This window comes from Gymnodraco acuticeps, unplaced genomic scaffold (genome assembly GCF_902827175.1).
Source record: "Gymnodraco acuticeps unplaced genomic scaffold, fGymAcu1.1, whole genome shotgun sequence".
Taxonomy (NCBI): Eukaryota; Metazoa; Chordata; class Actinopteri; order Perciformes; family Bathydraconidae; genus Gymnodraco; species Gymnodraco acuticeps.
This window is the reverse complement of record NW_022989891.1, coordinates 648,445-720,533: the sequence shown is the minus strand read 5'-3', so window position 1 is coordinate 720,533 and position 72,089 is coordinate 648,445. Positions and strand designations below refer to the sequence as shown.

The window sequence follows — 72,089 nt, the reverse complement described above, 5'->3', positions numbered from 1 at the left end:
CTTCATAAGGGTATCTTTTATCTTGAGTTCTGTGCCAAAGTGCGTTAGCATTTTCGCTCAGGGGTCATTTAGATGCTTCTTATGAGACTTGTGTTTTGTTTTGGTAAAAATGGTTTGTATCGTCAGTTTGCTGAGATTATTTCCGTTAATCTGGTATAACACATTAATAGGTTCTTAAATATTAAGATGTCCTGAGACAGTGTCGTGAAATAAAAAACAGCCCCCGCCGAGGGGGGCTTTGGGGCTTAACAGGTTGGAAATTAAAAGCTTTATAAATGGTAAGGGAAATATGTTTTTACATTTTTAAAAGCACACCATTAAAAAAGAGAAACATATATCATGGTTTAGCAATTTCAATTGTTTTGCTAAAATTACCGTTTTAGGAAAACTAAATAATTGTGTTGCTGAAACGTTTCGCATCAATATGGTGTGACTTTGTTGGTAGGTTATTAAAATGTCACCTAATTATTTTGATGACATTAGCATTACATGTCTTCCATAACATACTTTCAGCACGTACTTTACAGCCCACCTTGTGACATAGATGATAAATGGCACCACTCTTCAATTAAAATGAGTACAGACTGATACACAGAAATTAAATATATATCAAGTAATGACATTTGCTGTTGAGCTATATTGACGGTTGATTTTGCCTCCTTTTCATTGACAAAAATCAGACAAGCAGTCAGTGCCTCTGCATCAGGAACAGCACATGTGTTGTCTCTGTGTCCACTTAACATCAATTCAGACATCATGACACAATTCCATCAGATTAATGATAACAACCTAGAGGACATTATTCAACTTCTGAAATCCTCCTCTTGCTGCCTTGATATTATTCCAACAGGATTTTTCAAATATGTTTTGCCTTGCATGGCCTCAGATCTACTTCATATAGTAAACAAATCTCTTCACTCAGGTATTTTTCCACAGGCCCTGAAAACTGCAGTCATTAAACCGCTCTTAAAAAAGAATAATCTAGATGCTTCAGTAATGAACAATTACAGGCCCATATCAAACCTCCCATTTCTAGGTAAAATCATTGAAAAAGTTGTTTTTCAACAGTTGAGTAATTTATTGCATTTAAATAACTGTTTCGATGTGTTCCAGTCAGGCTTTCGTCCAAACCACAGCACTGAGACTGCTCTTGTAAGGTCTTTAATGACATCCACTTAAACACAGACAGTGGCAGAACTTCAGTGTTAGTATTATTAGATCTCAGTGCTGCGTTTGACACTGTTGACCACAGCATATTACTAGACCGACTGGAAAACTGGGTGGGACTTTCGGAAACAGTTCTAAATTGGTTTGAATCCTACTTAAAGGACAGAAACAACTTTGTTTCTATAGGTAAATACACATCTGAGTTGACAAATATGACATGTGGGGTTCCTCAAGGCTCCATCTTGGGGCCTCTTCTCTTTAACATCTACATGCTACCACTGGCTCAGATAATGAAAAACAACAAAATAAGTTACCATAGCTATGCAGATGACACACACATTTACGTAACAATTTCACCAGGAGACTATGCTCCAATTCAAACACTGAGTAAGTGCATTGAACAAATCAATGACTGGATGTGTCAGAACTTTCTCCAATTAAACAAAGATAAAACTGAGGTTATGGTTTTTGGAGCCAAGTCAGAACGTATAAAAGTTAGCGCTGAGCTTCAGTGTGCAATGTTCAAAACAACAGATAAAGCCAGAAATCTAGGTGTAGTCATGGACTCTGACCTGAGTTTCAACAGTCACATTAAAACTGTTACTAAATCAGCCTACTATCACCTAAAAAACATATCTAGGATTAAAAGACTAATGTCACAGCAGGATTTGGAAAAACTTGTCCATGCTTTAATCTTCAGTAGACTCGACTACTGCAATGGTGTCTTCACAGGTCTCACTAAAAAATCTATTAGAAAGCTGCAGCTGATTCAGAACGCCGCTGCTCGAGTCCTCACTAACACTAAGAAAGTGGATCACATCACTCCTGTTCTGAAGTCTTTACACTGGCTTCCTGTGTGTCAAAGAATAGATTTCAAAATACTGCTGCTGGTTTATAAAGCTTTGAATGGTTTAGGCCCAAAATACATTTCTGACCTCCTGCTAAATGATGAACCATCCAGATCTCTCAGGTCTTCAGGGACTGGTCAGCTTTCTGTCCCCAGAGTCAGAACTAAACATGGAGAAGCAGCGTTCAGTTATTATGCTCCAAATATCTGGAACAAACTCCCAGAAACCTGCAGGTCCGCTGCAACTCTGACTACTTTTAAATCCAGGCTGAAGACTTTTATTTTTGTCGCTGCTTTTAATTGAACTATTAATATCTTAGATTGCACTGTAACTTTTATCCATGTACTTTTTCTTTTAATGTTTAATTGAACTATTCATATATTAGACTGCACTGTAACTTTTATCCATGTACTTTTTCTTTTAATGTTTAATTGAACTATTCATATCTTAGACTGCACTGTAACTTTTATCCATGTATTTTTTCTTTTAATGTTTATTTTATTAGCTTTTCTTTTTAATGACTGATTTTAAATGCCTTTTTCTTAATGTCTTTCATTTTTGTAAAGCACCTTGAATTGCCTTGTGTTGAAAAGTGCTATATAAATAAACTTGCCTTGCCTTGAAGAAAAAGTCCAGTTTAACCCATAAGCACCCTAATAGCAGAGGAAATATAATAATCACCTGTAAACACATTATGGCCTCCATATATTCCAGCTCACTAATGGGTACAGACAGCTTGAATGAGGATAGATACGCCAATCAACCGGCTCTCACTCAGGATGATTGATGACTGTCATGTGTCTCTCCTCCAGGGGAAATCTACCTGAAGGGTCAGAGCTGGACCTCGCAGCTTTACTCTATAAATGTTGAAGAAATAGCATTGCTTTTACTTTAAATAATGTCATTGTATATATTTAGATATGTATTGTATTTGTTCACATTAGGTTCAACATGTATTCTCACAGATAGCTACAAATACCCACACTTTGGAATCACTTGTTCAATTATTTAAAAAAAAAAAATCTGATAATGACTTGACTACACAGACATCTTAATAATTGTCACATTGGATTCTGGGATTTATTGTATCCCAAAATGTGTTTCAAACTGTTTAATTCGTTCTTTGGTCACCTACTATAATTTGCTGATAATTATTGTGCAACAATTTACGGTGAAAAGATGCTGCCTAGCTAAGAAAATAGGTCAACATGAGATTGAATAATCCCCTCCCCAATGTTTGCACCTCAAAAGTGCCATTTCCAAAAATACATATTAATGAGGTCAAAAGGGTGATATCCATCTGCCACCGGTGGTAACCTGGATTTAATGCACCGGTAGGTTGATAGAGCAACATATATTATGTTATACAACGAGATACATTAGCTTAAAATACAGTAAAGCTCAATTTAAGCAACATGATTAGTCATATAATATTATTTGTATGGGGTTTGATGTGCCCTGAATAGATAAAGCACCTTTTAGTAGGCAGCCTTTTGAAACCGTTATGAATACAAGTAAAATGTGTGCTGCTGAGTCCTTTGCACTTCTCTGCTAGGTTTTTCCAGGAGTACAATAAACGCCTTGAGTTTAAAAATAGTGGAAAACTCCCAGTATGATCTATTCTCCCCCTTTGACCAATCGGAAACGTCCTCCTGTTGCTGGATACCGAGAACTGTAGGACTTCAACAACCCATTTTACAATGATCTTAACAGATGAATAGATGAACATAAATCAGCGGCCTATGTTTTGCGAGAGTTGAGAATGTGGTCAAAATTTTGTATAATTTATGAATTTATTATAATGTAAAGTTGATGGTTTGTGTTAAGCTACTGAGCCCTATACAATGGTTGCACAACATAATCAATGCAGCCATCAGTCAATCACATTTAACAGCTCCCTTTATTCTCCTAAACAAGTTTAAAGTGTAGCTGTAGCATGAGCACTACGGACAGTCTCCTTATTTTCTATGTTTTTTGTATCTCACATAAGTTGTAAAGATGGTGGTAGTTCTGTCATGGCTAACCAATATGTATTGCCTCCCATGTTTTAAATGGATTTCTTTTTAAACCTGTAAAACATGCTGTGTCTGATAAGGGGCTTTGGCAGGTTGCTCTCATTGCATTGGGTTACACATGTAGACCATGTTATGTTGCTGCATTATCATGTGCACGTGGACACACACTGAAGTGGACTTAATGTCTTAAACATGTTAAAAGGCTCAAGGTTTTTGATGGACATTTAGTCACTTTAGTTTTGGCATATGCACAACTACATGTAGGTCATCCAATGATTTGTCCATCCAAGTTTATGTGTGATAATCTGCATATGATGTATTAGAAGAACTAGTTAGAATAAGAACTCATCTGCAATTCCTCCCATCGTCAGGCTTGTTCAAAGTCTGTATGCTGCGAGGCAGAGCTTATGGGATTACAGTCAGAGTTCAGTGGCAGCTAATCAGAAACAACCAACAGATACTTTTAATATCCCAGTGCGCTTGTTAAAACATTGTAGGAACTGCCACTGCAAATGTGGATTAGGTAGTGAGTGGGTTTTAAGTTCCAAGACAATGACTTCAAATCGTTTTTTCTCATCTTTTCTGACGCGATCAAACAGACGGAAGGTCTCACAATCTAACATTTATGTACAAGACGAGTGGGAGAATTCTATTTATGTCAGTTATCAAATGTGACTTCCCGTGACCCATGACAACAACTGCACTGACAAGGAAACAAACTGTCATGCTGTTTGAAACGATATGGCCCCAGTCGCTCCGTGCCCCCGAACAAAGCTCTTATTTGTTTGGTTGGTAGCAAATAATAAGGAGAAGGAAAAAAATAAAAAGCTCATTGTGTGCAGTGCTACTTGTGACAGGCTGATAATTGTAGGTTGCTGGCCAGTGGGAGACAAACATATTTAGATAGTGAACAAAAGAAAGCAGAGTAAGAAACTCTATGCTATTTAACAGTTTTCTATGTGGTGTATTTCATAAACAACGATAACCTTGAGTTGTCCAAAGTAACGTCCATTTAATATGGAATCAAACTGAGAGTGAAAAGGAACAAGAGGCACGACACACATCAGTTATGAGTTATTTTCAACTTGCAACACTGATCTTGACTGTGTGTTACACAAACATAATGTGCTGAACACTTTCACATTGAAGCTCAGAAATAAAACTATAAAGACAGCTTGAGAAATGAGTCATAGTGATAGAAAATGTGCTCGTAACCTTACTTGATTATCATCTATTTGTGGAAGTAATTGTTGTGCGTTACTCACAAGGTGAATTGATTTGTGTACACGTAGATTATCACTGGCAACCCGATGCATGTCATTGCACCCAATACATACCTCCAACACATTGTACATGTACATTAGCATAATAAGGGGCCCTTTAAGATGATTCCATATACATGTTGATTTGATCTCTCTGGTTTTGTAATTAGGGGTTTTAGATGGTCTAATTTGACGATGCCAATGTTATATAAGAGGTGATTTCTAAGGGGTGCTTGTCTAGTGAATTTGAGTTGATGTTGTCATTAGGCTATCCATGTATCCATATGGCAAGCGTAGTGCTGCTCTCTTATACATATGTGCATTCAAATATATAAATAAAACACATTCAAAAGGAGGGGATTGCAAGCAGGTCACTGGACAGGCACATGAACTGTCTTTGCTCTTTTTCCCAAAGGTCCACACTGAATTATTCAAGAGTTCTGTTTCATGTCCAGTTCTCATCATATGGAGGAAAAACGTGTGCGCTCCAAATACAAATCTGTGCTCTCAAATTAGTGAAATGTGCTCCCAATTTATTAAGTTATGCTCCCAATTAAATACTATTTTCTTTGTGGCATCAGGCAAACGTTTCCAGGCTCTGTGTCTCGTCTGTTTCCATACAAACAAAGCCACAATATCTCCCTGTTAATGAAAAAAGTATACAGTAGCTACATCGTTACCAAGGCTGCTTCCGCACACACAACAACGTTTGAACATCAGGCTATTCTTCCACACTCAAGCGCCGAGACAAAAGCTATAGAAAGTGTGTGGCGTTAGCTTGCTTACACACACACACACACACACAACACACACACACACACACAACACACACACACCACACACACACACCACACACACACACCCACACACACACACACACACACCACACACACACACACCACACACTACAACACACACACACACACACACACACACACACACACACACACACACACACACACACACACACACACACACACACACACACACACACACACACACACACACACACATGTTACAGCCATGTATGAGTGAAGCATGCAGAGGCTTCTAAAGGGCTTCAGCACTGAAATATTACTCACCTTACCGTGATTACAAATAATTGTATAACGATAACAATATATTAGATCAAATGATGCTGTGGTCTGATATGTCAGATATATGACTGTCCCTCGTAAATTAAAGGCAATGATATGATAATCTGCAAGCCCATTCCTGCTGGAGACAGCCGCTCTAGTGGTGCACCGTGTACATATGCACCGTGTAAATACAATATGTTCAAGTTCAGTGTTTGCAGACGTGAAGGAGAAAGATAGAACAGCGTGAAGCCGGCCTTCTCACTCTGTTGATCGGTTAACTCTTATTCACACAGCTGACTTGGCTTTAAAGCAGTTTGAAAAGTTGTGAGCACTTGAACTGCACCAGTAAGTAATGTAATATATGTGAATAACCCTTTTAAACAAATGACATGATGCCTAAATCAACCAACCAGGCTTATTGGAAATGTGCAATTTAGAAGGGCACATTATTATTCAGAGGTATCCCAGGTCAAGTCCTAAACCTTGCATTTGAGTCCAATACAAGCAATACTGTAGTTTCCTTGTATCACCCCGCATTGTGCAAACTTAAATTAGTTTTGTGTTGACTACAGCATCATGTTTGTACAATTTTTGTTTGGCATATATGCTTGCAACCTTGACATTGTATTTCCTTACAGGGGTCTCTACTGCAACTTGATTGAATAATATAGGAATTGTTTAAACAGAAGAGATCTGGGGAATTAAGGTTTGACTTGCTGCTTGCTTGAATAGCTTTAACATTAGGGAATGAAGGGAAGCAAATTGATTTGTGACGCTTTTTTAAATTAATATTTGGGCCCTGGGGTATGTTTTTAGTATGTTCTTGTCAAAAACCCTCACATGTTAGACTGACGTCTGGGTTATGTGACTGCAGTCTCCACCTGTGTTAATAGCAGTATACTGTACATGATGATTCAGTGCATGCACATGCCAGAGTGGAGAACACATGACAGGAAAGCATATATATATATATATCTAATACATAAAACACCCAAACTTCAAAAAATAAACCTTAAAATGATATTTGACCAAATCCAGACAATCTATTTCCTACATCCCATGATCCCAGGATCAGCACCTTGGACAGCGATATTGATCAAACGGTACACCAGGAGGCTGCTGCTGACTGCTGATCTGTTGATCATATGTAATCTTCATCACACTTGAACATTACATGGCACTATTGAAGTTGTCAGTTCGTCATAGGGATGTTATCCAGAAGCCTGCAGGAAACCTGACATGGAAAATAAAAACAGCAGTGACATAAGGGTCGATATTTCCTTGAAAACTATAGGTTACTTACGTAACCCCAGTTCTCAGAGTAACATGAAGTGAGATGTCTCACTATGGGATGCGCCTCATCGCGGAGCAAACAGAAGCATCAATGTCATTACGCCAATCCTGATTGGCTGGTGATCTTGACGTCAGCGTCAGGGAATTCACCCCCTATAAGTAGCTTGCGCCACGACGCATGCGTCATTCAAAATAAGCACTTCTTCTCGCTTCACCATAGCAAGGAGGGCCGTCTGGTGAGACATCTCACTTCATGTTACTCTGAGAACTGGGGTTACGTAAGTAACCTATAGTTCTCATTCATAACATTCCGTTCGATGTCTCACTATGGGAAATTGTAGCTCCCGTATTGTCAGACGAGCTTATCTCGAAAATCACCAAACCAACCAGAAGTTAACAGGTAGAGCTCTGACTCAACCAGGTGCCCAGCACTGCTTGAGTCACACTGGGAACCGAACGTCCAGCCTGTTAAGAGGCGGATAAAAGTGAGCGGCAAGGACCAGCTCGCCGCTGCACCAATGTCTTGGATGGGAGACATCCTGGACAGAGCCCAGGATGCAGCCAGACCCTGAGTCGAAAGAGCTCGCGGACCCGAGGGTGCCTGCGAACTCTGACTCGTATGGGCCCCAAAGCAATTGCTTCCACAAACCAGTGGGAGAGCCGTTGCTTAGTAACAGGCTTGCCCTTATAAGGGTTAGCCCAGGACACAAGGGGTTGGTCATTATGACGAAGCACCCTTGATCTGTCCCTGTACGTGCGTAAAGCACGGGCTGGACACGGCAAATCCGGCCGCTGTTCCCTGGAGGAATACAGTGGCGGGGAGGATGCCTCAATGTCAAATGTGGTACCTGAACCAACCGCCTTAAGATAAAGGTAGGGTTGGGCTTCAACCACACTCTGTTTGCCCTGGGGCGAACTGAGTGCATGAAGACTGTACAGATAGCGCATGAGTGCCACTGGCTCGCTTGGCAGCTGCCAGGGTCAGCTTCATGTCACACTATATTCAGATTGTACCACTCACGGGCCAGGCCCATAGAGCCAAGCGCTCTGTGGGTGAAAGATCGCCCCCCCCCCGCTTGGGACAGTATGTCCCTGCGTAGTGGGAGCTGCCATGGCTGCCCGCACAGCAGCTGATATATCTCCGCTAGCCAGTACATAGCTGGCCAGTGCGGAGCTATCAGGATAAGTGTGTGGCGTTGCTCTCTCACTCTGGCCAGAGTTGGGGGTATCAGAGCCAGGGGTGGGAATGCGTACAGAAGGCCCGGGGGCCAATCGTGCGCGAGTGCATCCACGCCTAACGGTGCATTTAGATCGCGCATCGAAAAGAACAGCTGACACTGAGCGTTGTCTTTCGATGCGAACAGATCCACTGCGGCTCTGCCGTAACGCACCCACAGCTAGCTCACAATCCTTGGATGTAGAGTCCAGTCTGCATAAAGTGGTATACCTCTGGACAGTAGATCTGCCCCGAGGTTCATCACTCCTGATACGTGCGTCGCTCTCAGAGAGAGGAGACGCCTACCGCTCCAGAGGATCAGTTTGCGCGCCAGTGTGTGTAACTGGAGAGAACGCAAACCCCCTTGGCGGTTAATATACGATATTGTGGTCGTATTGTCTGTCCTCACGAGGACGTGATGTCCCCTGAGGAAAGGCAGAAAGCGTTTTAGGGTGAGAAACACCGCTAAAAGCTCCAGGTAATTTATGTGCGCCCGCTGGAGGTCTCTGCTCCAGAGACCCCTCACCGGGCGACCTTCATAAATACCTCCCCAACCTGTTAGACATGCGTCCGTGGTGACCACTTTCCGTGAAAGGACAGCACCCATAGGCACACCTCGTACTAGAAAAGTCGGGTGCAGCCAGTGGCGCAGTGCCATTACGCATTTCACAGTAACCATCACTCTCCGCGCGCGGGGTTTAGTTTTAGGGCGGCCACCCAGCGCTGAAACTCCCTCATGTGTAAGCGTCCCAGTCGTACGACCAGGATGGCTGACGCCATGAGCCCCAGCAATCGCAGGCATGATCTGAAGAGAACATGTTTGCGTAGCTGGAAAAGAGCGAGACAAGCTCTGAAAGCTTTCACTCTATCCGCTGACAAGCGAGCTGAAAAGGGCACCGAGTTCAGGCGTAAACCCAGGAAGAGTATAGTCTGCGCGGGGCACAACATGCTCTTCTCTGTGTTTATTATGAAACCCAAGTTGAGCAGGTGCTTTACGAGGACATTTGTCTGCGTAACAGCCTCCTGCTCCGACTGTGCGAGAAGCAGCCAGTCGTCCAGGCGAATACCCTGTTGTCTTAACGGGGCTATCGCGGCTTCCGTACATCGTACAAACACCCTTGGACTGAGAGACAGACCGAAGGGGAGTACTCTGTATTCATAACAGATCCCCTGAAATCCCTCGTCTTGTCGCACGAGGCGCAGCAGAGATGTGTGAGTGAGCATTCTGAACTTATATATTTTTAGATATTTGTTCAGAGCCCTCAAATCAAGTATTGGCCGAATTCCGTTCCCTCCCCGTTTGGGAACGAGAAAGTACTTGGAATAGAAGCCGCCCTGACTCTGCTCGGTGGGTACAATAGATATAGCCCTCTTTTCTAGGAGAGAGAGAATCTCTCTCTCCAGAATATGGGCTGACTCTCCTCGGGCCTGCGAATGCAGAATGCCTGAGAAGCGAGGGGGGGTGACGGTGACTTGGAGTCTGTAGCTCCGTGTAACTGTCTTGAGAAACCCAAGCAGATATCGTGAGCATCTCCCGCTGTATGCTCCTTAGAGCCAGTGGAGATGTCACGTCTCTTCCCCTCTGAGTCTCTATTTGTTGTGTTATGGGGCCCTCCAGTGTCTGAGCACTGTGGTGCCCCATTTCGACAATCCCCACCGACACAGCGCATGCGCGTGGCGGTGGTGCCTTCACAACACCAGCCGGCACTGCGCATGCGCGTGACGGTGGTGCCTTCACAGCTCCAGCCGGCACTGCGCATGCACGTGACGGTGGTGCCTTTACAGCTCCAGCCGGCACTGCGCATGCGCGTGACGGTGGTGCCTTTACAGCTCCAGCCGGCACTGCGCATGTGCGTGACGGTGGTGCCTTCACGACCCCAGCCGGCACTGCGCATGCGCGTGACGGTGGTACCTTTACAGCTCCAGCCGGCACTGCGCATGTGCGTGACGGTGGTGCCTTCACGAGCACCAGCAGTTCCATCGGCGGTATGCGGAGCAGGCCGAGCCTCTGCGGGCGAGACCATGGTGAGGTCTCGCCGGGAGTTCCCGCCTGGTGAGGCGTGGGGCTCCGTTCCCGCGTCTCTTGCCGCCACCGGGTCCCGGCCTTACACGGCGTGGGATCCCGGTTCCGCATCTGCCGCTGTTAGTGAGCCCCAGACCGACACAGTGAGGGGCTCAGTCTCTGCGGCGGACGCCCCCGTGTCTTGATTGCCAAACGGCGAATCTGTGGACATGAGGGAGTCCTGTTCCAACAAGCTAGCTTGGTGTGCTAGCCGTCGGTGGAGGCTCTTTCGGGTGAAGCGGGCACAATGCCCGCACGAGCCGGGGTTGTCGATAGCCTCCTGGGCGTGTTCCAGCCCGAGGCAGGACGAGCAGACCTGGTGTGCCTGCTATCTTCAACCCGCAGCCGCATGACCGAGCCTCCGAGTCCCTGACTCCGCTGGTGTGAGGGGGAGAGGCGTCCATCTTGTTCGCCTCGTGGCGTGGAGAGGACCCGCTCGTAACAGGTACGTCGTTGAGAGAAAAAGTGTTACCAACCCGTCCTTAATCCGGAGAAAAAGGGACGGTGTGGGTCCTTTGTTCTCAAAGAATATTGACTGGTGTGTCAATATACTTCTAATCCTTTTCTCCTCCGTGAGAGAGAAAAAGAAAAGCGTCCTCGCTACCGTGGTGTCGGTAGTAAGGGGAAGCTATCTAGCAACAGGTGTGTAGCTAGCTTGAGAAAAATCAAAACCTTACCTTACTTTCCGGGGAAAGAAACGGCGAGGTCGATTTTAATACTAACTGGCGTTAGTATTACCGTCTTCTTGCGAAGCAGAAGGAGTAGCCGGCGAGCGCCCGTCGACCGAAATGGTTATATTTGGGTTCAGTCTGTGGACCGTTAAGCTTGTCTGGCTACTATAGAGATGTGCTCTGAAGCGAGAAGAGGTGTTTGAATGACGCATGCGTCGTGGCGCAAGCTACTTATAGGGGGTGAATTCCCTGACGCTGACGTCAAGATCACCAGCCAATCAGGATTGGCGTAATGAGATTGATGCTTCTGTTTGCTCCGCGATGAGGCGCATCCCATAGTGAGACATCGAACGGAGTGTTATGAATGAGAACAGCACACTGGTTTCCAACATGAGAGTGGCTCATTTTTTTATATTTCCTAGATGGACATGACATGTCTGTGTTACACATGATCTGTCTGGTGTGCAACAAATAAACAGAATGACATGTACCATTGGATTGTGACAAATGCTTTCGTCCAAATAATAGTTAATAAATAAATAAGTTATGCATGTATGTCTTCCACTCAGTGTTTCTGCTGTGCTGTGATGGCCACACATATGTATTATTTATTGAACTATTTATTTAGTAGCATGTGAATATAAACATAAGATTTACTTATGATACAGCTAATTATTAAACGGAGTACATAGATTAATTCAAAACCACAAATTGCTAAATTATAATTTGTTGTGTTATTAAAACAAGCATGTCCCTTGATTATGCTGCCCGTGTTGGTGTTATTACTTTTTTGATTGTAAATATTATTAATGTTCTAATTACTTCAATTAATTCAATGTTTTCCATTTAAAATGCATTCTGTTGTTGGTCATGTAGCTTTTGCAGTATCAAAGGAAGATGTATACTGTAGGTAGAAGTATACAAGTATTTATTTCACTGTCCAATATTTGATTGTAAACTGTGTTCATCTTATTCTATATGACATGTATACATATTCCTGGATGTCATGGATAGCTAGAGAAGCTATTAAGCATTTGACAATAAACTTTTTAATGTTTAATCTCAAATATGTGGCAGCGAGGATACAATATATATGTCGATGTATGTGCTGCTTTAAAGCACAATGGCATGTTATGCTGAACTATTATGTGGAGTGAATTGTGAACATCTCTCTCAAACAGTAAATTGGGTTCTTTTTCAAAGGTAAAGATCGAGTTTGAAGTGTTTAAAGGTTGACATGCAAGTACAATACTGAGCAATAATACAGTACTGATACACTATTGGCACGATGTGGTGCATAGCCATATTGTGACAGGGGAAGCACTTTATTTTTGCTCTTCCTATTTCCTCAGTGCCCTCCTGTGTGTGCTCTGTTTTTCCCTTCCTTGATTTCCACCAATTGTAAATATATGAATGTTCACACATACGTCAAGACGTGGAGATGCCAATCTGCCTTTCTCCTTCTGCAGAGCTGCAGGCTGGACTGAGTGCTCTGAACAAACTGTCATGTGTGCTGTATGAATTGGATTTGCTAGTTCTGCACATATTCCTCAGCAAACCAACGCAGCATTTTTTTATGTAGGTATTGCCGCTTGCGTTGCATTTACAATGACTGTCTGTGCTCTTTTGAAGACACAAATTGCTCTTAGAAATCAGTCGAAAAAAATATCCGCCACTTCAAAGTGCTTATTATATCTTGTTTGGAACTCTCGTACGATAAGAGCAGATAAAGGATGCTGTGCATAAAGTTGTACTAGATTAGTGTTAATACCAGACGAATATTTGAAAGTGGCATTTGTTATAATATTACAAGTTCCAACACTAAGTAGATTCATTCCCAAAAGGGAGAATAAGACATGTGTGGGTTTCCTCCATTTTTGATTTATCAATGCAATATGTGGCACTGTTAAAAAACATTATTTCACCAAAGTAACTGAACATTTGAAAGGATAACAGCTCCCATCACTGTATCATCCTCAACAAGAATAACATCCTGAGTTGGGAAGATTTAAAGGTCACCTATCATGCTATTTGTAGACAATAGCATAGGTCTCAGATATATACAAATATATCAAAAACATGTCTATGAAGTGTTTTGCTCAAAATACCAAACAGATCACCCATTCTAGCCATGCCTCATATCCCTATATTTCACTTCCTGTTTCAAAAGTGCTGATTTGGGGTATAAAGCTTTAAAAAAAAGGAGGGGGCTGAGCTCATGCGGGAGATGCTACCGGCAGATACTGCCGTGATGAAACGCCATGTCATGGATTATCAAGGATTATTTCTGAAACAGTATGGAGCTCAAAGGCTTTCTCTCTTGCCGGTTATACCACAAGGTGAGTTCCTTTTTATTTCCTGCTTCTTCACACACATGCTCTCCAGTACAGGTTAGCTCTGAGTGTTAGCGATGCTAATGTAAACACCGACCATATTACATACAAAACAGTCGGGCATTGTTTCCGATAGCAACGTTTCTGATTGGGCTGTGGGTGTAAAGCCAGCCTACATTTTCCGATATGACATCATATCGGATGCAAATCTGGATCAGCTCCGTTGTTCCCCCGTTTTTAGAGGTTTGGGTACAGAGGAAAAGAGAGAGGGTTTTATTTTCTGACGCTGCGTGAGTTCCCGACACACCGGGGACACATGTTTATGTATAAAATACATCAAAAAGTGCATTTTGCATGAAAGGTCCCCTTTAATAAAGTATAGGAACATCGTTCTGGTGTACACAATCCTGCACAATACAGCCCCTCCACCTCTTAACTCATTGGTTACTCAACGTAACAACACCAGACTGACCACTAGAAGCTCCACACGTGGCGACCTATCAGTCCCATTCAGGAAGGGTACTTTTGGTCAGTCATCATTCTCGGTCACAGCTATACAAAACTGGAACTCACTACCCACTCAAATCAAAGACATACATACACATACCACCTTCACAGCTCACTTAAAAACATGGTTCACTAAGAACTACACCTGCACACTAGTCTGTGATGAATATGGCGTGTGTGTTACATGTTGTGATCATGGATGTTGCCCCTCGTTTCTGTTATGTGATTGTGATGTGCTATATGTGACATGTACTGAGTAACGTGTGTTGTTTATTGTTCTCTGTTATCCTTTCACCTGTATCTACTTGTCTTTCATCCTTTTTATTTTATATTTTTTGTATAACTAATGCTGTTGATATATTGTGATTCTAAGGGTGTCTATTACCATCTGGCCGGGGACAACAGCTGGAAATTAGCCATGTCGGCTAAAGCTGCTCCATTTACTGTTTTTGTGACAGTTCATCGATGGTGACTGTCCACGACACTATAAATAAATAAACTAAACTAAATTGACTATTCCCGAAAAATTAACATGGCTGCCTTGTAAAAAAAAAAATGTACATGTTCACAAAATGATTTCCACACTATGCAAAGCTGAAACTATCATTATTATTCTCTATTTGATATTATTATTCAGAAACAACTAAATCAACATTTTTTTTTTTATCATACATTTTTTATTGCAACATCTTCAATTTACAACACAGTTCAGAAGACAATTCAGGTTGCACAACATTTTGGATTAATTCAATCCCATCCCTCTATCCTACATCCCACCCAGCTACCCACCCACTCCATAGCCCACCCCCCACCCACTCCACCACCAACCACCGGGGCAAAAATATCCCCTCAGGGATAGCATTCTTATTTGGTCAGGAGCTCCTTTAAGTTAGATATCAGATCTGTCTACATTACTATTGTATCAGGTTTTGCAACGTTGATTCGCAGAGGACAGTTCAAGGTAAGAAATGTTCAAAAAACTCTGAAGCCAGTGAGAACTTGAAATATCGTGAGGAGGTTTCCAACGTTGGACTATAATCTTTTTAGCTGCAGTCAAGCCTGTTAGCCAGATTTTGCGAGTTTTCCCCATAAGGGAAAGGTGAGATTCATCATTTAGAAGATGTACAGCAGGTTCCATTGGTAATCTCAACCCTATTAAATCTGTAAGGGTACTAATAACCTTCCCCCAAAAGTGTAATACTCCTGGACACTCCCATACAACATGTAAGAAAGAGCCAATGGTTCCCTGGTGACAAAATGAACAATACGGGTCAGGTACCAATCCAATTCTGTGTCTAATTATTGCCGTTAGATATGCTCTATGACAACATTTCAGATGTATATACTGATGGTTTGGGTTTTTTGAAGCACCCATAACATTAGCCCAAATTGCATCCCAATCCAATTCTTGTCCTAAAGTAGATATTTCCCTATCCCATGCTCTCATGCCTGATGTAGGCATATAGTTCTGGGAGTTAAGATTATTATAGATAATCGAAACTATTTGTTTGGGAGCACTTTGCACCCAACTCAGAATAGGATGTTCTTTCAAATCTGACCCCCAGGGGACCCCATAGGCTTTACAGGCAGACCTTATTCTAAAGTAAAAGAAGAGAGAGTGTTGATCAATATTATATTGAGAGACCAGTTTTTGAAAGTCATGAATACAATTTTCCCCATTAATGTCCTGAAGAGTTTTAATACCTTTATCCTCCCAAGCTTTGTTGTTAAATGGTTTTCCCCCAGTCAATAGGTTATGATTGTTCCATAATGGAGATGACCTACACCACACACTCTTAAAGTTTAGGAATTTCCCTGCTGCTCTGAACACTTTAATCATATAAGTTAAAATTGGACCGTAGAGTAAATCACATTTTTTGGTAGATATACCTGAAAGGAGAAAGTCCCTTAATCTTATCGGCGCTATTAAATCTTGTTCCATATTCTTCCAAGATGACATTTTATCTTCATCTACCCAATAGCTGAGAGATCTTAATATTTAATGTTGTTTAACCAGCTTGTAGGGGAATTAGCTAGTCAGTCTCCAGACATAAAACTAATCTATTTATCCTACAAAATATGAGTACAAATATGTTTCCACATGCCAGGTGGTGCCTTAAAATAATATGAAACATTACAATATTGTCTCCAGAATGTAGTTATCTTAGTTTTAACTGCATTATCAGCACTGATTCCCATTTAGCATATGTAACTGCCAGCAGTCTGGAAGGTGAGTTTAATTAACATTGCCCTGAGACTCTGCTCTGTACTATGTCATGGATTTCTATGCATTTCAATCAATGTTACACCTGTTGGAATGCATCCTAATGCCAAGCCAATTTACAGATGACATGACTTTGACTTGTTGGATGAACATACACTATGGTCAGTGTGATGGTGATACTTATTCTACCTAATCGGATCCTAGTGTGAATGTGACTGTAGTCTTTACATTACTGATTCATTGCTTTTCAAACAACCTGCACGTGAAACGCAGACATCTTAATTACACTTCAGTGTGACTCCTCTACATCTGCTGTCTAATGATGTTTTCTATTTGCGTCTGTTCCTGGCAGTTCCTTTTTGTGTCACTTTCACACAGAATGTAAATAAATGTCGGTCCCTTTGTGATGTTGGTTACATTTCCCCCCCTTTATAATCATCACGTTCTCAAGGGTTTCTTTTTAACTCCACATTATAATGAAATGAAAATAACTTTCCCCGACTGTGCATCATTATGATGAACTGTGCTAACACGACAGGCACAACATCACCACCAAATTGCCCTTGAGAATTTTCTGTTATGTGAAAAAGCCTGAAATGAGAGTCATGTAACACAGGCGTAAACTCAATGCCTCGAGAGTATCTACCCCAGGAATACCCGTGAGCAGAGAAAGCATCTGGTGGAGGAGTAAAATCCATCCAGCAGCCACTGTCAGAGCAGCTCCCGGCGGACATGTGGGACGTCAGTGATAGACATCCACACCGTTAAGGCACTGTGCTACTTCCTGTGGAAATTCACACATTCACCAACAATAAAAATGTATGTCTTCTTTGTTCCAGTGAGTAGAGTTAAAACCTGAACTCCACCGCTCCGTGGTTTTGGTGTAAATGCTGAGCTCTTGGAAATAATAGAACCACAGATGTATTTGAATTGAATTCATTATGCAAGTGTGTTGTGCCTCTATTCAGCCAATAAGATAATATGTTGAAATAATGCTTTTGTAGTCTCACTCAGTTCCTAATTAAAATGTGTTGTTACGATTAACAAAAGCCAGAAAACAACCATGGAGCATATCTTAATTTGCCACATGGCGTGTTGTCGTTCATCTTACAGTCTATTATCTACCTGTTTATTTAAACTTCTGCGATTTGAATGCTGCAGATTTGAATCTCTTTGAACATAGACATAAACCAGACAGATGTCTTTCTTTTCTGACATTTGTTTAAAACTTTATACACAAATCTAAAAAGCAGTTTGGCAGATTGAATATATTTTTACACCTGAACAGTCAGGGAAATGATTTGTTCTTCTCGCTTTGCTAGATAACAGCCGGCTACCCAAAGTAACAATGCAGCACAGCAGACAGCCAGAGTTGTCGGCAGCATTGTCAGAGAGGCCCACTATTTGAGAACAGTGCTGTTCGATACGTCATGATTTGATTTCTCTGAGTATGGCAAGTTTCAAAGAACTAAGACAGAAAAGGATGCTGGCAGCCTGAAGCGGAGAAATGTGAAACCTCTTCCTTAATGGGGGAGGAAAGATCGACAGTTACTGTGTCACCACTTGTCAGAAAGAGGAGTGGAGGTATACCGGAGCTTGAGTTGTTCTGAAAGTAGTTTTACATGGTACCTTCTGCCAGCTGTCGGAGGGAAGCTGGGGGAAAAGCAGGAGTTCAATAAAGGATGTAGGCTGTTGGCCACTGCAATTGATAAAGTGAGATAGTGTAGCTGTGGCAGAGATTCAGAGCTAAATGAATCACTTATCAGCAGGTGGTGTTCATCTTCAGTGCAGATTATGGACCAAAAGTAGATAACTCAATTGTGTTGACTGGGAACTAATCATTTATTCACAATAAAACATGATCACAAATAGCATGTAAGGTCAAAATAAATCCAATTGCATCCATTGTGATATTATTATACTGCATATATAGCATTAGATATTTAGCTGAAGGTACATTCACTTCAATACATGCCTATAGGAGCAATTTGACGTTTCGTATCTTGCCCGATGACATTTCAAACATGTTGAAGCAGGGGCTGGGAATATAACTATCCAATAGATTCACATACAGTGGGGCAAAAAAGTATTTTGTCAGCCACCAATTGTGCAAGTTCTCCCACTTAAAAAGATGAGAGGCCTGTAATTTTCATCCTAGGTATACCTCAACTATGAGAGACAGAATGAAAAAAAAAAAATCCAAAAAATCACATTGTCTGATTTTTAAGGAATTTATTTGCAAATGATGGTGGAAAATAAGTATTTGGTCAATAACAAAAGTTAATCTCAATACTTTGTTATATACCCTTTGTTGGCAATGACAGAGGTCAAACGTTTTCTGTAAGTCTTCACAAGGTTCTCACACACTGTTGCTGGTATTTTCTAATAATTGCTCCCACAGTTGATTTCTTCACACCAAGCTGCTTACCTATTGGTCTTGGCCATAGTGGAGTTTGGAGTGTGACTGTTTGAGGTTGTGGACAGGTGTCTTTTATACTGATAACGAGTTCAAACAGGTGCCATTAATACAGTTAACGAGTGGAGGACAGAGGAGGCTTTTAAAGAATAAGTTACAGGTCTGTGAGAGCCAGAAATCTTGTTTGTTTGTAGGTGACCAAATACTTATTTTACCGAGGAATTTACCAATTAATTCATTAAAAATCCTACAATGTGATTTCCTGGATTCTTTCCCCCCATTCTGTCTCTCATAGTTGAACTGTACCTAGGATGAAAATTACAGGCCTCTCATCTTTTTAAGTGGGAGAACTTGAACAATTGGTGGCTGACTAAATACTTTTTTGCCCCACTGTATACCCCAAACTACAGCTAACCATTATACATTGATGAGATCTTCCAGTATGCAAATCGCTACCAACTTGGCTATATAACTTTTGCAATCATTTTCACATTGAACTGTTGTAAAACCACTCAGAATTGTCTTGTTGAATACAGTGTGCTACAGAGTTCACCTACTGTATAGTAGACATAACTTGCACACAGTCAGTTTGGACGTATATAAAAGGCAGCACATATTGTTACTAGGGGATGTTTGTGCAGAGCCTCAATACAATTGTGGACAAATAATTCCACAGCACACTTCTAAGAGGTCTGTTGTGTCTGTTGCTAGGCTTCCTTTTGCATCCTTCTCTTCAGTTGCATTGTTTGTAGATATAGCACTTACTGTACATGTAACCAAGTCCTATTGCTGCATACATGCGGAAAGATGCTGTTGTACCTCAGCCACATCCCAAAGAGAAGTTGTTGGAAAGAAAGGAAGCATTAAACAGTGTTGTTAGTGTGAATACAGCTTCCTGGTTTGATTTCCTTAAATATAGCTGTCATGAGAGAAAGATGGCAGTTTTACAAATGTGTTATCTACCGAACAATTGAATTATTCCCAATAAAACTTGACGGTCAAAAATAAGTTTAAGCTTCTGGTATATTTGAGAAACCTTGGTTAGTGTAAGAAAAAGTACATTTCCAATAGAATATGCAAATGCGTGCTTATGACAGTACTGTAGTTAAATGTCTTGTATATTCTTACATATAAACGTAACACACCAGAATGTCTTTCATAAACTCCCATCAATGCTCCACACTGTATTCATTCATTCAACAGCTATTGTGGGGGTAATAGAATTCTCTGGCAAGGTTGCCAAGAAAGAAAGGTGCAGATTGTTGGTACAGTATAGGGCGGACTGAAGGGCATCATCATTGAAACGCCTTGAGCTATTACTGTTGTTCCCGTAGGTAATGTTAAGTTATAATGCTTTACACTTTGGTTAAATGTGTGTTTCCTTCAGGGTAAATGCTTTTGTGAATCTGTAGAAAGAGTTTATTTTGTAAATAATTACTTGTAAATTAAAACTGACGGATGAGAGTAAGGCGAAATACAAAAATGACAATTTGCACAATCCAAATAGGTTTTCCACACATGCATGGCATGAGCTGTTAAGACAAAAAACAAATCTACATGTCAACATTTCAGGAGCAAATGTCTCTCTACAGCCAGGTGATACAATGTATGCTGAAGCTTCTTCTAATGCTATGCATGTCTTTGTTTTCCTCAAAATACCTCAGGAATAATAATAATAATGCATTTTATTTATATAGTGCTTTTCACAACTCAAAGACGCTTTGTATCTTAGAATAGGCCTCAGCATCCATAATCATTTCATTCATGTACTGTAACCTCTCCAAAGTGTGCCATGGCAACACTGTTTCCATGTTATCCTTAAGGGAAAATACCGAGCATAACATAATAAAAACAGGTTGGGTTCTGAAGTGTAATTCAAATGTATAGTAACTGCTTCAGCAATTCATATCAAAGCGTGCTGTCCGTCAATCCGTACATTAGCCCGGAGAATTACAGAATTAATGAGAATTACCTGGATGGAGAGAATGTCTGCTGTAAGTCACTCTCAAAGTCTTTTTTTTGTCGCTTAAAGGACTTGTGGGTAAACCAAAGGAAACAGCTACATAGAAGATGTCAAACCCACAGAGTGATGCACACCGACTTCTGTACAACAAAGATGCATTTGCTGAATACAAAATAAAAATGAATGGCTTTGTTTATAATAGCCTCCCACTGAATGTGCTGCACGCATACAGTTCTGTTTTCCACACAAATAAGTTATGTAACGCCAAATCCAGCAGATGAATAGCAACAAATAAATTGTGATGTGGGTCACCAAATTCAAAAGAGGAAAGAAAGGGGAGAACTCCATGTGTTTTTCATATTATGTATTCATACATGGACGAGCTAGGGCACGAGTCAGGCATCCACACAATGGTAGCCATAAGCATGGTACAAATCTCCTTCCTGACTCATTTGAGTCTGATAAGGATATTTGCATTACTATTCAAGCCCGGAGCAATAGAGGCAAAGGTCTTTTGTGGATAAAGATGAACTAAACTGAACTCTGAGAGCCTGTTGAACTTGATACAACAGCTCTGTTTATCCATACTGTACATATGCTGACATTTGTACTTCGACAGTGGCCTGGAGAAAAACTATAAATATCCTGAAATATACATAGTAGAAACACACAATGTTATCCCAAAGTCTCTGAGTCTATAATGACAACATTCCGCTTAGGTTGTATCCCGACAACAGCAGCGCATTTGGACATTGTTTATTTAATGCACAGTTTCAATTGTATTTAATTGTACCTAAAGAGAAAAACAAAATCAATATTAATTATTCAAACAAGTATTTAGAAATGTTTGTTGTTACAATATAAATGTCCATATTCAGGGAAAGATGATTGCATAAATCATGTTTAATAAACTAAGGATGCAATATGGTTAGGGAAAGGCATCATAACAATGGGTTGAACTTGAATAGAGATTACATCCATGGTTAATTATAAACATTTAAAGGTCCCATGTCATGGCCATTTCTACTGATCATAATTCCATTGTTGAGGTATACTAAAATAGATTTAAATTGTGCAATTTTCCAAACTCACATTGGTTTCTCATCCAGCATCTCTGTATAGTATGTGTATTCACTGTCTGTCCTAAACGGCTTGTTGGAGCTCCTGCCCCCCCTCTCTGTGAGCCCACTGTGCTCTGATTGGTCAGGCTGCTGCGAGGAGCGGACAGGTTTCCGGGTCGGCGATACAGCGAGACACAGCGAAACTCATCCTGAGCACACACAAACACTCACAGCCGAAGTAAAAACAATAAGTGTGGCTTGATATTGAGAAAGAAAAAGGTTTATAACGCTGTGAAAATGGGTCTGCGGAGAGCATTTCTCCGCCATCCCAACTCGTCTATTACCAGCGTTCAGGGAGCTCTATGCAAGTCAATGGGGACTCCCTGTTAGTTAGCCAAGGGATCCTGGTGTGTGAGGTGCTCCGTGGATTGGTCCATTTGGGCCAATCCACACAAGGGGACGGGTAATAACCGGAGAAGCATGACATGGGCCCTTTAATTGATATGTGTTGGCTGTGTCTGTATAGTGCCATACAATTAATAGCATAAAGGGTTAAGTGTAGTATAAAGCACTTCAATGGCAACAAAAGCCTTCAGTGAAGCAGAATGCAATGCCAAAGTGAAGTATGTTATGTTATTTTTCTGATGGAATGTGTCCTTTTGAGCAGATCCATCCTTCCACTTTGCAGCCATTACCTAGCAGTGTACCTTCTCCCTAGCTACACCCTGCAGCCCTGCTTGGAGATCCTGGTGTATTCCCAGTTTATATCGGATATAATTCAATCCATCCAGTGAGCTTTGGCTTCTCCCAGCCTCTCTTCCCATTTGGACACTCGTGATCCCTTAGAGTAAAGTATGGATGCCTAGGAACCTTTATATTGGTTTCCTTCAAAGCTGAAGGGCAGTAGTTCTACCCTGAGCCCCTAATGGATCCTGTTTAAAGAGGACGACAAAAGAATCGTGATATGTGTACTACTACTTTGGATTATTGAGGCGTTTATCTTAATATATCGCAGTCAACTTTACTATGTTCTGCTCTGTTATTGTTTTAACACATAATCATGGATCAACAATATTGGATTTTATTTTTGTAGTGAGTCAGAGGTATTTTAATACGGATGCATTGTCCAAAGAAAAACCTAGGTAGGCAGATTTCAGTAGCACCAGACAAACGAACAAAAGGTTCAGTGAATCATGATTATGAAAGTTAAGACAATTACCTGTGTAGTGTTAATGGAGCCTGTGTCTATTGAGGCTCGATTTCCAAGACTCACCGGTGCACAGCTCACAGTTAGAAGTGGAGTCAAGAGGCTTTGTGATGTCCCGACGACACAACAGAAAACAATGAGAAGGATTATATTACTCATGGGTGATTTAAAGGCTAATATGAGTCACGATCAATCAAACCCTTACGTGTATGTCCCTTTAAACCCAGGGCTTAAACAATCTGAGTCAATTTATGTTGAGAGAATGGTCTAGAGGAAATTCACGACAAAGATGTGATGATGAAAACATGGAGGGACATCACAAGAACGTATACAGAGCATATATAATCCTCTTTTTTTGTGCACACCAACACAGAACGATTTACTTAGAAAACAGGTAACACAGCCCAAAAGGAACTGTAGGTGGACAAAAGAACAGATTGACTGGAGGAAGTCCGGAGACATTCATCATCAGTCCCTCAGATCTATACTGGAAACAACCACCTCCATATTTCACACCATGCATGACGCACAGGAGCAAAATGCAAAACTATAATTATTCCCACACAAACATTGTAGACTTTGCATAATCATTTTTGTCTGCTCCTATAAATATCTTAGCAAATGTGAGACACTAATGACTGTACAAGAATGGTGGGTGAGTTGTATGGAATAGTCAGTTAAAAAAAGCTTTTAAAGAGGTTCATTGGGAACTGTACACAGATACATCCCATGATAGAACCAAGGATATAACAGAGAGCATGACCTCACCTCCACCTGCATGTGACCAGGCAGAGGACACAAGTGCACATCCTGTTAAGCCTTGAAAGACTGCAAGATCAAAATAAACTGCACACATATATGAAGCTCGCAAACAAGTACATGTCAACAAAAAAGAGGGACCTTAACACTAAATTAATTCCATCTCAATCTGTTTGAGATTCAAATGAGAAATTACATGTTTGTGTTAATTGTTATGTATTACATGTTCATTAGTTGCAGCAACAAACTAATTACAAGGATGCCTGGCAACATTTTCTAAATAAATGAGGTTTTATGTATTATTTATTTGTATTGATATACTATAAGTGTGGGACATTAAACATGTTGCACATGGGTCCATTGCCAACATTTAATTGTTTCTACATTATTTTATGTTGGCTTAATCGATCATACTTTTCAGAAACAAACATAGAGACACACATTTCATCTGGCTTAGAAATGCATTTAAATTTGAAAATATGACACTAATAGCATACAGTAATTGTATTTTCTGTAAAAAATGAATTATTTCCCGAGTTGAATGCTGCTCTAGAAATGTTGGTAAATGCCCACGAGGGGGAAGTGGACTGTGGATTTTATGACAGTGGCAATTGTGTCAATAAAAGTAGATGTATTGCCTGCTGAGCTCCTCCATAAGTAAGTGTTCACAGACTGGGTAAAGTGTCATCACTTCTGCTGGGACAGGAGCATCCTCAGGGCTTTGCTTGTGAAACCATCATCCAGCACGTCTTCCTACACACCACCTCGCTCCACACAGATGTCACTGCGCATTAGTGTGGTGTGTCATCGGTGATGGGAGTTTCCTCCAATAGCAACACATGTTCTGATTTAAATCAATTGCTGGGAGTAATAAGATTATATATTTGAACAAGCACAAACACACTCTTTTTGTGAAGACGTGGTTCAAGCAAAAATATGTATGTGTGAAGATTATTGTAATATTATAATGTACATATTCAATGTTCCTTTTTTATTGGTAGTTCACTGAGAAATAATGAATACAAAATAATGGCATCAACTATACGGTTCAAAATGAATCTGTGCAAGTGACTTTCCATTATTACAATGGAAGCCCAGACACCTAAATAAATTGCTATTGCTATAAAAAGAAAGACAAAATATTGCAGTGTCTGTGAACTCGGCAAAGAACACTCATAACGATAGAGGATTTGCAATTTATCGAATTGGCCCATATTCAACTTTTTATTGCAGTCATAGCCCAGGTGAATAATAACAATCAGGGGAAAAAAGCAATGGCGACTTCGGAATAACCTTTGGATTGAAATACATAAAAAAGGGAAAGCATTTGCCAAGATGATCACAGTTTCAGTTCCTGTAATAGCTAACATGTCCATTAACAGACGTGTATACTGTCAAAGTGTCCTTGAGCGGCGACCCAGACCTTAGCATGTACCTTCGCCCAGTGTCAGTTGCCGCAGTAAATCTGTGGAATGTATGCAAATTAAACTGAGTCGATATTGAGAACACTCAACCCTTCAATTATGCAACCTATGTGAGAGTAATGATGGAGTATATCGTAAGTATAGAGTAATTGTAGTCTTTAGTCTTACTGGTCAATGCTGTATACCTTTGATGGTATAACTATAGTGTGGTTTGGCTAATTATAATTCCAGCTCTAGATGAGATATGCTTTATTACTGAGGCAAACATGAAATGTGAATGGTGTTTTTTTATCTTACAGTCTCCTTGCTTTGAATCACAGTTTTTCATCTGGTCTTGAAAAACTGCTGACCAAACAACTTCGATGAGGAACCGCTACTCTTTGAGTGCGACATCAAATAAAGGTACAGCTTAATAAGGTATGGTGTTTACAATCTCCACAGTTTGTAATCAGAGAGATTGGGTCTCAGATTTTCAATACAATAACCCCGCACAAACTTCTGAAGATGATGGAGCGCTATCAAACACTCAGCGATATTATTCATTCACAGTTATTTTTGCTACTGAAGTTATTTTGGTATTTCTCTTGCAGTCAATAAATGGGAGACATGTATACACCCACGGCACTAAACAACAATCCTAAGCAAAATATGTATTTTCCAGATGTTAAACCTACCTGTACTTCAGAAAGCACTTTGTATTTGCCCACTCAGTTCCGGCCTTGAAAACACCACTGGTATGCGCTGACAGTCAATCTTGTATTTCATCTATTTCAACAATAAACAGTTTTTACTGCAAACAATGCTTTCAGAGATGAATCAAGACCACAATGAACAGCTGCACACCTGGCAGATAAGTAGTCCTGTTAAAGAATTGTGACTCAAACTACAAATGTATTTTCTTCTTTTTTTTTGCAACATAAATGATCACCCTATAAAAGATTGGCATCCCATCATCATGTGATATGTCCCCAATGAATTGAAAGCAGCTTGCCTCAGTCAGGCAAGAGGCAGGTGCATGTTGTAAAGCCGCCTGAGTGGAACACATGGATTGGATCATTCCCAAACAACGGATGCCACAGAACCTGCTTTAGCAAGAACACGTTTTTCATTAAGTTGTATGCTTTTAATTCAATGTCATTGAATGTATTGGTTACACACTGTTTGAATGTTATATGCAAATATGTTTCCTAAGAATGTGGCTACAGCGGAAAAAATAAACAAACTATTATGAATCCAAAGATTTGGGAGAGCAAAAAAGAGAACTACAATTATGCTGACAAATCACATTATGTGAAGAAGAACTTTAAATAATTAATCAAATTGATCAAAAACAGCTAGAAACAAAACTAGTTGTCCAGAACAAACTTTAGAAACACCATGAATTATGTATACAGTACGGCCAAAATCAAAGTTTTACCCGGGAGTATCTTAGTTTAAAATGAGAAGAAAATCAATATGATTTGAGAGGAATATGCATGCCTGAGGAAAGGTCAGGGATAATGTAAAAATTGTATTTTTGTTAAAGGGGTGAATATATGGAACTGGAAAAGGAGCGCACACAGTAAATATTAAAAGTCCTTCAGCTTTACCTCTTTGCTAGTTTTAAGGGATCTTCATGTGACCACTAGAAGCAGCAACATGACAGGATTCGGGTTTTCCCTGCTCAGCTAATGTGGTCGTGTCATTGCCAACCGAGAGCTATATATCAATAACCTATCGGCAGCTGCAGTTGCTATGCTAGCAACAAACAGTGGGTAGACATCCGCACTTGAGTGTTCCGTTGGGAAGGCGAGGGAAATCAGAGCACTAATCAGCGGCAGCTAGCACTGTGGAGGTGAATGCAAGTGCAAGAAGAAAGTGATGCTGATGGGAGCTGACACTGAGAATTGGGAGAGGATCAGGAGACACCCTTACTTAAGGAAGCTGTTTCCTCAGCCTGGAAAACTTTGATTTAATGTAATGGAGACTTCATCAGGAGGGTACCGAAAGAAAAAGAAAACATGGGAATCAGGAAATTGTTTCCCTGGGAGGCCTGTGAAATTAGGAAGAGAAGATTGGAATGTGTCTGTGTGTAGAGAGGAGAAGGACATGTTTGCACTGAAAAGATGTTTCTACAGTTTATTTTCAGAAACAGTTGGGTACACTGCTTGTTCTTGTTCTCTGATGTGTGCTCAGAGTTGTTTGGGCTGCGTAACAACAGCTTTATTAACGTCCCAGGGGTGGGGATAGCAGGTAAATTAATACTAATTCTATGCAGAGATGTACAAATTAGCCTGCTTTTTTTCCCAGTGGCTTGTTAGTGAGAAACACACACACACACACACACACACACACACACACACACACACACACACACACACACACACACACACACACACACACACACACACACACACACACACACACACACACACACACACCACACACACACACACACACACACACAACACACACACACACACACACACACACACACACACACACACACACACACACACACACACACACACACACACACACACACACACACGGGTATAAGTAAACATGACAAACCTCCCCTCCCCCAGTCATGCATACAACCACAGTACCCGGGCCAACATGCACACACATGAACAAATACAAACACACTTCTTCTTAATCTCGCAGCAGCACACGCACTGCGCTGCAGAGTGTGAGGAGCTGGCTCAGAATCAGAGGGAGGCTACCTCACCGCTTGTTTCAGATGTTAATTAGTTTGGCCTGTTTGCATTTTTATTAATCTGGTGCAGAGAGTTTGAGCTGATAATCTATGCACGCTGATATCGGGAGATAACACTTGAGCTTGGATGAGCTAGGCCAGTCTTAAATTATTCATCCACAGTTCGGCTCCGAGTGGCGTCCCTTGCATTTCAAATCCCCGTCAACTGACCGTTTATCTGCTCCAGGTACATGTTAGGGACCAATATCAGCTTCTAATAAGGTATCGCTCCCCGTCTCGCCCCTCAGCATCAAGCAGCATGATGTATGGTCCCCCACTCCATTCCATTCAGTTGAATTAAACTGCTATATCACTCTCAAAAGGCACATACTATATGGAGATGTATTGATATGCATCCAACATGGAGCATGTAATGAGACGGGATGACAGAGTGCCTGGGATGCATGTGCACCTGCCACAAACTGCCGGCCAAGGCAGCGGGACGAAAGAGGAATATGAAGACGAACGGAGCACCCCCCCTTGCTGTGCGGCTGATTTACAAGTTATGGCCTTTTTCTCCTTCACTCCGCTGTCATTGAAAGAAGATTAGACGGGGCAGATTGCTTTAGACATCAAACATCATGCGGTCGATCCGTCATTGCAGTGGCTTTTTAGCGCAGCCTCTTATTTAGAGAGCTTTCTGGATGCATTCACAGTTTGAAAAAAGGAAAACGTTGTGTGCGTTGCAGCGTCTTCAGCCTCTAACCTCCCGGTTTCTCCATTCCACAGTCAACTGATGCTCACTGGGATGTAAGGGCACTATTTTGTCCCTTAACCCCCCCCCTCTCCTCCCCCTCCTCCTTTTTCTCCCTGCCTTTCTGCCCGTTTTCTCTCTCCCCTTTTCTTTATCGCTAACTTGTGAATGGCAGCCAATCAGGGGCAGAGTCGCCTCAGCTTCAGCCTCGGTGACATCCACCGCCAGAAGTGATGCACTGCGAGAGAAAGAGAGAGGAGGGTATAGAAAGAGGGAGAGGAGGGGAGGGGATGAGGGGGAGGGAGGGAGGGACATAGAAAGAGAGACATAGAGAAAAGAGAGAGAGAGAGGAGATGATAGAAAGAAAGTGTAGAGGAGTAAAGGGAGAGAAGCCAGAGAGCGGGGAGGAGAAATGGAGCGAGGGAGGGCAGAGAGAAAGAGACGAGCATAGAGTGAGGGAGGCGCGCAGGCAGTAGACTCTCTCTCTCTGTTGCACACACACACACACACACACACACACACACACACACACACACACACACACACACTGCCATACACATTCACACCAGCTGTGCTGTTGTCAGTCTTGGAATGTAAGCAGTGCCGTGAGGAGTCATATTCTCCAGCGCTAAGCACTGCTAAGGAGGAGGAACACAGTACCGATCCCTCAGTGACACAGATGGATGCTAAGCTGTGACAATCAAGAAAAAGGTAACGGCTTCTTTTTTGTGATGATTAATGTTTAGGGGTGTGTTTGTATGCTGTCTGCCTCCAGACTCCAAGAGATGATGTGCTTCTTTTTGTTGCACTGTGGCAAAGCTACACTTACGCAGCAGTGTGGAGGTCTGGTGAAAAAGAAGAGTTGCAACTTCAAAGAGGTTTATAAACGCTCCGTCGGCTGAACTGGGGACCGATTAGACTCTGTTCAAAACTCTAATCTTGAATGTCTTCATCATTTATGTTTGTACAGTGTGCTTGAATATGGAGACAAAAAGTGTACGTGGAAGTAGGCTCAAAATATTTTAGACACATTTCAACTTTGAGATTAATGATGATGCCTGACAATCCTAGAAATTACCCCCGTTGTATTATTCTTTAGCATTTTTTCATTCCTCTGAAATTAAATTTAAAAAAAAAACAGTAAGCCTGTGACACCTGTCAGACAGTATATAACACAACATGTCACTTTATTGTGGGAATTATATCATGTGTAATTGTGTGCTTTTCTAAATATAAGCTTAACTTTGTAACTTAAACCAAAAGTGCTTCATCCATCTCAGTGCTTTTCTAACTCGATACTGTGCAGCGACGGAGAGCCATGGTCATGTGTACATGAGATGAATGATTTTGACTACAGTATCTACAATATTGTCTGCAAGTGTGCGTGCACCTGCTTAAGTGTCGGTGTGTGTTGCTGTATGTGTGTTTCTGCTGGGATGCAGTGAGGGCGAATCAGACGTGTGATGTGCTCCTGGCAGATTTGATGGAGAGGCACTGTACCATTCCTATCTCTAAAAACGCATGGAAGTGTCTGTCATGGTGTTCGGAGCAGCGCGACACGAGCAGCCAACAGTGTTGCTGAGTATGTACATGCTCATATCCTCCACAGCACAAACTTAATCCACCCTTACTCTCCTTCTCTCATTTTTAGTCCCGGGGTGTGTTGCCTCACACACTCAGACAGCTTTACAGGCACCAAAGTGATGTATCGAGGTGTTGTAATGTGCACCGGGTCACCCATGTAACGCCATTACTGTTTAGTGCAAATTAGCCACTAACACGCTCCCTGAATTATTGTCAGATATGGAGTGACCTTTCAGTGTTAAAAAGAAAAGAGGTGGAAATCTATTTCCCCCACACGGCATCTCATGAGCATTCACAATGCTGCTTCTAAAGGATGAAAAATACAAGCTATGTTAGTGAGGAATCGAGCGAACGTGAACAGAGAGGAGGACATATGCATTCTCTCAAAACAATGGAATGGAGATTTTAGCCAGTTTTTATTATTCCAGCATCATTATATTATTTTGATGTTGTTGAAGTATGTAATTTATTGTGATGCGGCTATGCTACCCTGAAAATAATGTCCTTTTCATAGTTGTTTGAAGTTATATATTATTACCTTGTTAAAACGCCTTCAAAAGCAATCATGAAAAGGCTTTTTTCTTCTCCATAATGAAGTATCTTCACCGTCAACACGCCCTTTTCAAGAGAAAAGGCCTTCGCTGATTTTAAAAGAAGCTTTCAATGAGGAAGTGTGCACTGTATCACAAAAATTGCTCAGAGGATTTCAAAACATGAGTGAAGCTTGCTGTGGTTTTCCAGAGACTGCAGCAGACTTGTGAAGGTCTAGGGCTCCACCAAGTGGAGGTTTGCACAGGTGCTGCGTCTCATGATGTACACTATGTCCGTGCTGCTCTGACAAACCAGCAAGCAATCACTGGAGCTACTCAAACTGCCAATCATAAAAATGTTGTGCACCCACCTCACATGTGTTGGTCAGTGCAGAAATGCTGTATTTACCAGCCGTGAATCCTGTTGTTGGATAAAGGTACGAGTGCTCAACACTCATCATGGCGGCAGTTTTGTGACCTTGCAACCCTGCTTTGCCCTCTCTCCATTTTATGTTTCCTTTTCCCAATGAATGTACCTGCGTCTGTGTTTGTATTGTCATTGTCACTTGTTGAATTATTCAGCTAAACTAACCCTACACAGTTTTTGAATGCCAGCCATTTTAAATATGCGTGCAGTAAGGTTTTGGATGGTAGGTGGTTAAATATGTCGTCCCGCCCTTATTCAGTCTGCATTTGTGTATACAGGTGTGTGTTATGTGTGTGTCTCTTGGTTTGCTCGGTTCAAGAGGCGTTAGCTCCTACAATAATGTGCACAGACCATAACAATTGAACGCGTATTTAATTATGTTCATGCAATTTACATTTAGAAAGTCCGCTGACATTTGAAAAATGTGCATTTGTGCTTAATGTCAGTGAACTAAATGTACTCAGTACATTCTGGTTGAAAGTGCAGTTTACCGTTAAAAACACATAAACAGTGCGATATATTATTCCCTGTGGTAAAGGTTGCAGCAACGCAGAAAACAGATGGTCACTTTAGGTGTTTATATTCTCCCATGTAGAGGATTATCCACTTATTATGCATGCAAGACCTCTAGCAAAGGTGTGCAGCCAGACTTGTGCTGCACATAATTATTGTCCTCCTAAAGTCAGCAAAGCCATAAAAATGCTTAGTTGCAGTGCTCAGTTGAATGTGTGTGGGGAAGCCTGGATGTTCAATTTTGGGATGCATGTGCATTTAAATTCTCACAGAGTAATGTCTTTGCTTTTCTAGGAAGAATATCCTGATGAACAACTAGTTTATATCTGATCAAAGATATTCTTATTCAGCAAAAAAAATAATGTATCATTTTGGAGATTACAGAAATGGAGCACAGCGGAGCTCTCGCCAGAAAGTGTCTCGGCCAAGATTAAGAATAACAACCCTAGAAACACTTTAAAAAGCATATTTAACCATTTTGTCACTTTACATCTCTGTTTTTGAATGCCGAGCCATATAAGCTGTCTGCGACTTAATGTAATCATAAACAACTTTCTTTTAATAAACCCCAAATTGTTAATAGGCTGAATGAGTGGAGATAACTCAGCTTGAGTCTATAGGATCTGGCACGTATTCAGCATGCTCACTCATCCTTTAATGGAGTGTTTGGAATAATTCTGAAAAGACACACTGGCCCTAATGCTTAATAGGCACACCACATCAAAGATTAATATCCAGAATGCTATTAAAACTCAAGGACAGGCTGGAAAGATAATTAGAAAATGCAATCACAAGCATCAGAGTAGATTAATTGCAAGGCGGCGTTTCCTGATTTCGGAAAATGCACATGTCACACTCAAGCCACGTTGTGGGCATGCACAGGAAAATATCATAAAAATGTAGCAGGGATCAGCGATTTGTAACGCCATGTCTTTTTTTGTATCTCTTTCCCTGCTGAAGTAGTACGTTGACAATATTTTTAATTTACGCTGTGGTGTCAGAGAAGGACACCCTGTTGTAATATGTTATCATGATTATAAATGACTGAAAGTCAACTGCTTTAGTTGGAACCTTGAGAAGCTACATTTTCAAAAGTCCTAATGGCAATCAATTTCAAACTTTAACCAACTCAGTGGAAAAGTATTCTGAACACTTGAATATGATTGCTGATTAAACAGATTCAAGTGACTAAGAAGGAGCAGAATGAAACATTTGTTACGTTGAGATGTCATTAGCTCGTGTGATATTCTATTCAAAGGAGTACATTCATTTATATGCCGTACTTCACTTTCATCAATTGAACCATAATACTCATTTGTTCATAGACAGCAGCAGGCGCTTTATCGAAGTGAATAGTTCCACTGACAATGCAGTCCTTATTGAAGAGCAGAGGGATTGCTAAATTAGCATGTGCCTTTACCCAGCATTCCCCGGGGTACACAGTGAGCTCTGTCAGGATAACTCTGGTACTCGTAGCCTTAATACGGGAATCCTACTAAATGGGCTCTTTTAGAAAGAGAGGCAAGATTTATGAGGATTAGCTTCCAAAAGACCATAAATTATGCATGCACACCCAAATTACCTATCAGGATGAGTCCTTGTGGAGACACCGTCTGAGTGAAGTATCAGGAGAAAGCTACGAATAACACACAATGCCTTCACCTTCAAAGAGATGCATGGGGCTGTTTTGGTTATGGTTATGTGTTTCTTTGGAGACATCATTTCATATTTGGGGAATACAAATGTATGGAATAATCCACAGATTGCTACTATGTGCACAAACAAATGGGAGTTACCAAAAAAGATTGGAAGATTTAATTGTTGTATTGATAAATTGTGCAGCCCTAGGAAGGCTATGAAAGGGATATATCATTTGAAGGACAATGCATCTATACTGAGCACTGCAGCGTTATAACTGAATGAGCGTGACGCGGATAATAAAAATAAAAAGTGAGTTTGAGTCGAGTGTTTTAAAGTGGTACATATTGCTCATGTCAGGAGCCGGGCTTCTAGAGATGCCTGTGTTCTGCTATTCAAATATACCCACACACTGTGAAGCACTGTTTGCGAAACATCAGTAATGCAACTTATAATTAGTGAAGTGCTGCTCAGTCTTTTACTGCTCAAATACAAGGACACAGAGTGACGCCAGGGAGATGAAGCCGCAGTGAGTTAACTTAATTGGACAAAGGCACTGTGATGATTGCAGCTTTTTGATGATACATTATTTACAATGCAGTCATTATTTTTTATTTGTTTCACTCAATGATTCCTGCAGGAATAGGTTTGAATTGGTATTGAAAATGTAGTTTTCCTTTGAGTTGATTCATCTTAGACAAATCCAATCACTGAATTAGCACTTTTAGGATATCCTTCAATCACACACCACATATTTGCTGATTAAATAACTAGCTGCCCTGCCAGCACAGATTGAAAGACTACGATGGCATACAGGGTTTCTGTGTAAATGCGTGTTGACCTTGAGTATTCAGTCATTTCTCTTCTTCTACGCTGCTGGGATTACAGCCCAATGTAAAGTAGATACATGCGGTGAATGTTCTTTTTGTGTTTCTCTTTCCACAGGGATCTAAAGGACATCAAAGTGAGGAATACAATGTCTGTTCTGTTGACACTGCCTTCCAGTGTTCATCCTATCCGAAGCTCATTACAATACTAACAACGAAGTCATCAAGGACATCCCCCAGCTGATTGGATACCATGATAACCAATCAGGTTCTGCTCCTTCTGATGCTCTCTATCCTGTGGCCCAGTATGGCCCTGCCTTTCACACCTGGGAATATTGGGAATCTGTTTGGGATGCCAGACAGTGATGGGAGAGTTCTCCAGCGGTCCAAGCGTGGATGGATGTGGAATCAATTCTTCCTGCTCGAGGAATACGCAGGAAATGACCATCAATATGTCGGCAAGGTAAGGTGTCAAACGCATTGTCTGCAGACTAATTATGGAAGGTTTAGCTTGTTGAGGTAGTGTTTGATGTAATTGGCTGAAGACGGATGGGCCGCCTGAAATCTGGCTCTTACAGGCACAGTTAACTGGAGCTATCTGATACACAGCAAAGTGCATATTGCTCTAATTTCCTTCTGTCTTCCACAGTCCTTCCAGTTTCAGCACGCTTGGTTAAAACACACTATTCTATCTCAAATAATATATCATTGATGTATTGTTGTGCAGATGCCATCAATTACAAAAGAAGTACATTTCATTGATACCCATAAACTACGAGGCAAGTTGTTTTTAACACTAAATATGAAGTCAGTTTTATATTGTGATCGCTGCTTAAATCAGTCAATACAAAGGGTACATGAGTCACGAGCCTGCTGAGAAACTTGCTGTTGGCAAGACTTATTTCACACCAGGGCTTTATAAAATAGTATTTCATTGTTCAAAAATGAAAGATACATAGACATGGTTTCACTTAACAAAAATAAAAAGAATGACAGAGGGTAGACCTTCTCGGAAAAGGTCATACCATTTTGACGACATAATTCAGATGCATTTATAAATGTGTTATTTCTTAGCTCTTTGTACACCCTTTCACCAAGGTTCCTGAAAATATCAACAGTGACCCTGACATCCTTGGCAACGTTATTCAAATAAACCTTTAACAAAAGAAAAAACTCAATCATTTAAATCTGGCATACCACATATCAGAAAATGTATTCACCACTATAATGTACTTTTAAGGGCCAAACATATTTGTAGGAGCTCTTCAAAAGTATATCTGATAAATAATTTCAAGTTGAGGCCTGGACAAGTTCAAGTTTAAACAGATATAAGACTAAAACCAGTCTTAGATGTATAAAATGGAAAGTCTTACAAGACACTTTTGTCAAAGGATTCCGGGACAATGCACCTCCCTCCCATCTAGATCAGAGAGGGTCTTGTCAGCTCACCCCTGGTAGCACTATGAAGACAGGTGTGATAGGGAACGCTGCATGTTATCAACTCGAGGGAGGGAAATGAGGTGACTGTCGACAGCCAATTTTCTCAGAGGAAGCTGGCTTTCATCACACACCTCATTCTCCGGAGTAAACAAGTGTCTAGTGCAAGGTTGAGTAGGGGGATATGACAACTTATTTTGCCGAAACCATCATGCTGATGTGGCGAAGAGAAAGGAACAGCAACAAATAAATGGAATATGGAGAGAAGGAAGAAGAAAACAAATCAATCAAGGAGGCCAATGAAATGCACCTTGTTGTGTTATTTGATGAAGCGGCAAAGTGAAAGCTAACTGTAAATGGGGCCATCCCTTGATGTCAGTGACTGGTGTGATGTGGCTTTCTTCTATCTAGACTCTTTGAAGCTCTCTGGCGCCCAACTTCCCATGGCATGACAGCATTCACATTCACCAGTTCCCAACCCTTCCTGTGTCCAATATCATTCTCTAATAAACTGTCAGAAAAACATGCGGCTGTAATAAATGACTGCGGGGAAAATAATAGGCCAGACATAAAGTTCCATTATATTTTACAGAGGGAGCTGTGTCGATCCCTATCACTAATTCAATCAGTTTAACTTCGGAGTTTTAGATAGAAAGACAGACTGTTGGCGACAGTCAGATACAGAGAACAAAGTTAAATGGTAGATGCAGGGACAGATAGAGAACAAGCCACGGGTTTGAAAGATGGAACATGAGCAGAATTGCAACATAAAAAACAGTCGATCAAGCGTTTGTTAAATCAACAGATAGTTCAGTGGCGCCTGTTCTTTAACTTTAGTTATCTTTGCAGTCCCTGGGTCCAGCTGTTTGAATGCTGTCGGTCTTTCTCATGTATAAAAGTTAACTTAATATCTTAATGGTTTTGACTATTAACAAGATGCAACATGAAACGGATACATGAACATGGCCTCTAAGACATGGTGAATGTCATTTGTTTTACTATTGCTTTAACATTTCATTCAATAAAATAAAATAAGTGACTGGGAGGATCAATAACGGACATTATCGTTAGTGGTCGCCCTGCAAACAAGTTGTTACAGTGATGGATGGATGGAAAACAAATTAATCGTTAGATATTTAAACTGCAACAATAACACAACTTATTGATGATGAATAATGGATTGATTATCCACTTGAAATGGGTCCAATATTTCGACAACTGATTAATAATTTAGGTACATTTTCAACAAAAATAACAACATGCATCTGGTAATTGCTTAAAAATATATAAAGCTATGCTGCTACTTTTTCTTGGTTCTTATTTTCTTGTTATTCTAGCATTTTATTGGGTTGAAAAAGAAGAAGCTTTTTGAAGACATAACCTCCGGATGTGAAAAAATAAATATGGGTCTTTTAAACAAATCTATGTTGAAACTTAAACGACAAGGAAAAACAATCGATTGTTGCCGCTGTAATAGATACATCAATGGCTGGACGGAATAGTGGCTAGATAATAGCAATGGCAAATAAACAAATAAGGAGAGACCGAGCGAGAGAATGATAAAGAGAGAGAGAACTAAGAGACCAAATGCAAAAAGCACTTTCATGCCCGGCACAAAGCCATCAAAGCCTTGATGGTCCTCCTCATAAAGATCATTTAATGGCCTTTGTGGTGCACTGTGGGAGACCTTGTTTATTTCACATTCAATCAAAGCTCTCCAATCAACCCACACGCACTCAGTAACTGTCACTTGAGGTTGAATTCCTGATTACGACAATCAGGAGTGATGTAAAGAACTGCCACGCTCTTGTATAGCTCACTTTTTTCACTGAAAAGGAAGCAGTGCGCAACTCTGACTGCACGGTATAATGCAGCTCGTGCCGCTTATCAAGGTGTTCAAAAGGCACGCTGCTTTGAAGCTTACATACTGAGTGGCGCTGACGGATACCTCGCAGAAGGATAAGAAAAATAACAGCATTAGCTAAAGGAAGGTATTGAGTACTGTCAACACAGGAAATGAGCATGGTATATGTTGATGATTGTAAATATACTATGCAGGGGATGTGCATTTATCCAGCGTAAAGCCCTGAAGTCACATTGTAACTGACTTTCACAGGGCCAGTAATGAGTGTGAGCACTCAGTGTGTGCAGCTGTGGTGCCCTACTTCTTAAGCAGGGCTGTGAAGTGTGAGGACTCGCAATGCTGAGCAATAGAAGCACAAACTTTGGATTCTGGAGCATTTGAGTGGCGTGTTTGAAGTGAACTAAATCCTATTAAACTCACGCTGCATGCTATTGTCTTGTGCTGTTATATATTAGAATATTCAAGGTTGCTCACTTTCATGTGTTAATATGTTGCCAATAAGTATCTGAGATTTTTGAAGGCATTGTTTGGTACATTTTGGGGAGAATTTTGCAGAACTTGTATGAACTACAAAGCATACTAGAGATAATGTAAGCAGTACATTTAACCTGCTCGATATACATTATAGTACAGTGTTCCACAAGTAAAGGGTTTTTGCCTATGTCTTAAGAGACGGAGGGAAAGAGGGAGGAAGAGTAATTATTCTGTATCCATTCTGCTATCTCCTCTTTGCAGCACCGCGTAATGCTAACCAGAGACCTGACAAGAATTGCCAATGATTTTGCCGCTTTGCTGACAATTCCTCAGTGTTTGTGCAAGGCGATTTCACTCATCAAGGCTCTCTTCTGTGCTTCTGTTGTAAGGCCTTGAAAAGGCTGTGTTTGTGCTGCAAGGCCTTGAAAGGAGAGCTACTAAATCTCTGCAAACATAGTGTGGTACTGCGAACATTTGATTTGGTTAAGGCTGTAAGTAAAAAACACATTTTGTCAACGGTATCATTGTTGTAGTAGATTTACAATACATGTTAGAGGCAGAGTTTATCTCGCCTTAACATAAAAAACATGCCTCTGTTATGTCAATAAAAATGGATTCAGCCTGTTTTCTACACTTTAAGCCACAACACTGAATGGGTAAAATGATTAACATTTCTATAGGACATACCTTCAGAAATCTAATCTTAAAACTCTCTTTCTAGTCAATATAGTTCAACGGGAGCATTATTTTAGATGGCATGTTATACCAAGATAGCAGTACAACAATGCTCACTTCTGCACAGCTCCTTCGCTGCACTACTACTCAGTAATGAATCTATATGGCCGTGCAAAGATCTGTTTACCCATATGATTAGGAAGTGGACGGTATGTAGACATTCGATAATTAGATAAAGTTCACAAGGTAAAGTCTTGCGAGCCCACACGCATAGTAGAAATATGTAAAATGCATGGCACAAGGTTCTGCACAGACTGTGAGATTCCTATTATCCTGTAGACAGCTTGGCTGCATAGGGTGCAGGCTCCTTTGATGGCTCCTTGTTTGTTGTTTTTCGCTTCTCAGGCTCCTTTTTACAGGATTAACAACCAAGACTGGAAATATGGTAATAATCAGATGAAAACTACTGAAGAATATAATGAAAAGATTTGGAAAAATGCAAATCACTGTGGTCCGACTGGGTCTGAAATTGTATTGGTGTAATTATCACACTGGAAGCTGAGAGATGTGTTTGAATGGTAACAATTGCGAGTATCAGTGATGAAATATGTTCGTTTGTTCAGCGTTGCTTACTGAGCATGTCCCTATGTGTACAACCAATATACAGTACCATTACATAGACAATGAATTTCAAAGTAGAGGAAATGTGGCTATGGTTTATTTTCCCCAGGAGAGTGTGCACCTACCACAGATATGAAACCCATTTCAATGCAAAAATGCATACACACACTGCTCACCTAAATTAGCCTGTCATTCACAGTCAATAGCAGCAGCAGCCTTCACATCCGTAACACGACATAAATCCTCTGTTCCCTGATGTACAGCTCAGGATAGAATGCATATATCTACAAACAATGAAAAGACTGTAATAAATGGGAAATGTAAATCAAGGGGTGATATTTCATTATAATAAACTTTAGATAGAGTTCATATGCAAAAATGAAAAATGAAATCAAACATGACACCAGATACTGTGCACATAATTCATTTGAACTTGACAGCATCTTGTATTCAAATGCGTCCTATTTTTTTCTGCCTGATAATAGCTGGCTATACATTTCTAATTTCCCATTCAAAGACGTACTGTTGACATCACTCTTCCCAAATGTCGGAAACAATAATTAATTTCCTCACAGCATGCGGACATTAATATTAATAAGTTGCTGACGTACATTCTGTGTCCCTAACTACTTATTATTTAAAATGTGAACCCATGAGATGGTGATATAAATATATCTGCTGACAGATCCAGTACAGTAATGAGCCTCAACCAAGCGTCGGTCACAGTGTGCCACCATTACTCCTCCATGACACTTGCAGCCACTTTAAGGTGATGGATAGGTCAGAGGTGACTAATTTTAGCAATTGTTGCTGTTGGTCAGGTTTTCATCATTTTTCAAAGGCCCAATTTGGAAGAACAATCTAAGACTAATTGGATCTGGACTTATGGAGTATGTCACAATTTGACACAGGGTTCCAAGGCTATGTTATGTTCTGAGACTAAAACATATGAGGTCTACGATGGTTTCCACCATGTGTCCAATGTTCACAAAGAGTGTCTCAACAATTTCATACATCTATAGTATGCTGTAAATGCATGGGGTTAGGTAAAAACATACACATTTCCCAAATGACAAGATGAAGCCTTATCTCCAGTACTGTAGGTATACATAAACTGTGTGAATACAGTAGGGTGTTAAAGTTCACAATTGAAGTTTTCAATTCAAACCAGGAGAGAAATAATTGTCCACAATGGCATGAAGCCATAACTGAAAAGCTATTTCTCTTCAGTAGTGCCTAAAATAAAAAGGACATCAATTGACACACCCATGGCCAGACATTTAATTAGTGGATGTATGCATGTTCAAAATGTCAGGGATGTGTTATTAATGAGAGTGGTTTCAGGGCAATGATTATTTTCTTTTATTTAGGAGAATATAACTTTAAGTTATTGGTATTGGTTACACCACATGTCAGCAGTGTGTTTTCCTCTCAGTCTAAAGTGCATGTTAGAAAGCCCCATCCACCATTAAAGTTTGACTCATGTATAAAATGTGTGTTTCATTTCCAGCTGCACTCCAACATGGACAGAGGTGCAGGCAATGTGAAGTACGTTCTGACTGGAGAAGGGGCGGGCAGCCTGTTCCTGATTGATGAGAAGTCTGGGGATATTCATGCCACAAAAAGGCTGGACAGGGAGGAGAAAGCCATGTACACACTCGTTGCAAAGGTCTTGGATCGAAACACCAACACGGAGCTGGAGCCCGACACTGAATTTAACATTAAAATTCACGACATCAACGACAACGAGCCAAAGTTTTCAAAGGAAATCTACTTTGCCAGTGTCCCCGAAATGTCAGAAGTTGGTGAGTTACAGTATGGTTGGTTTTATTTTTAGAGGTAATTTATTTTTAGAGAGAAATTGCCCAAGATTTTTAGGGTGCAAAGTTTAGATGTGAGAATGTGCTCTTTATATCTGTTTTACATTAAAAGCTGTTAATTGGGCTGCTAATGAACCACAAATCCACTCTAAGGATAGAGGGTGTCGTTTTTCTCATACTGATATTCTGAACAATCTGTGCTGTTGTATTTGCTGTAAAGTGTCTCTACTGTAGGCTATTTTTATTATGTGTACAGCACTTTGGCTCGACCAAAGATCGTTTATAAATGTGCTATATAAATAAAACTTGATTTGATTTGATTTGAAAAATACAATCGGAGGAAATCCCCTTAGAGCATGGTCAAAGTAAGCGGTACTGTAGGTGTTTTCCTTTAGTTTTTTAAAATGTTTTGCCAATACACAATTGACAATAAATCAAGAAAATATTCCGCAGATTATTCCGTACATTAATAATATTTGTTTCAGCCAATATAATTGAATGCTGCAAGAAACACTTCTCAGGCACGCTGTATCCAGTTGTTCAAAGTTGTTTCCGCTTTTTGGGGTTGTTGTTTGTTTGGTCAGGCTCATTGGGCATTCATATCAAGTAATGCCATTTGTCATTTTTAATAGGCAGCAGAAATATTGGAAGTTTAGATTGTCAAAGTCTTTCCAATTAAGGATTTGCTTCATTGCGCTTCACTTCATCCCATTCAAGTCATATAAATAAAGCAATTGGCACGGATATAAACAAAGCTTATGAAAATAATGCATGCAGCTTGTAATCAATCCTTAATTATGCAGCCACAAATTAATACACAGGAGCAATCAAGGGTAAATCAAAACCCAATTGTCTATATATGACAAACAACAATGACCTACTTGATATTCATAATGCACTTTGCTTAGATTTCTCAGCTGCAGGGATACTTGCTAAAAGGTGGGTCAGGTTCACCACTATTTGTCTCCGGACTGATAAACTGCCTTATATGTTCAGACTGAACACACTGGTTAATCAAGCCAACCAGCCATGAAGAATCAGCGGCTCACTTTTACGCTATTAGTGCTGGGACTAAGTGGGACAGATGTTCAAGGGTTCATTAGTATGCACGGAGACAGTCAGACCCAAACAGGACACGGCAGAGGTCCCCTGAATGCCAAGGACAGTATTTGCAATGTGCGTTATTGAAACGCTTGGGTGGATTATGCAGGACTTTATATGGAAGGGCCTCAATGACAGGATATTTGAGAGGAACCAAGTTATTTTAAAAGCTTAAATATACATGGGTTATATTTATTTGGCACACACATGACAGACATTCAAGCACCTGCCACTTGGTTTTTGGAGGCTCATGTGTATACTGGTGGTTGGAGTTTGTGTGAGACGATACTGAAGGTAATAGTGCCAAATAAAACTTTGCGTGCCGGGTGCATTGCCAGCTGGAAATATGAAAGGCAGTGTCCCTTAGCACACACATACAAATGCAGTGTCCCTCAGCATAGTAAATGTATTCCAGCTCCTCAGTAGAAGCTTGTCAGTATGTATCTAATGTTGCCGCACCTCTGGCTCTGACAACAGAGGTCAGTAAGAAATGCATCAGTAATATAACCTTGCTAGGCTAAAGGCCGAATTGGTTGTATGAATTTAAATATTACCAACAACTTCTTATTACTTTTTTTAAACACACTTCCCTTCTCTACATTCATGAATACTATAACAATCTCTACATAAAGGGTTCCCTTACATTAGTAGAGTCACACATGTTCAGCTTAAGGACTGTGCTACAATCATGTAATGGTTTTGTTAACAGGCAATGGTAAATATTTGATTCATCAGAGTGACATACTACCTGAGGAGAGAGAAACCTTCACTTCAAGGATGGATGATGTACAGTAAACCTTCTCAGTGTGTGACATTTAAGAGATCCTTGCACTACGACACCAAGGTTTAATCAAACCAATATTTTCACAGGTGTGCCAGAAGTGACCCAGCTGCAGTCAGAATTACTAGCAATTCTGTTTGAGAGTTTTACAAACAGTGGCAACAGTCATTAAAATGTATTATGTGACTGAAAAACTAATTATGTGAAATGATGTTGATTGGTTACTTGATCATATTGCTTATGACTGCTTTGGCATTACAATTAATGTTGCATGTTCTTTCTGCAGGTACATCTGTCGTCACAGTAACTGCCGATGATGCTGATGATCAAACATATGGGAACAGTGCCAAGCTTGTGTATAGCATTCTACAGGGACAACCATATTTCTCAGTGGATTCTGAGAATGGTGAGCCAAACCCCAGCAGGATATGTTGGCTGCAGTTTCTAATGTTATGCATGGTTCTTGCATTGTAATGTGTTTCTGAGTAAACAAAGAGACAAAGCTACTTGTTAGTTCTTATCATCCTTTACAATCCAATATTAGACTCAACTAAACCTGTAAATTACACTTATTTTAGCTGAAATATCCATTTTGGTATACATTTGTTTATTTAGATTACTTGATGCCATGAACCTTTATTTGTTTAAAGTATTATATGAAGCTTAATTTCACAAGGTCTGTCTGTAAATATGTATTATGTCCCTCCTAAATATCTACTATGGGATAGTTTCACTGACTAGGACATGTAGTTATAGGTCTTGATGGCAGTGTCACAACAGTCGAACACCAATCATCACCGCTCTGAAGACTGTCACTCAACACTCTGTCAAACAGCCAGCCCTGTAGCCTGTTTAGCAGCCTGTTTAGCAGCCTGTTTAGCAGCCTGTTTAGCAGCCTGTCAATCAGCCGCAGTGCCTGTAATCCGGTCATACGAATAGTCAAGATGTCAGTGCAGAATATAATGCTTCTGGGGGGTGAGCAGGCTTATACAAGCACATCCACACACCTGAAACTATCAGCCGTTCCTCCAGCAGTCACATGTCGTGTGAAGAGAGCATTGAGACCATGAGAGGCGAGCTTCACAACATTGAATACAAAAACAACAACAAAAAGAGCATAATGGTCCATACTGTATGTTGCATTAAGCAGCAGATACATGCTGCAGTAGATACTCTTACTAGGTATACATATTCAGTGGAGACTAAGACATACATTATATGAGTAACGCAACCTGCTTTGTCAGTAATCCTTTGTTATTAATAGTCAAATTATGAAGTGACAAATACTGCCGTGCTAACAGTTGTATCTGTATTTATCATATACTGTAAGAAACCACTTACAGTATCAATGAACATTCTTATTTTTGTGACCCAAACGCTAAAAAGGCAACACCAACCTATTCAAGTCATTTTTCACTTGTATTTGCAGCATGTCCAAAATTAGATTTAAGTGATGTCTGACAAATCGGGCTTTTTTGTTACTTGCCATCTTACCGAGTAATTTATTAAATTGTCAATTTAATTTCCATGCGCATTCAGTACAGTGTGACATTCTTAGCAGGGAGCAAAAACATAAAACTCTGCCGAAGGTCCTTTCACACGTTGGATGTGTTTATTTGACAGAGAAAGAATAACAACTAAATCTGACCAAACACAGCTGGGCTCTATGTGCATGCAGCCCAACAGAAGTCATCTTTATCCCAAAAGTCTTTGTTGTATGACATCCTTAGTCCTGTGTGTGGTTAGGTTCAAAGTCCTGCTCTGTGTATAGGCACATTCATCCCGACCACCTCCCACGACTTGCATGCTGCAGACACGTGTTTTTCTTCTGACACTAGAAAAACGTTGCCAGGGAACATACAGTAATCCAGGCAGCATTTACATTTCCCCTCAAAACATAATTGGCAAACCAAATTAGTAGTATATGAATTTAATTTTCTAGAGGACATGGTTGGAATTGATCTTTTTCTTATCTCATTTTCAGTAAGGCAGCAAACACATTTTCTGAAATGAAGTTGTCCATTAAATTGTTGAAACTGGTGGAAAGCATGTTGGTGTGTTTTCTCTTCAGGCACAATCAAGACAGCCCTGCCTGGCATGGACAGAGAAGTGAAGGAAAACTACCAGGTTGTGATCCAGGCTAAAGACATGGCCGGACAGATGGGGGGGCTTTCAGGGACCACAACAGTCAGCATCACGCTCTCCGATGTGAACGACAGTCCGCCACGCTTTGCTAACCGTAAGAGCAAGGCCATTTATCCCTCAGGTTCAATGATGTGTATTATGCCTTTAAACAGCTTGTCATTCCCTGTCTGTGTGTAGACTCCTTCCGTGTGACTGCTGTGGAGTCTACAGAGATCGGAGGAGCTATTGGACGTATAAAGGCAGATGATCCGGATGTTGGCCGTAATGCTGAGATGGAGTACAGCATTGTCGGGGGTCATGACATATTCAACATCATCACTGATCAAACCACACAAGAGGGAGTCATCATAATCAAAAATGTAATTATTATCATTCCTAATAACACTTTCCTTTAGTATATGTAATGTAGGTTTTGTGGCATAACGTGGCGACCAGCATTAAAAGCGGCCACAGTGAGCATGTGACAGTTACTTGATTGATAACGGCTGTGCAATCACACAAAACACTTATTGTAACAAGTAAAGTGATTTCAAACAGCTTTAATGAATAGCATTCAAGACATGCTATATCTGTTAAATGGAATGCCTTTAAATACAAAAGCATTTATAAGGTATGAACAATTAAAGTATTATATGCAAGTTATGTGCATTTTTATTTCTATAAGATCAAACCACAACAGACTAATGGAATAAATGCCTTTAAAAAGGTCTTAAAAGTCACCTTTTGTGCAAAATCCACTTGTCCAGGTCTTTTATATCTGTGTAAAAAGATTCAGACAGTTTAAGAAAAAAAAAATTGCTCACTTTTTGTCCTGATCCATTTATATAAAAACCTGTCTGAAAACGTGCTGATCAGATGTTGGTCACTTTATGATGTCATAACGGTTTTTTGGCTTGAGATACCATTAGCCAATCACCAATCAAGGTAACCCCCCCCCCACCACCTTATCACCTGAATCTCCTCCTAGAGCACCATTGTGTTCTTTGTAACCGAATATCTCTCAGAGGGGCGTGGGGAGGGGCTCCTTATTTTCATCTAAAGTTACAGACAGAGAATCAGCACTTTGGAAACAGGGCTGAAACAGAGGGGATTATGGGAAGCTGCATTGATTTGTTTGGTGTTTGGAGCCAAACACTTCAGAGACATGTTTTGTATCTGAGACCTATTATATATCAACCCAGTCTCACGGAATCTATTGATTCGTGTTCACCAACACGATTTGCCCCTTTTTTTCGTGTTGCACAGCACGATTTTAAAAGCAATGTATTTCTACTGCCTGCAGCACGTATTTTTCTCCAGTCGGGTCGAGGAAGACCGGAAGCTGTATGGTTCATAAAAACATGTTCTTACTCAATATCAAGCCACAGTTATTGCTTTTATTTGAAATCGTATAATTTCGGACTTTTGTTGCCGTCTGTGAGGAAAATAAATGGGGCTCAGAGCCTCAGGATACTGAAATCTGTATTTTTTAAATATTTTTTTCCTTCTAATTCGATATTCTTTTCAAAATAACACACTGTTATTTACTCACCAATAACACACAATTATCCTTGCTTTTATTTATTGGTTTAATTCCATAATCTCGGGCTTTTTTGGCGTCCGTCAGGAACTGAATTTCAAAATAAAATAACCGGAAACAGACGTAGGCATTTCGAGCGATTACCCAAGATCCTCAGCTATGGTTTTAAGCTCGCTTATTGGATGTTTTAGCCGCAATGCATGCTGGGATTTGGTGTTTATATGATATGAAATCCGGAAAACATTTTAAAAGAATAAAATAATACTTAATTCCGAGCGCTCTTGCTTTTCTCTTTGAAAGTCATCACATAACGGCATTGTAATACACGGTTCGGCTGCATTGTATATTACAGATCTGCCGTAGTTCTTTATTTATAGAGCCCTGATGAGAAGACCTTTGGAAAAACTGAGAAAATGCCGCCGAAACTGAATACTTGACGTGGATCATAAATATATTCAACAATTAAACAACATCTTCAATTTCTCTTCACACAACACGTCTCCTTGCAGTATCAACACTAATTCGGCTGACTTTTACATTTGATCTAATTCACAGATAGGTTATATTTAAACCATAACGGTGCACAGCTGATATAAAAGGACTGTAGTTTTTAAAGATATTACTGATTTTCTTTGAATGTAAGAATGTAAATACTGAGTCTGAAATAGTATAGCAATATGCTGTAAAATTATGTGAAAGCATGCATAAAACTACACATTTTCAGATGTTGTACGAAAACAAAAGTGTCCTACACTAATAATACAAAGTTATTATGGCTGTGTGTACCTTGTGTGCACCTCCTAGTGGTTAAAGCACGTTATTGAATTATTGTGTTTTATTTGATTAAAAAAATATTAAGAGTACATACTTTCATAGGGGGAAAGTATAAATATAGAATATAAAAAATCAAGAAGATACTATAAGTGATCTCTACAATAAAACAGTTTAGTGCAGAATGTACAAAGATATTAATAGGAGGAGGTGCAAAACAGAAAAACGAATTAACCTTTATTTAAACATTAAATAACAGATTAAGGTCTTCTTTTAAATAAGAAAAAAACTTTGGGGGTATCTATCTACAGATAAATATTAAGCCTGACAAAGTACTTAACGTCTAATATATTGCTTTCCTGCAATGTTAACTATGTTGCAGCACTTATTTTAACTGATATTATACATATGAATTATACTCTTATGTATGTAGATAGAATAAGAAATGTGCAGAATATGACAGTTTAATGGTGGAGGTACACACATATTGATAGATGTCTTGTAATGCACTGTTGAGGAACCTGTGACCCAAGTGTTTCATTCATTGCATAACTACACCGTAGTTGTGTATATGATATGTCAATAAACCTTTGAAAATCTTGAAAGGGATGTGCAAAATAGCCATAATATACAGTCTTTAATTAACTATTAGTAGAGAATAACGAGTAATGAATATACTTTATTACTCGTTTCCATTCATGTCAATTGCAGATACATGTTTAGTCTTCTCAAGCACCAACTATCAAATATCTCTCCTGATTGTTGGCACTTGACAATCACCTTCCCTGAATTTTACTCAGGTGTAACTAAAGTCTGATTTAAGGGTTGTTTATATTTCACATAATTAATCAGAATCTGTAAAGTAACTCAAATAAATGCAGTGGAGTAAAAATACCAGGTTAACCTCTGAATTGTAGTGGAGTAGAATTACAAAGTAACAATGAGCTGTCATGTGGGTATTAATGCTGCGCATTATGGACACAAGCGATTTTCACCCATTTATTAATTATATGTTTTACATTTGATAACACCAATGTGTTTAATACTTGCAACTTCTAATTGTGGGAAAAACGAAAACGTTCAGTAGAGACGTCCCATAGAACATTTTGCGAAACACAATAGCCAGCATGTTGTTTAGAGTTTTGAGAGGTCCTGATAATTTATTCCGGTAAATTACTCTGACCTCCTAATTGACCTTTCTGAAGATTATTGAGTCTATGTAAGTTTGCTGCTTGGCTCAGATCCACCAACGTCAGCAAGATCTCACCTCTTCCTAACCCCCCCGAAGAACCAGGTTCAATTAACTGCTGTTTCAATTCAGACAACTCTTTTTTAATCTGTTTAAGCGATCCCGAAGGATTTTGATATCAGTAAATGGAGTGTGCTCCTACCTAAGTGTGTGTGGCAGGGTGCAATCGTACCTTTAACGCAGGAGAGGAGGGCACAGGTGTCTTTTAAAGGATCCCAATCCAACAGGTGGGATTCAGTTTATTTGAAGAAAAATAGGTCCAAACTAATACAGAGTTTTTACCTTCTCTCTCACAACATTATAATCATCCTAACAAAAAACCGTGCTGTGATCATGTTCAAATGAAACTTTAATTCACAGTCTTACATTTATTACCAACATGTTTTAATTCCAACTGCCCATTTCAGTTGTGACATTTTAAAATTCTCCCGATAGAATTTAGAGGTATTTCCTCGTAAAAAGACCGGTGACAATAAAAAGCGCATTCAACTTTTCCATTTCACCAACTCAATTCACATCAGTTTCATACCGTTTTTTCCGACACAGACGGCGGATTAACACTCAAAAACCCATACCTGTCCGCCAAGAGTTCGAAGGAAGGTCCTTACAGGTCGCGGTATTTATAATTTTCAAAACACTTTTTCCGACACAGACGGCGGATTAACCTTTCAAAAACACATTCCTATCCGCCAAGAGTTCGAAGGAAGGTCCTTACAGGTCGCGGGTTATAATATTCACCAACACATCTCTCATCAAATCATTCCACTCAGCCAACAACCAAGAAAATCGAGAGATATTTACCAAGTGTGAGAGGACCTTTTCCGAGAGCTAGTTACCCAGCTCTGAAGCACACAGCCTACCCGGAGAGAGTCTACCAGGGGTCACCCCCCCTCTCTCGCTCTCTCAAAAAACCAGTCTCTTTATGCTAAAAAAACTGGATCCTAAACCCAAAAAAACAATACTCCTCCTCTCATGTTAGGGTGAAAAGGACATGAACTCTCTTTGGCCTCTTAATGTGTCTCCTTAGTGTGAAGCCCCCCCCCCCCCCCCCTGTGGACTGCTGCCAGAGGAGAGGAAGAAAACTCAACCTAATCATACCACTTTGTTTTGTTTATACTGTAACTATAGAAAACCTAAAATATGAAGCATTTTCATTGTGGGTTATACAAGAATATAATTGATTATATTTGATTATAACTAACTTTCGTTTTTAAGTATTAAACATACTATGAAAACTCACAACACCCTCTTTTCAAAACGCAAAGTTATCAAAATAGCAACAGAAAAAATTGTAAGCATAGATACATATTCAAAAACCGTCAAGAAGCATTCTCATTATGGGTTTATACAAGAATATGATTGATCATGTATGATTTATAATTAACTTTCGTTTTAAGTATTCACTTCATATGAAGATCTCAACAATGTGTAGTTCTGGGGGGGCGTTCGATTCCAGTTTTGGATAGTCTGGCGTGGTTTCGTTCCATTTCACACAGCTGTTTGACGCTCTGCGTAACCTTACGGGAACTGTAGTCCTAAACGATAGCTGGGGATTATGGGTAGTCTAGTGTCTTCGGCCATCCTAAACTCAGAAATGTTGACAATCGCAATGATGCTCGAAATGTCCCTTATAGGCCTACGTCTGTTTCCAGTTAGTTTTATTTTGAAATGCAGTTCCTAACGGACGCCAAAAAAGCCCGAGATTATGGAATTAAACCAATAAATAAAAGCAAGGATAATTGTGTGTTATTGGTGAGTAAATAACAGTGTGTTATTTTGAAAAGAATATCGAATTAGAAGGAAACAAATATTTAAAAAATACAGATTTCCGTATCCTGAGGCTCTGAGCCCCATTTATTTTCCTCACAGACGGCAACACAAGTCCGAAATTATACGATTTCAAATAAAAGCAATAACTGTGGCTTGATATTGAGTAAGAACATGTTTTTATGAACCACACAGCTTCCGGTCTTTCTCGACCCGACCGGAGAAAAATACGTGCTGCAGGCAGTATAAATACATTGCTTTTAAAATCGTGCTGTGCAACACGAAAAAAAGGGGCAAATCGTGTTGGTGAACACGAATCAATAGATTAAAAATCGTGTTGGTGAACACGAAATGCCATGAGACTGGGTTGTATATATTGATGAACAACTTTATAATAGGGGACCTTTAAAACGCTATCTGGAATTCCAATTCAGAGTTTAAAGTAAAAATATGATTAATTTTGAGAAATCTTCTTTATCTCATCCTATTATGTTTTCTTAACTTCTATTGAAAGACAGAATAATACAGTTTCAGATTAGAAAAAGCCCCATATAACGTTATTCATGTAAGAAAGACATATGACTGAACTTTGTATCAAACGGTAGTGTAAAATCAGATACTATAAGCCTGTGAAATGAATAGCATAAAGCAGTCTTTTGCTTGAAACTATCTACTTCCCCCATGAGATCTCTGAGATCAGTATTCCTCTCTTGGTTTTGCAACTTATAATTTGGAGAATGAATAAGTTAAAGACAGACAAATGAAATGCAATGAACTGCCATTTAAAATCCTGAAGGCTGTTTCTTTTTTACATAAAAGTCTACAGCTTGACTTCTGATGTTCTTTCATCTCCAGGCACTGGATTACGAAAGTAAGAGGGACTATGAGTTCAGAGTGGAGGTGAGAAACACCTACTTAGACGCAAGGTTCATCCACGGTTTGCAATTCAAAGACTACGCCACGGTCAAGGTAACAGTTGAGGATGTGGACGAGCCTCCAGTCTTCACCAGGAACCCTTACATCATCGAGGTTCACGAGGACACCGCTGCTGGCAGCTTTGTCGGTGTGGTGTCGGCCAGGGACCCCGACGCTGACAACAAGCCAGTCAAGTATGATACAAGACACGGCGACAAATGTTGAGACCCTAAATAGAGTTGCATGCCAAATCATAGGATATTATTCATGGTTCCCTCCTGGTTATCTCCCAGTAGAAAATAGCGTCAGCAGCCCTGTGAAGGGAATACAGACACTGTTTATTTCCGGAATGATGTAAGCCCTCTGTGGCACTGCACAAAGTCAAAGTGAAAGGACCTAATTTGATGTATCGATTCACACAGCTCAGCACCTCCAATCCACACATATGGCGCCCGTCTTCTCTGACAAGGGAAACGTTACTCTCGGCCCAAGCCACATGGTGTATTGTGTTGCATATTCAGATTTCAGTTGAATATGAAAGTTGACAATGACAAATGAGCAGGCAGGAAATATGTATCACCCTTTAACATCGCAGAGAGTGGAAATATATATTTGGCAATGAGTGATGTTCTGTTTGGTGAAGTAAATATGTAATTTAGTGTGTGTGTCTTGTAAGGGAGGGCAGATCTGCATCTCTTATAGAAGCAGTATTACTGTTGTGAAAAATGTAATGTTATTGGTGTCTCTTCTCAGATACTCCATTGATCGGCATACAGATCTCGAGAGGCTGTTCAACATCGATTCTGTGAATGGCACCATCACAACACTGAAAGCACTGGACAGAGAGATGTCCAAATGGCACAACATTTCCGTGGTGGCCACAGAAATAAGTAAGATTATTATTTAATATGGCAATTCATTAATGTTGCCTTTACTTACTTCTGTCATGTTTGTGTCTAATACTTCATAAACCATGCCGATGCTATTATTTCTTACCCATGTTTTTTCAGATAACCCACGACAGACAACTCGAGTGCCAGTTTTCATCAAGGTGTTGGATGTCAATGACAACGCCCCTGAGTTTGCAATGTCCTATGACACATTTGTCTGTGAGAATGTCAAAGCAGGACAGGTACGTACAACTTATCCTTTTATACAAGACATATCGAATGGAGGATGTGTTATGACATCATTTAAGTGGATATTACGTATTAAATCACTGAATTAATGAACAGATCCTTGTAATAAAAAGAAATCCTTGAGGTGTGATTGTATTGTATATCTATGTATCAGAGATGTATGAGCTTTAGAATATACATATATAGTAAAGACACATTTTAAGAAATTAAATGAATCTGAAGGCAAGTAGCAAATGGGGCGATGGTATAAAGAGAACCATTTCCTATGTCTGGAAACAGTTTCCATTGTTATGGGACAAAGAACCAAACAGAAGTTGGCAGGGATCATATATCAGCTACTCCCTGACATTTACAGAGGAAGTGTCTGCCTCTGCATGGTGCATGCTGTATTACTGCACAGTTCACAATGCAGACACATGTGATTATAGTGTTGGAATGTGAACAGAAAGCAAATCTTTTAATTAACCAGGCACTTCTCACTATTTGCAGATTAGTCTAAAGTCTATCTGATTGCTGAGAATGTTTTGTGTTTTCCTTTTAAGGCAATCTTGGCAATAAACTATAACGCCTAACAGTGTTAAATATGTTGCTCTGTGCCAAGTGATTAAGAAAACAATGTTTTACATTCAACTAAGAAGAAGCATTTCAAGCCTCCATGTGTTTTCTCTGCTCTGTTCTTCGCAGCTGATTCAGACAATAAGCGCTGTTGACACAGATGAACCGCTTGTTGGACACAAGTTTGTCTTCAGCATAAGTGCCACCAATCCAAACTTCACAATTGTTGACAGGGAAGGTAAGATGCACATGTTTTGCATTTTCACTGAAAACAACATCACCCTATTTAATATAGGTTCAAGTTTAGAACATTCACATTATGTATTATACATTTCCAGTTAGAAGCTGTATTATTTCGATTGAATTTTTTTTTGTAATCAAATTGTTTTGTACGGAGCCCTGGAGGGTTCATAGAGAGAAAAATAAATAAAACGTGGAAACGTTTTACTTTCTCGTGCGCACGCTTTAGTAACTTGTGCGCACGCTTTAGTAACTCGTGCGCACGAGTTACTAAAGCGTGCGCACAAGTTACTTTCTCGTGCGCACAAGTTACTAAAGCGTGCGCACGAGTTACTAAAGCGTGCGCACGAGAAAGTAAAACGTGGCCACGTTTTATTTATTTTTCTATACACACACACACATCATGCGCCCCGGTGACAGGACATCTCCTTCATAAAGCGAGGGGGAATACTCAGTTCGATGTGTGTGTATAGGTGTGTGTGGTTAAACGTAGCAGCCTCGATCTCTATTCAGCGGTTCTAGTGAAGTAAACAGTAAAAGGCACAGCTCTTTGCAGCTGGTGCTGCTCTTCTCAGATTCTGCTGAGTTACACGTTACTGCCTCCAGTGCCCTGTACGACGAAGCCAGTTCAACAGACCCTGGACCTGGATATGTTCGATTTACCCGGCTTAACTGACCCTAACAAACGCGATGTCGATAAGCGGTCCTACGAAGCTGGTTATCAACTCAGTAAATCAACCAGGGTTTCTCTGTCCGGCTGAGAGCGCGCTCATGTGAAAGGGACGGGGTTAGCAACATTTGACCAATCACAAACATGGAGACGCGTGCTGACAGCGCAGCGTCATACTTCATGAATGAATAGTGTAAATAGCAAATCCTGCTTCGTAGTACAGGCCACTGGTGCCGCAGAGATTTCACAAAGTGAAGGAGGTTTTCCTTCTATAAAACAGCTGTGGGCAGCAGATACTGTGAGTCACACAGGAATCCCTCAATTTAAATAAAACGAGGCCACGCTTTATTAACTCGTGCGCACGCTTTAGTAACTCGTGCGCACGCTTTAGTAACTCGTGCGCACGAGTTACTAAAGCGTGCGCACGAGAAAGTAAAACGTGGCCACGTTTTATTTATTTTTCTCTCTATGAACCCTCCAGGGCTCCGTAGTTTTGCTTTCTTCGTTACAAATTAAAAGACGCTCAGGCAAAAAAAGTGGTATGATAAACAACATGTATTGAGAGAGAATTGAAGAGGTTGTTCAAATGTTCAATCTGTATTGACCGTTTCATTTAGTATGACTGCAGTTTGCCTAGTCATAGTTCTAAAATACATTTAGAGTTTTGATTAAGAAAAGTTTCTCAACCAGCAGGATACATTGCAGTCTACAAAAGACTGCAGCAGATCCCTAAAATGGAGAACAAACTTTGGACTAATTAGTTTTGGTAGAAAGTGTGGCCATGCATAACCACGTCCATTTAGATGAAAACTATTATATGATTACTCATTAAGCTGTGTTTGCTTGAAAACTATAATATCAAAGAAAAAGTGTCATATATAACAGGTTGTTACTAAGATGTGCAGTGTTTGTTTTAATTACTATTTAGACAACTTTACTCATGGTGCTAGTAATTAAAAATGGCCCAATAAAGCTATTACGAGCTGCATAAAAAGAGTAGGGGAAATAAAGATTGCAATTATTTCCTCTATAATGTCATAGCTGAGTGAAACATCTCCTTACTGACAAGCTTTACCCATTTGCATCTTTCCACAGATAACACTGCCAATATCCTGACGAGGAGGGGGGGGTTTAGCCGGCGTGAGATGAGCATGTACTTCCTGCCTGTTGTGATCTCAGACAATGACTACCCCATTCAAAGCAGCACCAGTACACTGATTGTGCGAGTGTGTGCTTGTGACAGCCGTGGAAACATGCAGACCTGTAACCCCGAGGTGCTGCCCTTCTCAGATGGCCTCACAACTGGAGCTCTGGTGGCCATACTGCTCTGTGTCATCATCCTGCTCAGTGAGTACGAGTGTGTCTGCATGTGTGTGTGGCCATGTATTTTTGACCCGTGTTATCTGCTTTGAGATGTTTGTCTTTCAATGTTTTTCTAGGTTTCTGCTTGCAACTCTTCTAATCAAGTCAATATCATTACATCTGCCCTGAAGCAACAATCATAAATTGGCCTTGGAGGTCTTAGAAATCTATAAAACATACAACTTTATCCTTACTCTCAGATAGTACGTTGCTATAGCCTAAAACCCTTAGTAACTGTTACCATGCATGTTAAGCTTTCCTTTTGGGCTACGCACATGGGGTAGCAGATTTTCAAATCGACATTTAAAACAAAGGGTCTGTAATTTTTGCACGGTCGGACATTAACAAAGCATCCATCTAATTTCTAGCCAGCCATCCCTGATTGTGCAGGCTCAAATAAGACATTAATGTTTGCTCCTTCAGTTGGTTGAAAACGAGGTTACCTTTTTGTTTTTTAAAAAGGACCCTGTCAAAATATTTCAAGCACCACCAGACTGCTGAAGACTTTGGCTCAGGGTTGATTGAAAGATTACCGTCTCTGTTTTTTGGGTTTCATTTTTATCAGTTCAATCAATTTCAAAGATTGTCTTTGTGACAAAGATCCATCTGTCCTTAAATTCACATCAACCTTAATGGCATGTAAGAACTATGATCTCTAGCATATTTCAAATAATCTTCAATCTCATTTGCTATCATAGCTGTTCTAAGAACAAGCTGTTCTTTCTGCATCAAAGCCCCTGAACTATATAGGTCTAGGGCCAGGCAAAGGATCGTAATGACCTTGCCACAGACACATTTTTTTCGATGTACCTTTTAAAAGTTGTGCTTTTTTGTCCATTTTCTGGGCACATGACACACAGAAGGTGAGTACAATTAGAGCTACAGCAATGCCTAACTTTCATAAGCTCTATGCTGCAGCCAATTCAAGGTGCTAAAGTCAATAACATGGCCCAGAGTGTGTTGCTTTGCTCAAGTACATGCTGCTGAGTGCCAACAGGGAGGGATGGAAATGGTGAATGGCTATTTCCTATAATAGGGTATATCTCGACAAACAGGACATTGATTAAAAGCTGGCCAAACGTGCAACAATCAATACAATGTAATATAAATGTTGCATTTCTGGCAGCAGCACCCATTCTGGCTGTCAGCCATTTAGCGTTTTAATGTTTAAAACTATTAGTGTGACATTGGTGATAGATAGAGAAGATGCAAACCTAGAGTTTGTCCGCCTAACCAATCACCCCTGAATGATTGTGTTTTTAACACACCATGCTTCAGTACACAAGGTAATGTGAAAATAAGGCACTTGTGATAAGTTAAAACAAGTCCAATTCATGAAAAGTTTATTTACTTTCCTTTTTCTCCAAGGATTATAATGTTGGACATTTGTGGCAAGAAAGAGATGGGGCGGCTTTCCATATAATGTTATACTCAATAGTTGTCAGTGAGAAAACAATAAGCCCCAGTCATTGTCAAACAAATCCACTTTACAAAATGCTCTGCTCGTGTCCCTGTTTGGTTGCATGTTACTTCCTGAGATCCTTAAGCACCACTTCAGCCCCTCCTCGTGATCCAGTGCAGTATGTAACATCATACAGGGCACAACAGCAACTGTGCCTATCATTTTACCCAGCAAAAAGCAGAAATGTCTAGTGCAAGAGCATATCAATAAGTAATGGGTTTCAACTGTCATTGAACTTTACCTCGCTTGGCTAAGCACAGCGCTTGAAAGGAAAGGAGCATTTATGACTGACTAGGCATTGTGACTGTATACCCTGCGTACTGTTGAGCCGCTCAATAATATGGTGATCGAGAATGAGTGTAGGCCTATGCATGTGTATGAGTGTCTGTCTTTTTTGCCATTTGATCTGTACCCTGACTATGCTAGCGACACCAGCAAATTATAATATCGGCCAGCTTTTCTTCCATCTGCTTGTTTAAACTCCAGATTTTAAAATTCCGTGTCTGGCGGTGGGCATATTTTCTCTCAAATATCGAATGTACTGAAGGTTAAGCTCCATGCGCTCCTCTTGAGCAAAATATCATGACATCTGCTCATTATCTGACGCTTTTTCGCACTTGAAGCCCCTGACAGACTGTCTCACTCACCTCTGCTTGACTCCGACAGGCAGGCGCTGAGTTGGAACAGCTCTCCCTATCTGTTTCTCCTCATTGCAGCCCTCTGCGCTGTCTAAAATGATGGCACTGGTCAGTCAGAAATGTTTGTAAAGATCCTTATAATTTGCCACCTCCAGGTCCATAGAACCCATGTTGAAGGTATTGTAATTATCACCCAGGTGGGAGGCAGATATACAACTAGAGTACCTGCTGTATGACAAAAAAAAGGAAATGAAGAAGGAAAGAGGCAGTGGTGAAGCAGCATTTGTTCTTGTCCTAAGTGAGACATTGGTTCCTCTTCTTTCAGAAGATTTATGGGATTTGTTTTAAAAACTTACCACCAGTGCGACTCTCTGGAAGCATGCTCACCCGGCAATTTCTGATTGTCTTTTACTGCTGGAAGAAGAATGACGGAGATGTGACGTGAGGCAGCGTACAGGGGAGAGAAAAAAGATCCTCAACTGCCTCACATTTTATGCAGTGAATGTGTCGTTCAAGGGAAAAAGAAAGAAAAAGCTTTTTCAATGAATCATTAATAATATGAGGTGAATGCCTGAGGCACTGTTGGGGATTCATAACTGGTAGCAAATGTGTCTCCCCTCTGCGCTTCTGTGCTCTCTTTAATGCATGACACGTTAGCAGGCACACGACTTACTGTATGCTGCGCTTTCTCCCACTTTTTGTGTGTAGTGATCGTGGTGCTGTTTGCTGCCCTGAGGAGACAGAGGAAGAAGGAGCCTCTGATCATCTCCAAAGAGGATGTCAGAGACAACGTTGTCAGCTACAACGATGAAGGCGGCGGAGAGGAGGACACTCAGGCCTTTGATATTGGCACACTGCGCAACCCAGAGGTGATGGATGCTAACAAGCTACGCAGGGACATCATACCTGAAATGTTGTTTCCCTTTCGGAGGACATCACCTATAAAGGATAACACGGATGTCAGATATTTCATTAACGGGAGGCTTCAGGAGAACGATTTGGACCCGACAGCGCCCCCATATGACTCCCTGGCTACGTATGCTTACGAAGGCAGCGGGTCACTGGCTGAGTCCCTGAGTTCACTGGAGTCTGCAGCCACTGAGGGGGACCATGACTACGATTACCTCAGCAACTGGGGAACACCATTCAAAAAGTTGGCAGAAATGTACATAGCGAAGAGCCCTGACAGGGAGACCTAGACAGAGCCATGCGGTCTGTCTTTTTCCAAGCCTATATTTTGTCTGTTTATATAGCTAGCTAGCCAGACAGCTATTTGTCTAGTTAGTTAGCTAGCAAGCTAGTTGACCATCTGTCTACCTATCTATCAGCTATATATATGTTTATTTGTCTAGTTTGCTAGCTAGCTCGCTAGCGAACTAGAAGTATTTTTGATTCTCACACAAGTGCGTGCACGCACAAACACACAAACTAAATATGTTGCAATGGACTTGTGGATGCTGAAGTGGACTTCAAGACTTGAACTGAGTTGAACTTTCTCATTAATGGAGATAGAGTATAATTCTCAAAGTTTTACTCTTTTTGATCATTATCAGTAAAGATGCCTTTGAATTTTAGGATTTTTTGTGAACAATGGTGTGGACAATGTGTTTTGTAATTTACCTGAGAGATAGTAGTATTGTATACTATCAATGTTTAATGGCACTGGAGTGGGTTTGGGTGGGGTAGGGAAGGAGTCATGTGGTTTTTTCAGCCACCTCCATTAAATACTGTACATGTACAAAGTGTTTTTAATGATGGACATCCTATATACTATTTGCTATCTTTGTCTGACAAGCAATGTTCATGTGAGTGGTTGGTGCAGTTTATTTGTCAAACTGTGAATTCATTTCATCATATATGTGTAATATGTAACAGAAAGTGTGTGTTGTAGGAAAAGTGTCATACACTGACAATTGTTTGGATGCTGAGTCATATTGTTTTATATTTATATTTTTATACTTATTTTCTTAATAAAATGATGTAAAATGAGGTTGTGTTGTTACTGAAAGGCAATGGGGTACTTTAGGTCCGTACATAATTATTCAAGTCTTACACAGCGATGCTATTCTTAAGAATAGCAATAATCCAAATGTCATGCTGTTTTCAAACTGTTGCATTCACTAAAATATATTGGTAAAAGTGTCTGTAAGGAATGGTATAGTGCAGGTCATTTAGAGATGTATTAATGCTATTCGGCCAAGTTTGGTGTACTTAGTAAGGATTTCATATTAGCAATGTGATGTTAGTTGTTAAATCTTAGACAGGATATGTATTTTTTTAGAATAAAAACAACACAAAGAGGCAACATGTATAGAAGCAAACAACATATTGACAAGGGTTTATTGTGTGCTATAGTTATTTAGAATTACAAACAAGACTTAAGGAACACACACTATCTTCGGGAACATCATGATTGAATATCTCTTAATTCAATCTTGAGAATATATTAGAAAACCTCAATAAATATAATTGTGACGGGTAATAAACATACAAAACTAGTACCCATAAGATGACGTCTCCCAACTCACAGAACAAACACCTCCATATGGTTAATGTCACACTTGTCTGCTAAAGTCCTGTTATCGAACACAGTACTTGCTGATACACCTCCGATCACTGCCCTCCTCACGTGGATTCACTTGCTTTAAGATCTGAACAGCTGCCAGACACCCGCTGCCGTGTTAAACATGCTGTCCTTTTTTTGGATGTATGATTCCTGAAGTATTTCCAAAATGTGTACCGTACCCAGAGGAATTCAAAGTTCATTTATTGTTTTAATATCAGAGGTGTGTTAGTCTACTCAGACATAATGATTTCATGTACTTCAGTTTTACTCAGAGTTAAGCTTTATTTGTTTGTGTTCCTTCAATGCTACGATAGTTGTTACTTAAAATGGAATACAGGAAATAAGGATATTATAATAACAATCTAACAGCATGTTCTATTTCTGTATAAAGAGGTACTAAGAATAGTGGCTTCAACCACACTATTACTTATCGATGTCAACAAAAAAACAAAGGACTTTTTTGGGGAGTACCGCATCTATTCCTGGAGTTTTTCCAACGCCTTCTATAAAATGAATGCACAATTGTTGAAAATAAATATTGCTTGATTTATATAATGACAATGTAGAGAGATATGTGGTGATAAGATTCAGTAATAAAGTAGAATCAATACTAATTCAAATCAAAACAACAGCCATGAAATAATCCCATTGTGAAATGTAAATGTTGATGAGCCTTAAAAAGAGCCTTGACCTCGTTATGGGGTCTTTGTTTTTGTTGCACTGGATTGCAGTACAAAGGCGTTTATATTATGTTCCCCTCTCTAGAAATGCTGTCGAACACAACAGTCAATAAGGTCTTAAAATCACCGCCTCTCTGACATGTGTTTACAAAGTTTAAAATTCATAAATATTTATTTGCACGGCTGAATTGCATTATATTTTACAGGAGTATATTTATTGTGCATTCCAACACGAGCACCAAGGGGAGGAGGCATGGTAGTGATTATTCTGACAGAGAGAGGCTGGATATCGACTGCCATGCTTCCCGTCACCTGCCACAGATTGCACAGGGCTTACCTGCCGATACAGGCCAGATTTTTGTGTTTCCCCTATTGATCATCTCTCTGCTACCAAAGATGAAGAAAGCAATATTTCCAACATACGGTTATGTCTAATGGCGTATCAGCTACCATTGAATAAACTAAAAAGATATATTTTGAAAGTCCAATGTTCTGAAATGTGTTGAATAGTCAGCTTGATACGTTTTTATTTTTGTATACCCACGTGATCTATTTTTGAACACTATCAGTTAGATAGTGACATTGTTAGATTACATTCTTCTTAGAAATGTATAGTTAAACTGATTATAGTAAGCATTATATATTAAAATATACCCAGTTACACTTAACTAGATATATATTGTTGTATAGTGGTATTGCATTATATACATTTCCGTAATCATACAATAACTTATGGATATCACACATTTTGAAAAGAACATTGAGATTATGACAACAAATATTGCAATAGAATAAATATGTTAAGAATAAAAGTGCAAAATTAGAGTTTGACCAGTGGATGTGCATGAGTAATTTATTTTGAAATCATATCCCAGGGCTATGTTGCATAACTGTGTGTAAGAGTCAAATAAAATATATTCATGAATGTGAAACACTACGATGTTAAGATTATACTAGTCATAACATTATTTGGTTTTCTGTCCAGTGGGATGAATGAAAGGCAATGTTCTGAATTTGACCTGCTATGTGGGGAGACAAAGGCCCAGTGAGAAGTGATTATTATTCAATCTTTTCATTAATGGTGGAACCCCATTATGTTTCATGTCCTGCCACTAATTTGACCACAGTGCCTGCTTTGCGCACGGCCTCTGTTCTCTTTAATGTCTCTGTTGGATTCCCAGGCAAAAAGAGAGTTTTCTCTGGTCACTTAGAGCCTAAGTAGAACATATCCTGTTTGATGCAAGAAATGCATTTGCATATCACAAGGAATAAAACATGACAGATAACTCCTGATGGTAAACCAACTCTGGGCCTCTGCAGCTTTATTAGTTAAAGTGAGGATTCATAAAAGGAGGAATGATACTTCTATAATGGTCAAGCTGCAGGATACGGCTGAAGCTTATGACTTTTCAAATGTGACAATTCCATTGTTTACTGATAAAATCATCTCACAAATAAATTGCTTTCCTGATGCACATGCATGACAGGCAGTTCAGCTCCATCTTACATAGATATTATTCCAGATTGTTTATGCACAGCTGCTCTATAACATTACCACAGCACAGACATACTGGTGACAGCAGGTGGATGCCAGAAACAGACTTTCCTTTTTTAGGATGTTTGTGTGCCCCCTGCCAGGCTCATGAGACAACAGGCCTCTTGTCAGATTCATAATGCATAATGTTTCATAAGGGTCTGCTGTGGCTGCAGAAGACTAAAAGATACAAAGTACTGCAATCAATAATGCAGGTGAAATATTGGTATGCAGACAAGATGTGACAGCATGGGCGAGCCACCTGAGACTTTGTGTCTTGTCCTGTGCCTAGACTATTGAAAATATTCCTTTCTAGCATATAGCATTTCCCCCAATCAAGCAACAAAAAAATACCCAAGGTACCCAATTATATGCACTGTGCATCAGCGTAATATTGCTGAAATGTAACTGAAAGGGCGCTATTTCTAACACATATTGATTTCATAACTGTCCATTTGGCTACATGTAATTCCTAAGCTGCGCAGCACGAGTGCAGAATGGATTTTTCAATTAACTGACCTTTATAAACTGAAACTCTCCCAAAGGTAGACCTCAGAAAAGTGTTGTAACATAACATTTGCTAACATAAATCATGAGGAACAGTTATTTAAACGTTCTCCTTGAAACATACAGCTATAAAAGACACTTTTGATAAGAGAAATATAAAGTAATATCTACTTCTCCTTCATTTTGAATTCAGTCTACGATCCATCTTATTACATTTTTAAAAAAATATCTCAGTATATACTACAGTGCGTCGGGCCAAGTTTGGGCAGGTTGTACACCTTAGGACAGATTGTCACATGTTTCTGGAGCCAGACAAGGCTCAGCATGTCCAGGCAAGCCGGTGAAGAGATCAGAAAAGTGTGAAGCTTAGATGAATCCCACAGTATGGTCATGTTGCGACACCTGCTTTGTCTCAAACACCTTCCATGAGACCTGTGCTTATTTGAAATCGGAAAAATTACAAAACGTGTATTTTTTCAGAACAAAAACACATGATTACTGGTTGCTGCCTGGGTTTTAAATCACTCTGATCTAGCATGATTCATCAATTCAGTTACACCCAAAGTTGCACTTCATGCTAAATAGTCTAAATGTCAGAAAAGAGCGGCACCCGTTTTCATTCTTAGTAAGATCTAAGAGTGACAGCACACACATTTTTGTAACTTTTATTTTATAGCAAATTGAAACTCAATTGTGAGTTTTTAATCAAACATTGACAAATAAGGTAGTAAAAATGGTTCCAAAGCTGCATAAAGCAACATGAGCTTCTCTCACTCTCTCAAACACAAATTGAGTTCTACTGTATCTCTTATGTGGTGTACTTTCTCAAAAGAAAAACAGGTGCAACATATATGTATATATAACAACACACTTGCTGTCATTTACATCAAACCATCCTCCCTGACGGCATGATGTGTGTGTGTGGCTTTGATGATATCGAGCTGGCTGCAGGGAGATCACCAGGGGGCTGAACATACTAACACCCTTGCTGTCGGCTATATGTATGTCAATACCAGTAAGTACCACTATATCAAAAGTTTAATAACTTGATATTTAATAAGTCATAAGTGAACAAAGCAACACACACACAATGATGGCTTAAATGGCATAAATGTGGATTTAAGAGAGTTATGTTAGATGATAGCTATGTCAGTTTATCAACTAAACTAACCAGATTGCCAAAAAAATATTAAAAACTAAAATACCTACAAATATTTACGAACGACATGCAGATTGTTACATGACTAACCATAAAACGACATGTTGTGGTGCAAAGACTGATGACACATGTTGCAGTGTGTTGGAAAGTAAATGCAAGAGGGACAGTATTTAGTTGAAAACAAAATTCAAACTAGATTTCAATAATAAATATACTAATATAAAAGCAATATCTCCGCTTAAAATGAGCATTCTCATCATTTTTTTTGGTGAGGGTAGCATTTTCAAAAATTATTTCACCTCAAAGATATTCCGCTTTCCACAAAGTGATAATACATCATTTGTGATGGCAATCAGAACTCCACAGGAAACAACACAAATCCGTCTTTGCCCAATTGTTGGTAGTAGTTGCAATTCCGGAGCCACTCTTCCAGGTTTAAAGCTATTTCAGTGCTCTACTGGCTAGTAGTTATGGACGTGGGTTGAACATTAAAAAACACAAGGCAGCTTTTTTTCCATTAGGAAAAGAAAATTACTTCTGAGCACAAAGGGAATGCATCAGTGGAATGGCATACTGCCTAGTCTGTTATAATCACAAGCAAAAGCAGCACTGAATAGGCATCTTAATGACCAAACAAATTGTTGCATATTTCAAACCCATCTGGATAATTTTCTTAGGGGAAATGTAATTGCTGTTCAGAGATGGTGAATGCTATCTTTGTTGTGGTGAGTGTGTCCACACACAAACAACACCTGAGATGATGCATAATGCCAATTTCTGTGCTGCCAATGAATTGTTATTCTGTCAGCTTTCATGTAATGCAGGTGCTGCCGTCTGCCGTCTGTCAGTCAATTAGCCTGTAATAGACTATTAAAGCTTGTTTTGAGAGCTGATTTTACTCGCGTGTGGTATTGCACTTTTAAAGCGGACATGAGGCAATTCTCATGTTGAAAGTGTCAAGAGGGAATATATCACAAAATGAATTTTCAACACAAGTTGGACTATGTACTCTCAACATGTTGTTAAAGTGTGTTTTAATAAAGCACTACATTACCACTTCAACAGTAGATTCCTTTGGTGAGGATGTGGCTCCATCTTCTGGAAGTTTAAAAACACAACATGTAGCTGCAGTATTCCCAATGTGTACCATAATGCTCACAAATAAGTACACTGAACAAAAATATAAATGCAACACTTTTGTTTTTGCTCCCATTTTTCATGAGATGAACTCAAAGATCTAAAACATTTTCTAAATACACAAAATAACAGTGGCGAACCGTGTCTATCACAACTGGACCTTCTGTAGACACACACCCCCCTCCGCGGCATTATAATGTCCGTCTTTTCACTGAATTGTCGTCTTGAAATGGTACTCACAACAATTCCTCAACAACTTCCTCTTCACCTGTTGCACTTGTCATTTCAACCTTAAAAACAATAAAACGGCATGAATTGCTTCGTCGTATTCATCTAGAATAGATCCTCTGTCTCGAGCCAGTTAACTAGCGGGCCTTCTAGAGCACCTGGAACCGAGGGAAACTATGAAAGGATACGCCCATTGGCTACAAATCAATATATGATTGGTTGATCAAACTGTCAGTCCAAACATACGCTCTCATTCGGTGCAACGGCCAGGGCATTCGATCAAGGATGTAGAATACCTTGGTTGAAGGATATTCTACATCCATGTATTCTACCCAGAGACCCAGAACAAGATCTGATTGGTTGCTTTCTTTTCTAACACAAAACCACTGAAATGCGTAGTGCATGGTCCGAGAAGGACAAACAAATCAACAAATCAACGTAACACTGTAATATTACAGATCAACAACACAGATACCATTCTCATTTATTCATTTTATATACATTTTATTACATTTTATTTATATAATTAAATCGAATTTTTGTTTGTTTTATCTGAGTGTTCCAGGGTATTCTCTGAATACCTTGAAGGCCCTGACGGTTCGCCACTGCAAAATAACCATTTCTCTCAAATATTGTTCACAAATCTGAAAAAATCTGTGATAGTGAGCACTTCTCCTTTGCCGAGATAATCCATCCCACCTCACAGGTGTGGCATATCAAGATGCTGATTAGACAGCATGATTATTGCACAGGTGTGCCTTAGGCTGGCCACAATAAAAGGCCACTCTGAAACGTGCAGTTTTGCTTTATTGGGGGGGTCTGGGGGGGTCCGAAAACCAGTCAGTATCTGGTGTGACCACCATTTGCCTCACGCAGTGCAACACATCTCCTTCGCATGTAGTTGATCAGGTTGTTGATTGTGGCCTGTGGAATGTTGGTCCACTCCTCTTCAATGGCTGTGCCAAGTTGCTGGATATTGGCAGGAACTGGAACACGCTGTCGTATACGCCGATCCAGAGCATCCCAAACATGCTCAATGGGTGACATGTCCGGTGAGTATGCTGGCCATGCAAGAACTGGGATGTTTTCAGCCTCCAGGAATTGTGTACAGATCCTTGCAACATGGGGCCGTGCATTATCATGCTGCAACATGAGGTGATAGTCGTGGATGAATGGCACAACAATGGGCCTCAGGATCTAGTCACGGTATCTCTGTGCATTCACAATGCCATCAATAAAATGCACCTGTGTTCGTCGTCCATAACATACGCCTGCCCATACCATAACCCCACCACCACCATGGGCCACTCGATTCACAACATTGACATCAGAAAACCGCTCACCCACACAACGCCACACACGCTGTCTGCCATCTGCCCTGAACAGTGAAAACCGGGATTCATCCGTGAAGAAAACACCTCTCCAACGTGCCAGACGCCATCGAATGTGAGCATTTGCCCACTCAAGTCGGTTACGGCGACGAACCGGAGTCAGGTCGAGACCCCGATGAGGACGACGAGCATGAAGATGAGCTTCCCTGAGACGGTTTCTGACAGTTTGTGCAGAAATTCTTTGGTTATGCAAACCGATTGTTGCAGCAGATGTCCGAGTGGCTGGTCTCAGACGATCTTGGAGGTGAACATGCTGGATGTGGAGGTCCTGGGCTGGTGTGGTTACACGTGGTCTGCGGTTGTGAGGCCGGTTGGATGTACTGCCAAATTCTCTGAAACGCCTTTGGAGACGGCTTATGGTAGAGAAATTAACATTCAATTCAGGGGCAACAGCTCTGGTGGACATTCCTGCTGTCAGCATGCCAATTGCACGCTCCCTCAAAACTTGCGAGATCTGTGGCATTGTGCTGTGTGATAAAACTGAACATTTTAGAGTGGCCTTTTATTGTGGCCAGCCTAAGGCACACCTGTGCAATAATCATGCTGTCTAATCAGCATCTTGATATGCCACACCTGTGAGGTGGGATGGATTATCTCGGCAAAGGAGAAGTGCTCACTATCACAGATTTTTTCAGATTTGTGAACAATATTTGAGAGAAATGGTTATTTTGTGTATATAGAAAATGTTTTAGATCTTTGAGTTCATCTCATGAAAAATGGGAGCAAAAACAAAAGTGTTGCATTTATATTTTTGTTCAGTGTATATATATATACACATTGTAAAAAGTTCCTGAATAAGGAAATAATTAGCAACAATATAGATATTGGCAGATAGTCACTGTTTACATCCAACACAATACTGCCAACATGACACACAGTTGTTTTAATTGTACTTAATTATGTTCAAGATTATAATATAAACTATAGGGGGAAAAAAGAACTACCTAGGAAATATGTAAAGTAGAAAGTACACAAGTATTTGCCGCACACCTAAAGAGTTGAACATACCCTCACTGTGCAGTATATGTGCTGTTTGGGTTGATGTCCTTGCATGGCCACCAGCAGAGGGCAGCAGAGATCTTTCTACAGTTTATTGGAAGCTGTTCCAAATGTTTTGCTGCAAAACGCAAGACCCCCATGTACTAACTACAGATCATTCTGAAGGAACAAAGGCAACAAACAAATGAAAGATTCACTGAGAGTTATTCATGAGCGGCTCAAATATGCAATCACTAAGAAAAAAAGTAAAACAATGTTATTTGATATGCATCTTCCAACATATGGCTGTTGTTTTAAAAAGGTAAAGCATTGCAGATTAAGACTGAGCTACTTTAGTGACAGTAATATTTCATGATCAATGTTGTAACACTTTTTAGAGGAGTGCATACGGTACATACATATCAATAATCAATTGAAAAATATAAATGTATTTAAAGGTAAACGTTGTATTGTACTCTATTGTACTATGTAAATAAACTTGCCTATGTATTTCGGTGTGGAGCCTTTCATGAGCAACATGTGATGAAAAATGATTTTAAACAAAAGTAATTATGCAGATAAAAAATATGTGATAAACCCTCAATATTATATGATAAGTCAAGCTTAGCTAATTGTTTCCTGGAATTGATTTGAAATTGATCTTTTATGTACATTTGCAAAAAGATTATCGAACTAGCCTTTAATGTATGACGGCCATTTGTCTTAGGTAAATTACGCGTATGTAGATATACAAGTTGCCTATTTCAAAAAGTGACTAATACAATTTAGAATATGGTTATTTATCCAAGCATAACTTGCAGTGACTTATCTTACTTCACAATGAATTCATGCTCCATTAAGGGAATGCTCCAGTTACCAAACAAAGATAATGTGTATACATAAGATGATGGCATACAACAGTGCTGTTTGCCTTGTCATTAGATATGCTAAATGAGTTGCAACATTCAGTCTTTATTATCATGAATATAGTACTTCTAGGATACACAGATGAGCTGCTGCCAAAGCCATGTGTACCCTTTGTACCCAAGATTACATTCCATGATTTTCCCGTGTCCTTGCTTTCACCCTGCTTATGATCAAAACAAAATGACTGTCCACTATAATCAGAGCATATGTGCATGCAATATAACCTCTCTGAATCTGCTTCTAAGCCTTACAGTGCCCCTTCATAACAAAATAAAATGAGCTCACATGTGCTGCCATCTATGAAATCCCTTAAACGTGGTTGTTCTGCATACAACAAACATATTAGGAAAGGCCATTGTGTTTTTTTTATGTATACTTATGCCATGCCAGCATTTGACGGATTATAAACTGCTCGTACCACCCCCTTCAGATAATCTCTGTGACTGCACCCTGTAGCTTCTGTGTTCCAGAGGTCAGCTCCGATCTCATCTTCTCTTTTCTACGTTTGTTAAGCTCCATTCTGCTAAGCATGTCCAAATAGGGTAATTCTGTGTTCAATTAAGCAGGGCAGACACAGGACATTCAACACAATGTCAATGAGATGCCACGATGAGTGAGCTATCAATTTGATAGACAGTCAGAGGGGATGGATAATAAGCTACTGTATGTCCCCTGATTCTGCACCACCCAAGGCCATCCCTACAATCGAATTACACCGGTGCCTTGGTAAGTCACAGCTGATAGGGCATTGCAAAAAAGACACTGTGCAGTGACGGACTGACCGACTGTGTTGTATAATTGTGTGGCCGCCTCAAGCTATCATGGCACTGTCTTTCTCCATGAAGTCGCTATAAAGAGACCCGCTAGGCCACACAAAGCACTGCAGTTGTCCTTCGGCAAGAGGCCAGTAAGAGAGAGTGAGAGAGTAAAGTAGGAATTAGGGGGATGGGGTGATTCTCCTACGCACAGAGAGCCAAATATCCCTGGGCCAAAAGCCAAGTGGCCAGTCACAAGGATGGCGTGCCAAGAGAATGCCATCCGGCCTAGCTGCACAGCCAGATAAAAAGCTCCGTGGGTCGCCTGTAGCTCAAAACACACACATCCCATAATGCAAAAGTCTCTTCCCTTCTCACCAGCTAGGATCTGCCCAAAGCAGAGTTCACAGCGATGCATATGCACTGGGAAAAAAAAGCCCTACCAAAACCTGAGCACCGCTATGATCTCGAGATCACTCTGTCCAGGTGTGAAAATGTGAGGTACCTCAGGGTCGGTAAAAACAGAAGCAGCATCCAAGGCTTTGATTTGGTTTAGTCATGTGCCTCAAGCTGATGCACTGACATTTATTTTGTTGGGCTTAGCTAGTAAGCCTCTGAACAAAACTTTGTTGTTGTTGTTGTTTAGTATCTACATCAAGTGGATGGATGAATAAAATACTTTGGAAAAACTTTTAACTTTTAATAATGCTCACTGACAGCTGCAGACTGCAAGGCTAGCAAATGCTGACATCTCAATAACATCCCGCTAGGCCAAAGTGACTGTAATACAGCTGCAACTAACAATATTTGTTTTCATTATTTTTTTGATCATTCGAATTATCTTGAAGTCCATGAAATGTAAAAAAAAATTACTAAGAAAAAAGAGTAACCACCTCAACTTCTGAAAAATACAAACTGACGCACGCTGATAGTTTTGTTCTACCAAAAGTTCAAAAAGAACATTCTAAAAACACAAGTTGTCCGCAGTAAACATACTTCCTATTTCCAGTTATGTGATACATATATGTATATGAGCTTTACTCAAACCAACAATAGATAGCGCCAAATACCATAGGTTTGACTGTTAGTGATCTTCTTCAAGAACATGTATGTGCAGAAGAAAGAAATGTGTTATTGCTGTGTTATTTGATTAATTTAAGTTATTCATGCAACAGGCAGTGGGTATAGTTCCTGTTCATTCACATGTTGATAGTGCGAGACCTAGCAGGTTACACAGTGAAGCCAATTCACCTAATTTTATAAAACTACATATATTAAGAGTGAAATAAAAACAACACAAAGACTGCTGGGTTTACTTTGATTAACTGCCAGCGTCAATCATAGGGGCGGTGGTGGCGAAGTCGATAGGGGACTTGGCTTGGCAACTGGAAGGTCACCAGTTCAAGTCCCGGCAAGACCAAGTGCTACCGAGGTGTCCCTGAGCAAGGCACCGTTCCCTACACTGCTCCCCGGGTGCCGTTCAAAATGGCAGCCCACTGCTCCTAACACTAGGATGGGTCAAATGCAGAGAAACAATTTCCCCACGGGGATTAATAAAGTATATCATATCATATCAATCAGGCAGGAAGTACGCCTCTCAAATAGGTTTGTGAAAGCCATTAGTGACAGAATACAAGGTCCAAGGTAAATACAAGGCGAAACACATCCCAGTAACTATATTGAATCTACAAAGGGAAGTTATTCAACTTGATGAAATCATTAAATGATGTCTTAAGCTCTCTCTTGTATTTTACATAACTTATCTAATGGGTGATATATTACCCATTCCAATGTTTGGCCTTAAAATATCAACTAGAATTATTAAAACATTTACTTTAATATTTTCTTTCAATTGCTTGAACATGTTGTCCACGGCTTGGACCGCTAAGGTTAACAGGAATGCAATGGAGTCATTTTGAAGGGAAGACAAATAAGCTTGAACATAAATAGGCTATCAGTTCCTCTTCAATTCAACACATGTTTTTGTGCCTTTTTCTTACTTTGTCAACATTACACTACCACTGATATGCCTTTAGGACGTTTACAAAGCTGCATTTTCTTTCTGTGTGTTGGCTTTCTTGGAGTGAGAAAGGGTGATAGATGTGTGCCAGGATGATGTTAAGCTGCAGGGGAGCAGCAGGAGGGCCGAATGACACACATTGGAAATGACAGACAAGGGACAAAAAGCAAGACTGCAGGGTGTCAGAACTGGGAAAAGACCCCAGGAAGCCTCTTTCTTTACAAAGAACAAAACCACCACGTGCTGCTCATGAGACTGGTTTTATGAGATGTGGTGAATGCAAGGATACATGACTAAGAACAGCTAGTTGCTGAATTGAGTAGCATCCTGGAAATGTAGCATAATTAATTTGTTTTTGTTCAATTGATGGTACTTGTTCTAACTCATGTACACCAGATGTGCAGTTCAGCTTGTTGACACGTTTCAAATGATATTTGTATGTTATGTACTTCCTAAATTCCAATCAGAACATCGATGACGTTATAGGAAGAAAGAAACTACCATTGTGATAGCAGCTCACTTTCAAATCCACAAAATAATAAGGA

The 72,089-nt window shown here is 40.1% G+C and overlaps 1 protein-coding gene across 1 annotated transcript; it reads left to right on the top strand.

Annotated features, from left to right (window-relative positions):
* The first annotated feature begins 29,465 nt into the window (after positions 1–29,465).
* Positions 29,466–59,651, top strand: LOC117537639 (cadherin-10-like). The gene is made up of 12 exons (XM_034202925.1): positions 29,466–29,649; positions 34,576–34,920; positions 41,039–41,333; positions 43,517–43,636; positions 45,302–45,469; positions 45,553–45,734; positions 51,537–51,790; positions 52,350–52,486; positions 52,607–52,728; positions 53,420–53,528; positions 55,296–55,547; positions 58,371–59,651. Exons 2-12 carry the CDS (start codon positions 34,711–34,713, stop codon positions 58,859–58,861), a joined length of 2,340 nt encoding a protein of 779 aa, XP_034058816.1. The 5' UTR covers positions 29,466–29,649; positions 34,576–34,710; the 3' UTR covers positions 58,862–59,651.
* Positions 59,652–72,089: the final 12,438 nt, after the last annotated feature.

What these genes read in the sequence shown, in the direction of transcription:
- LOC117537639 (XM_034202925.1), top strand. Translation starts at nt 34,711, where the DNA reads ATGATAACCAATCAGGTTCTGCTCCTTCTGATGCTCTCTATCCTGTGG. An exon ending in TCCGCCACGCTTTGCTAACC is followed by an intron (nt 45,470 to 45,552) that starts GTAAGAGCAAGG and finishes GTCTGTGTGTAG; the next exon opens with ACTCCTTCCGTGTGACTGCT. An exon ending in GAGTCATCATAATCAAAAAT is followed by an intron (nt 45,735 to 51,536) that starts GTAATTATTATC and finishes TTTCATCTCCAG; the next exon opens with GCACTGGATTACGAAAGTAA.